The sequence below is a fragment of the Lolium perenne genome, chromosome 3, assembly GCF_019359855.2.
Source record: "Lolium perenne isolate Kyuss_39 chromosome 3, Kyuss_2.0, whole genome shotgun sequence".
Classification (NCBI taxonomy): domain Eukaryota; kingdom Viridiplantae; phylum Streptophyta; class Magnoliopsida; order Poales; family Poaceae; genus Lolium; species Lolium perenne.
In genome coordinates, this window is record NC_067246.2 from 73,926,853 (window position 1) to 73,998,059 (window position 71,207).

The following is a 71,207-nucleotide window of genomic DNA, read 5'->3' on the forward strand; positions in this document are numbered from 1 at the left end:
TGCAGACTCGAGTACTTGCAAGAACCTCTTGAGTCGATGGCTATGCATCGGCTGTGCTTAAAAAATTTTGAATTTTTTACCGGCCGATTTATGTATCGGCCCCCATACTTCAATACCCATCATCGAAAGATATCTTGAGCTGCTGGGCATTGGGAAGATACTTTCTCTTCATATCCTCGTGTTGTATCCATGTAGGTGCCCCCCGAGCCGATTCTGCCAGGTAACTGCTGAAATCGGCTCTATGATTAGCCAAGGCACTCTATGTGAACGTCGGCTCTGTTAGGACCATTGTGCACTTCCTCCAGCTCATCAGCCGACGTAAATCCATCGCCTATTAGATTGGCGTTGAACCAAGGCAGGACGGATGGTGAGGATAATTTTGGCCGATTGCTGGAATCGGCCTCCACGTTGCTTGTTCGATGAAGGTTTTTCCTCCATAAACTTTTTGGGGCCGATCACAAGGATCAGCCTCGCCATACTTGCTCATTGTTTTGCTCCAGCTACACGGTTAGGCCAGTGGATACGACCAGCCCAATCTCTGACTTTATCATGTTGGTGCGCTTGCTGTCGTCCACCTTGAGTGCATCGTGTAATCGTGGAGCACTAAGCATCGTCGGAAGGACGAGCACCATGTTTGTGCCAGCCGATGTCTCATCATCGGCTTTCCTTTGCTTGAGGCGCCACTCCATTTTCCGTGGACGACCCTCTTCATCCAGGGTTCGCTGAACTTTCGCAGCCAGATCAGGTCGTGCCTTCCTTAGCGTATGCAAGTATAACCTTTCGGCTTCCTCCAGGCCGCGCAATCGCTGAACCCTGCGCTTTTGGGAACGGCTGAGTCCATTAGGGCACCACCTTGGCCGGTGGTACCTGTCTTCTTCTTCTCCCTCGTCTTCTGCATCCTCGAGATCTTCCAACCGAGGGGACTCAGCGCGTTTGCTTTGTGGTGGGAGAGGCCCTAGGCGCTTGAACACAGACACGTTGGCTGCCTCCTTCTTCTTCTGGTTGCATTCTGGGCAATTGCCGATTGTGGGCAATCGGCTCATTCCTGAATCCCAGCAGTGTCTGAAGAAGGGACAGTCCCAGTGCCTGTCCTCGTCGTCTCGCTCCCCTGACTTTTCCTTGGCACGGCGCTCGTGCTCCTCCTCATCGCGATCGTGCCGACGATGTCTTCTGGCTGCTCTAGCCAGACGATCTCTTTCATCATCATCGCTGGATCGTCGGCGTTGGTCATACTGACTCACATACTTGTTGAGGAGGTGATCAGAGAGAGGTCGCTGATATCTTATGTTCTTCACTTCTCCCTCTGTGACGTAGCGCTTGCCATCTTGGCGGAGCCGATCACGTGGAGCGGCTTCCTCTGTGTCTTTGCTATGGGAGCAGCTGCCCTCATCTCCGTCCTTACCAGAGTGGTGCCGAAGCCCTGCCATGTTGATATTGCACGAGAGATCTGGCTGGCACCCTCCATGGTAAGCATACTCCACCATGTTAATGGCGGGGAAAGGGTGTGTGTCGACCTTCATGGCGTACTGGTTAAAAATTAACCGCCCACTTTCTATCGCCATTTGGATCTGCTGCCGCCACACCCTGCAGTCGTTAGTGGTGTGGGTGAACGTGTTATGCCACTTGCAGTATGGCTTTCCATTCAGCTCCTGCACCGTGGGGATCTTGTGGCCTTCGGGTACCTTTATATGCTTCTCCGTGAGTAAGAGATCAAAAATCTGCTCAGTTTTGGTCACGTCAAAGTCGAACCCCCTTGGAGGGCCTTGTGGCTTCACCCATTTGCAGGACACGGGGCCCGCCGCTCGAGTCCATTCAGCCACTGCTACCTCTCGATCTCCCGCAGCACCTTCATCCTCGTCTGCCTCAACCAGGGCTACCGCACGCTTGAATTTATCCTGGTAAACATCTGGGTGGCGCTGTTCATATGCTGACAGCTTCTGCACCATGTGCGCCAATGAGGGGTAATCTGCTTGGGAGGCCACGTCCTTGATCGATGATGAGAGACCCACCACCGCCAACTCGACTGCTTCTTTTTCACTTACGTGAACCGAAAAGCATCGGTTCCTAATGGTCCTGAAGCGCTGGATGTATTCTGCCACGGTTTCCCCGCGCTTCTGTCGTACTTGTGCAAGATCGGCAATACCAGCCTCGGAAGCTTCTGAGTGATACTGAAGGTGGAACTGCTCTTCCAACTGCTTCCAAGTCCGGACTGAGTTCGGTGGCAGCAATGTGTACCACCCGAAAGCCGATCCTGTGAGGGACTGTGCGAAGAACCTCACACGCAGCTCGTCTGACGCTGAGATAGTGCCCAGCTGTGCCAAATATTGGCTCACATGCTCGATGGAGCTGGAACCATCCGATCCACTAAACTTTGTAAAGTCAGGGAGCCGATATTTGGGAGGTAGCGGAATCAATTCGTACTCGTTGGGGTACGGCTTGGTATAGCCGATTGTCCTCCTTTTCGGCACCATGCCGAACTGGTCTTTTAGGATCGTACAAATCTCATCCGCGGTGATGGCCGAAGGCGATGGACCCTGAAGATTCGCCGGGGTGGCATACTTGGCCAGCCATGCTTGCTTTTCCAGTTCTGAGCCAACTGCAGGAGCTGGGCTCTGGAGGTTCGTCGGAGTGGCGTACTTAGCTAGCCACGTTTGCTCCTCAAGATCTGCCCCCGACGTTCCTCCTGCTGTTCCAGAGGCCCCTGCTGTCGCAGCCTGGTTCGAGAGTGCCCAGGTGCTGCCGTCTGGTATGTATGCGCACGCGTATCCGTGCGGGATCTCCTTGGGCGCCTCAGGTAGGAATTGGTAGTCACTAGGATCACCACCAATTTTGTAGACGACGTATGCCGATGAGTTCGGCACTTCTGGTGCTGCCCATGCGAACGGCAGCGGTGGATGGGACTGGAGTGGCATCTCTCCCTTGTAAGTCCCCAGAGCTGGTCCCGACGGAGAATACCGATGGCTCATGATTTCCTGGATCACGCGCAGAGCGACACGCTCTAAAGTGTTCACCAGGCTCTCAGAGTGGCGGTGCAGCGAATGAGCCACCATGTAGTTGATCTCCTGACGCAGCGACCTGGTGCGTTCTTCTGACGGAGCGGAAAGGTCTACTCCATCGAGTGCGCCTTCAGGTGAGAACCCCTTCCACCTGACGCCATGGGAGCGGGTTCTGTGGAAAGAGCCGATGAGTTCGGCTTCGAGGACTGCCTTGATCTCGTCATGCTTCCTCTTGAGCTCGTCAGTCAGGTCCTCATACTTGACCGGAGTGCTTTCCACCATCTCGGATGTAGATGGCGATGCGGTGGATGTCGAAGATTGTCCCACCGGGCGTGCCAGAATGTGTTGCGGTCAGAAACCCACCGTCGAGCAACGACTGGCAACACCGTAGAGCCGGGAACAACTAGGGCTGCGGCTGGCCCCAGTCCCTCAGAGCGACGGCCCGCAAAGCCTTCTGGTCACACACCCGATGCTGTCGCAAGGGCGTGCCACCTGACCTATACCTGGTCAGGAAGGTGTGGATGATGCCTCGCTTAGTTTCCTGCAGGGCACACACGTAAACATTAAATACGAGCCTCGATCGGCTCTCAGGTTATCCTGTGAATCGGCTCAAAGAGCCGATCCACCCATGATTCGTACAAGGTGTCCGAATATATGGTGGTCCTGCTTGATCAAGATAAAGCTAATACAATCTACGACGATTTAGGGTTTTCACCGCATAATCGGATCATCCTACTCACGATTGGGCCTCGCGCTCGTGTACGGTGATCGTAAGCCGATCCTAGACAGGGCCTAAAAACCAACACGAGGTTGATCCTCAGAACGTCCTGTCTAGGGCTAGCAAACTACACCCTACACGCTGCTGGATCCTCCAACCCTTTGTAAGGCCTAACTATTGCGGATATTAAACTAATCCTTGAAGAATCAAGGAGCAACCGTAACGGATCGGATCTACTAGATAATGATCAAGCGGGGTGCCGCCCCTACACCTAAGATAGGTGTAAGGGCGGCTAGACATACAAGGGTCGCACTACGATAGCATATGATACGAAGAACAATGCTAACCCTAACATATCTAAGATAACTACGTTGCTCGCCATCAAAAAGGCTTCAGCACGAGCAACGCATGAACAACGTGATAGGCTTCTGCTGCCTAGATCGAAAGATGCGATCTAGGCAGCATGGTGCTTACCGGAGAAACCCTCGAGACGAAGGAGTTGGCGATGCGCCGAGATTTGTTTGTGTTGAACGTTGGTTGTTGTTTATTCCATAAACCCTAGATACATATTTATAGTCCAGGGGACTTTCTAATGTGGGCGTGCACCAAACCGTGCACGGGCAAAACTCTAATTTCTAAACTAAGATGCGATCTAATATATTACAGATACACGGGCAATTTAGCCCAAATTGGTATAAAAGGCCGATTCACGTATTTCTTCCATGTATATTCTTCAAATCCATCTTGATCGCGGCCCACCTCTGACTCGGTCAAATTCTGGTGATAACAGAAACCAAGGTTATCGAACCAGTAGGAGATGAAGGCCACGTGAAGGTTGTTGGTGAAGGAGTGTAGTGCGGCGCAACACCAAGGATTCCGGCGCCAACGTGGAACCTGCACAACACAATCAAACTACTTTGCCCCAACTTAACAGTGAAGTTGTCAATCTCACCGGCTTGCTGTAAATAAATGATTAAACGTATGGTGTGGAGAATGATGTTTGTTTGCAAAGAACAACAGAGAACAATGATTGCAGTAGGTTGTATTTCAAATGTAAAAGAATGGACCGGGGTCCACAGTTCACTAGTGGTGTCTCTCCAATAAGATAAATAACATGTTGGGTGAACAAATTACAGTTGGGCAATTGACAAATAGAGATGGCATAACAATGCACATACATATCATGATGACTACTATGAGTTTTACTTAGGGCATTACGACAAAGAACATAGACCGCTATCCAGCATGCATCTATGCCTAAAAAGTCCACCTTCGGGTTAGCATCCGCACCCCTTCCAGTATTAAGTTGCAAACAACAGACAATTGCATTAAGTACTGTGCGTAATGTAAACAATACAAATATCCTTAGACAAAGCATTGATGTTTTATCCCTAGTGGCAACAGCACATCCACAACCTTAGAACTTTCTGTCACTGTCCCAGATTCAATGGAGGCATGAACCCACTATCGAGCATAAATACTCCCTCTTGGAGTCACAAGTATCAACTTGGCCAGAGCCGCTACTAGCAACGGAGAGCATGCAAGATCATAAACAACACATATATGATAGATCGATAATCAACTTGACATAGTATTCCATATTCATCGGATCCCAACAAACACAACATGTAGCATTACAAATAGATGATCTTGATCATGATAGGCAGCTCACAAGATCTAAACATGATAGCACAAGAGGAGAAGACAACCATCTAGCTACTGCTATGGACCCATAGTCCAAGGATGAACTACTCACGCATCAGTCCGGAGGCGGGCATGGTGATGTAGAGCCCTCCGGTGATGATTCCCCTCTCCGGCAGGGTGCCAGAGGCGATCTTCAGAACCCCCCGAGATGAGGTTGACGGCGGCGGCGTCTCTGGAACTTTTCTCGTATCGTGGCTCTCAGTACTAGGGTTTTCGCGACGGAAGGATTATATAGGCGAAGGGGCAGAGTCGGGGGACGCTCGAGGGGCCCACCCCATAAGGCGGCGCGGCCAGGGGTGGGGCTGCGCCCCCCTATGGTGTGGCCACCTCGTCGCCCCTCTTCGTCTCCTCTTCGGACTTCTGGAAGGCTCCGTGGAAAATAAGACCGTGGGCTTTTGTTTCGTCCAATTCCAAGAATATTTCCTGTGTAGGATTTCTGAAACCAAAAACAACAGAAAACAAGAACTGGCGCTTCGGCATCTTGTTAATAGGTTAGTACCGGAAAATGAATCGAAATGATGTAAAGTGTATATAAAACATGTGAGTATTGTCATAAAACTAGCATGGAACATAAGAAATTATAGATACGTTTGAGACGTATCGTTCCGGCATAGCCATTTCCTCCATAGCCACGTCCTGCCCCTTGGCTTTTTCTACCGGTCTCATATTGCCCGGCTTGTTGTTTTCCGGCAAGAACCGGATCATACACAGTCATTTGCTGCGCATTCACTTCTTTTTCTCTTCTTCTATCCGGATGGGGGGACGATGCCTGCCCATGCGATTTGCTTCCGTCATTTTTTGCGGAGCGCACCGATTTCGACGCTGCAGCTGCTTTGTTAATCTTAGCCAGCTCAGCATTTTGTGCCTTGATCTGATCAAGCAATTCTCTTACTCGATCTTGTTGTTTTGCTAAAGCATCACCGGAAAGCGATTCACACATCTCTACCGCAGCCCTAGCAGCTTTTATCATTTTATCCGGACTGTTGTACTTAGGTTTTTCTATGATGCTCAAAGATACCGACGAACTCTTTCCGGAAAAAACCTCCCGGCGCAAGTCCTGATCTAAGTTGCGACCTCTAACCTGGTTTTCCGCTACTCTAGCAGGCTGAGCACTAACGGAAGCAAAGCCATGGGCAGCGTTATACTCACGTAGGGTTAGGTTCAGCTCGCGCTGTGCCTTGATGATGTCCGCACCTCCGGAGAGCAGCTTCTTCCGCTGCGCCTCCAGTTCAGCTTGAACCGCGGCGGGGTCGATGTTCTGCGCGATGGGCGTGGCCAACACGCTCATGGCCGCTTGGAGAGGAGTCTCCAGTGGTGTTGTAGATGTACCTGCAACAACTTGGTCGCGCTCGGTCGTGCGCGCGGATTTCGCTTGCCCAGCGCCTTCCGCCGCCGCCTCTTTGCTGGCGTCAGCAGCGCCAGCCACCAGCACTTCCATGCTACCGGCGGCGTGGCCGGAGCGCAGCCCGCGAGTTGATGAAGATCTTGGCGGGTCCGGTGCCACCAGCACCGGCGAGGGGTACTGGCGCTCCTTGACGGTGCCGAGGTAGATGCGGTGGCTGCCGCACTCGAGGATGCGGCCGTTCTGCGGGTAGCGACTGCTGTTGGAGAAGCAGCCCGCGTTGTCGTTGATGAAGTCCAGCGAGCCGAGGCGATAGACGAGGCCGGAAACCACGCGCTCGCCGGAGACGGTGAGGATGCCCGCCCGAATATGAACTCCAGCAAGCACAGCTGCTGGCCCCACGGTGGGCGCCAACTGTTGTCGTGGTGAAAAGACAGATGCCATGGGATGGCTTAAGTTGGGGCCGAATGTACGCTAGAGGATTCGGGGGAGGGTTTTGGTTACACAAGGATGGATTTCGGGTGGAATACCGGTATCTTTATTGATGAACTTGGCCTTGGCCAGAGGTTGAAGAAGAACAGTACAAGCTCTACTTCTCTACTGCAAGGTTGTCATCCGTCCCGCGCAGGGGTGTACTCCCTCTCCTTATATAGAGGAGAGGGTGGCTTACAAGGGAAGAAACCCTAATGACATCTTTGACTAGACAAACTACTTTACAAAGCTACTTTAGCTCTACTGGCACCGGTTATGACTTTAATCAAGGAGCCGTGACCTCCGCCGGTATCTTTAGTGGCGTCATCTTGCTTTGGCTCAGGGCTTCGTTAAACCTAATTTGCTTCGCTCATCCTTGTCCTCTTGCTCCCGAGGGAATCTTTAACTAGAGTGCCGACAGGCTACAGTGACCCTTGGTTCCGGTACACCGGTACCTTATTCCGGTATCTTCTGACTTAGCCGCATAGCCTCTTAGAACCTGCACTCCGGTATACCCCTCTGGAGATACCGGTTTGCACCACCTTTGGTAAACCGAACTTAAAAGATACCGGATCACTCTGTGACCCGGTTTAGCCTTGCCCAAACATGGCGAGTTCGCCATAGTCTTGGCCTACCGGGGGCCATCCCCCCAACAAGACGCGGCGGCACGAGGAGGCCAGGCTCCGCCGCGAGGAGCAGCGGCGCTAGGAGGTCAGGTGCCGCGCGGAGGAGGGGAGGCGCCAGCAGGCCAGGCGCCTCGCCTGGCAGGAAAGGGAGGCAAATTTGCCCAAAATATGGCATATGCTTAATGAAATTTACTTTAAATTTACATTTAAACTTTTTTTTGTTTTTCTTCAAATATGCGATGCGTCCACGCGACAGACGCAGCGTACGACTCAAACGGACACGCGGACGCGGGCAGCTGTTCGTGTGTCCACGCGGCTATCCAAACAGCTCAAAACGGACGGTCAGCGGGTCGGAGATGCCCTCAGAACGCCTCGCCCGTGACGGGTGAACTGATTTCCGCCCTCTCTCTCTACTGCGCCAAATAGGGTTGAAACTATGAAAGGGAAACAAATTGCAGTGAGGCCCTCACCGGCGCCGCCGTCCTCGGGCTCTGGAGCTCGTCCGCCCGCCGGCCTCCTGCGCCTCGCTTACCGATGCTGGTGCTCCTCGATGCGGTGATGATGCTGGTGCTCCTCCGGATGTTGCCCCAGGTCGCGGCAGTACGGTGCACTGCGTTCGGCCTCGGGTACAAATTGCTATGGTGAGCTCCTTGCTGTTCCTCTATTACTCGGCTACAAACTGCTATGGTAATATACTGGATGTTCAATGGCGATTTGTTTGTTCCATGTGAGTAATGAAATCGAAATGAGGAGATGTGATGCTGGCCCTGCGGTATAGAATTGGAAAGTGTAGGTACAGTAGTACTAGCTAAATTTATCTGGTATTCAGGCTTTTATTTTTCGTCTGAATTGGAAAGTAAGGATCTATGCTGACCAACGATGATTGCGTACAAAGCGATAAGCACTTCACTGAACCATATAAAATCCTATGTCTTGATTGCATCACGGTGTTTTTTTGTTGTTTGATGGCTCGCCTTTGTCTCTGTTCTCATCTGTACTGAATATGCTTATTGTTGCATTTTGTAGGACTGCAATTCCACGATTGAGTTCTACTAGGCTCCCTTGCTGAATCAAGTTCTGATGACGCGTTGTGGACTGTGTTTTTTTCCTTGAAGTTATCTGAATTTTGAAGGGCACATCAATGTACATCACGTTTATATATTTTGCGTCTGGATTCGATTCTCATATTTTTGCTCTTTTGTGGTAGTTATATATTCTTTGAAATGAAAAATCTTCGGAGGGTGTGAAAAAATCAACATGCAGAGATCATGTTTCGTTAAACATTGCATCTTGTTAGAACAAACATGAAAACAGAGAATATAATCAAGTAAACATTGCAGAGATCATGTTTCGTTAAACATTGCATCTTTTGCTTCTTTTGACTGCCATTTCTTAATATTTGCAAGCAAGATGTGGTTGGTAGATTCCATATTGTAGATTGTCCCTTGGATAGATTGTATTGGTTGTGTTAATTATGAGCTGTGGTTCATAGTTACTGTTCTATGGGTTCATCTTTCCTGTCTATATATCATCTTGTGCCCATTTAAGCCTCTGAATTGTCTACTTCGCCACTTGTTTTGTTGTCCTAAGTTGCATCTTACACAACAACACTACAATTGGATTTTTCATGATTTAGAATCCTCACCGCTCACCATTGCCATGGTAATGCTATTGCAGGATGTTGGCCAGGCTGCTCTTTCTGACAGCCGCTGAAACTGCCGCTGCTGCATCGTCCTTCTATCAGCCAGTAAGAATAAGATACTCCCAACTAAACTAGATTCACCCTGTTTGTTTCCCATGTCCGGAGTTCCTCCTGCCGTGACAAACCATGCCAATTTCTGAATTTAAACTGCACGCGGGTACTGCATTTTTTATGTGGCGCAATAATACAAATAGCTAAGGTACCACTTTCACCAAGACAGATACACCTTTTGCATACTTAAGAAATCGTATACCAACTTGTCTAGAGCAGTTTAATTTAGTCCCTGGATATACTTCGCACTGATTACATGTTCTATATATGAACTTGATTGTTTTCTCTGAACTCTTTAACTTAACACTCCCAATCTGTTAATGTGTTTTTTGCACTTTGAGTTTTCAGATTCTAGTTTGCTAGCTGTTGCCTTGATGCATCTCAATGACTAATGAGTAGTTTGTGTTTTATTTCTCCAGCGTGATCTTTTCAATGAAGAAACATGCTCAATGACTAATGAGTAGTTTGTGTTTTATTTCTCCAGCGTGATCTTTTCAATGAAGAAACATGGAAGAAGGTAACCAGCCAAATATTGAAAATTGGAGTGCTACCATTTGACCCAGCTCTAGCAATTGTGGTAGACTCCGGTGAGCACAGGAGGAGCACGGTGAGCTGCCTGTCGAGGTGCACAATGAGGTGCTGAGCAGCGGCGAGCTGCGGAGGATCATATAGAGCTGCTGAGGAGGATTGGGACACGAGCACGGTGATATCGTTGCCAGAATTTTGGATCTTGAAACTAGCTAAATTTGTAACGGGTAGAATACATGTCGGTTTATTTGTAATTTGTAAAATGAATAGAGCATGTACAGCTCTTTTCGGGACGGAGGGAGTAATATGTTTTATTTCAATAATTTTACAACTACTACGCGTTTTCAAAATTTACGAATCTGTGACTTAGTCGGTCGACTGGCCGACCGACCGAGTCACATATTCCAGTTGACCGACCGAGTCACATATTCGTAAAATTTTGAAAACGTGTATTATTTGTAAAATAGATCGAAAAAATGTATTATTTTTAAAAAATCGCCAGCTTATGCTTATCAAGCGACAGGTGCCACCCACTACATCTTCCTTTCCGGCCTGGAGATTTGTTGCTTCTTAGAACTGAAAGCAAAATGGCACATATACCTTCCCACTCGCCAGTTCTCTTTCATCGCTGTCTGTATTATTCATCACATCGATCACCATCCATGGTTCATGTATGCAGGAAGAGAAGAGAGTTAAGCGAAAATCTTCCTTTCCGGCCTGGGGATTCGTTGCTTCTTAGAATTGAAAGCAAAATGGCACATATACCTTCCCACTCGCCAGCTCTCTTTCATCGCTGTCTGTATTTATTCATCACATCCATCACCCCCCGTGGTTCATTTATGCAGGAAGAGAAGAGAGTTAAGCGAAAATCTCAAAATGAAAGGCGGCAGCGTGGAGGATGATGCATGGTACCTGGATATGGAGGATAGGCTTGACAAGCCGTTGGCGGAGACCGAGCAGGCGCGGTGGATGGCGCGCTGCATCTACCGGGTTCCGGCGTGCGTCAAGGACATCAAAAGCAAAGCGTACACACCACAGGTGGTTTCCCTGGGTCCCTTCCACCACGGTGACCCCGACCTGCTCTCTATGGAGGAGCACAAGCGCCGGGCAGTCCGGCACGTCCTACGTCGAGCCGGCATAAGGGCAAAAGAGTTGGTCGCGGCCGTAGCGGAGGTGGCGGAGCATCTGAAGTGCTCGTACATGGATCTCGGCGTCGAGTGGAGGGACCGCAACCGCTTCTTGGAGTTGATGGTCGTCGACGGGTGCTTCCTGCTCGAGGTGATGAGGACGGACGCCGGGAATCAAGTAGTAGGAGACTACGCTCCCAATGATCCCATCTTCAGCCGGCATGGACTGCTCTATACTGTCCCCAAAATCCGGAGAGACATGCTCATGATCGAGAACCAGTTGCCGCTTCTCGTGCTTCAGAGGATCACTACCGTTGAGGGTGTAAATTCTTCGGTAAGTAAAGGCATCGTCTATTTTTTTACGAGTTTATTATATATTTATATAGTACTCCTTCCGTACAAGAATGTAAGACGTTTTAGATTACTAAAACAGTGTGGTATAGCGTCTTATAGTCAGATAGAGAGAGAGTAGTAGTAACATATATCAAAGCTATATGGCAAAGGTGATGCTTGCATGGAGTTAAAGAACTGTTAAGATCTAATTAGATTTGACAATTCTAACTCCTCGAAATAGTCTTTCGCCCCGCTATATTAATATAGCACACACCGATACAACAAAGTAGCCATTGCTGGGGCAAACAGCACAAGCATGCCCAAAAGAAAACACAAAAGAAAGAAAAGAGAAACTAATGTCGAAAGGGTCGGATCGACGGAAACGGGAGTGTCTCGCAAATGCTGCGCCCACAAGAGAATTTCCACCACACACCTAGCACTCTGGAGCCCCGCGTATCAAGCAGCACCTTCAAGAAGGGATACGACGACGACGCCGCTGCTGCCCGGAGTGGTCCTAGGGTTTCCTCGGTACGCGCAAGGACATGGGAGTAGAGCATCACCCAACGCCCTTCAAGAAGGAAGGGTGTCGGCAAAGCCGACAGGGATTTCTCCCGACCCTCGCAACCCCGCCTCAGACGCTCCATCGCGCTCCACCGCACTCGCCGCCCACCAGCACTCGCCGCCCACCAGCACGCGCCACCACGGCCTTGCATGCACCACCGCCGTCTCACCGTGGCCAACGAAGCGAGGTCAGCACGGACAAGAAGGGCCAACCGGAAGCGGCAGGCAGCACCTCAGCAGCCACGTCGGAGGGAACCACCTCCACCACCACCTGCAGACGCCGGCCGGACGCGTCGACATAACAAACCAGGCCCACCTGGCCCGGCCGAGCCCGAGCGGGCTCGTGAAGTTCCGTCAGCACGCTGCAGCGTACGCGTCGCTGACCTCGCCGCCCCCAACTCCAGTCGCACCTCCGTCCGCCCAGAAGAGCGCCGCCGGGCAGGGAGCCGGCCCGCCCGGACCCAGATGGGGCCCGAAGGGCCCAGATCTGGGCCAAGCGAGTGCTGCCCCGAGTCGCTGCGCCGTCCCGCGACCAAGGGGCCACCCCACCACCTCGTCGCCACCCGCCGTCGCGCCACCTGGAAGGAGGCGCCGCCGCCGGAAGCCCACCGACCTGGGAGAACCGCCACCTGCTGAGGAGACCCCGCGTCTCCCCTACACGTGCGCGGGGAAGGGAAGCTCCGCCGCCGCCGGCACCGCGCGGGCTTTGCCTGGTGGCCTGCATCGACGGCGGCGGCGGGGAGGGGCGGAGAGGAGCTCGGGCGCTAGGGTTAGTCGCCCTCTCGTCGCCCGCGGGGAGCGACGCGGAGGGCCGAAACGTTTTTCACCGATTCCTCCTACGTACAATGTTCTGTTTGACAATTCTAACTATGGATACGAACTCCTCTAGCACGTTATCACCACCGGATTTTATTAGGGCACCCTACAACACCAGCGTCAAGCGCGGACACAAGGCTGGAGATGATACTGGCTGTTTTACGCGAGCCCAGTCCAGTCTAGCAACAGCCGTTTCCGTTCGTTCTTGTTCTGTTACGCGAGTCTTCTTTCCCCTCCTTCGTTTTTTGTTTTTACATAAATGGCATCTTGGATCGGTTTTATAAATAAACGACTTTGCTAGAAATTAGACGTCTGAATTTTAATATGTCTCAATCATTAGATTAGTTGTATTTAGATTTGTGCAATCTAGCTGCCGTGGTTCCACGGGCATGCACGCTGCGTGCCAATTTTTGGTCTTGCTTTTTTTCGTGGGTTGTTGCCGGGCTGCTTTCTTTGCTTCTTGGCCTTTGTAGCATGTGGCCTTTTTGGGGGGTTTTTTTTTATGCTCAATTGTTGTCCCTTTGCAAATAAATCCACACAGGGATTGCAACTACTGAAAAATATTACGTTACATTTTATTTGTGCTTGTCTAGCAAGTTACACATTCCAAATGAGATTTATTTTCACGGTTGCATGTAGTTCGCAAACTTAGTTTTTTCCTCCTCGAAATAGCCTTTCGCCCCGCTTTATAAATAAAGCCGCACACGGCCAAACCGATACAAAGTAGTGAGGGGAACCTCTTACAAAGCAGATCAAAAATAGGAAATAAGAACAAGAAGTCGCCACACCCTCCAAGATACAACCAACAGAAGGTGAAACCCCGCCTCCTTGTGAAACCACCGGACAACGTCGTCTCACACCCACCAAGTTGTAGCCGGGAAGAGCCGCCTGCCCTCCCGCTCCGGACCGTGGAGCGCCGATCCTGCCAACACACAACCAGTACCGAGGCGAAGACAACAATGCCACGTGTAAAAGATAGGATGCCGTCGAGTCCACCCACGCCAGGATTGGAGAGCATCGAGAGAGGATCCGAGCATGCCTGCCGATGAAGACGCGGAACGACCGAGAGACAACTGAGCTCCACGACGACGCCCCCAAGAGGGTGACGACGCTAGGCGCCGCCGCCGTCGAGACCAAATGGTCAAGGGTTTTCACCCGGAGCTCTGGCATGGGGAGGTGACCACAACGGTACCCCCAAGAGGGACACGACACCCGCAGGCGTCGTCACCGTTGGCGCCAAAGCGCTGGGCTTTCGCCCGAAATCACGCTCCACCATGCCAAGGAACCACGATCATCCGGTCGTCAACAAACCAAGCCTCCATGACACGATCTGGGAGTCGCCATTGCCGAAGCACCACCAACATCAGGAACCCCCGCCGCTCACTCCATGCCGTCCTCACGACCCAGGAGAGAAGCCACCACCACCACAGCGCCGTTCGCCGGAGAGCCAGACGCGCAGTTTCCAGGGCCGCCGCCCCGACATCCAGACTCGTAACCATCAACCAACGGCCACCTACAGCAAGCCAAGCGGTGTGATCAAGGGCGTCAATGAACAAACTGGGGCAGTGCGCCAAGCGAGGCACGAGGAAGCTGCCACCCGAAGACCCGCCTGGCCCCGAATGGCCTCTGGCCGCACTCCCTGCAGACCCAGAGTTGCCCCAAACGTGAAAGCCCGCCAGGCCCAGATCGGACCCGTGACGTCCTGCTCCACGCCGCGCCGCCATGGCCGCCGCCGCCCCTAGCCAGCACGACCCGCTCCGCCACACCACTGCCAGGCTGACCCGCGCCGCCAGTTGATGGTGCAGAGCCCGCGCCGCCCAATATCAGACGCCGCCGCCGCTCCAGAGCTGCCGCGGATGCCTCCACGGGAACGCCCGAGAGAACCGCGAAGCCACCACGCCGTCGGAGCGCCGACGGCGCCGCGGCGCCCTCGCTAGCACGCCCCCCTCGCCGGCCACCACAGCCCGCGCCGCCGTCTCCACGCGAGGGGGAAAAGGGCCTCGCCGCCGCCAGCGCCCGGGCTTTGCCCGGCGACACCGTTCGGCGGCGGCGAGGAGGAAGGGGACGAGGCGAGAGGCCTGAGGTAGGGGTGGCTAGGGTTCCCTCCCCGTCGCCCACAGGAGCGACGAGAGAGGGAGCGACGAGTCAGTCCCGTTGTCTAGAATGCTATGGTAGCGTCAGTGAGAAATTGGAGCAAACTTAATTTTTTCTAGTTGCATCTGGGTTGCAACTCAGATGTTCTCACTTGCTTGCATGTCAGTTGCGACTGAGATTTTTTCATTTACACGTGGGGGTGTAACATAGATTTTTTTCAGTTGCATGTTTCACGTGGATCACAACTAAGATTTTTCCAGTTATACCTATATTGCAACCAAAGATTTTTCAGTTACATGTAAGTTACAACTGATCCTTTTCGAGTCACACCTCGGTTGAAATAAGATTTTTCTAGTATCATAGATGGTTGCATAAAAAAATCTAGTAAGACATGCGAGAAAAAAAAACTTTTTCTCTCTCTTCATACACCAAACAACACGGTGTATTAATAAAGAACTTACATCAGCGACTGAGATTTATTAAATCTCAGTCGATGCCCCATAAATAAAGCCACAACGATAGCCAATACAAAGTCTGATACAAATAAATACACACAAAATCTAAATACCTCACGGATTATGATCCAACGAGTACTGTTGTGAATGATCAACTAGTATTCACAGGGGGCCAAAGGCCAGTACATGCACATGTGTTACAATATGCAGGAAAGCCCCTCATACACTAGGAGTATACGGTAAAGGGGTCTATACATCACTAACACCACCCCTCAAACTCGTGGTGGATTAACAACACTGAGTTTGGAGAGAAAGAACCCATGCTATACTCTAGTCTGGGTCTTCGTGAAGAAGTCCGCAAGCTGTAGCTCGGAAGGCACATACTGAAGAGCCATAACCTGATCCTGCACAGCATGACGGACGTAGAAGCCATCAACACCAATGTGTTTGGTGAGCTCGTGCTTCACCGGATCACGCGCAATGTTGATGGCACCAGTACTGTCCGATAAGAGAGGAGTCGGAGCATCAGCAGAAACGCCAAAGTCATCAAGTAACCAACGTAACCAAGTCACCTCTGCCGTCAAGAGAGTCATCGCTCGCAACTCAGCATCGACATTCGAACGAGAGACTGCAACATGCTTCATGGTCTTCCAAGCAATAAGAGAACCACCAAGAAATATATAGTAGGCAGAAACAGACTTGCGATCCGAGGGATCACTAGCCTAGGTAGCATCTGAGTAGGTCTGAAGCTGTAAAGAGCTGGAGCGAGGAAAGAAAAGACGACGGGAGATAGTTCCACGAAGATAGCGAAGGACACGAAAGAGATGACTATAGTGGACACTAGTGGGAGCAGACATGAACTGACTCAGAATGTGGACCGGGTAGGAGATATCAGGACGGGTGATAGCAAGATAGACAAGGCTCCCAACCAAGTGATGATAGCGAGTCGGGTCCGGAAGAGGATCACCATCAGTGGCACGAAGACGGACATTGAGCTCCATAGGAGTCTCAACGGTGCGCTCATCACCAAGAGCGGCACAAGTAAGAAGGTCCTGAGTATACTTCTCCTAGGAGATATAAAAGCGATCGGAGGTAGAGGAAAACTCAAGCCCAAGAAAGTAGGGAAGAGGATCAAGATCAGTCATGAGAAACTGGTCACGAAGACGGGACTTGACAAAGGCAATGTACTCAGGGTCGTCACCTATGATCATGTCATCGACATAAAGAAGAAGGAGAGTCCGACCACGAGAAGATGTGTGGACAAAGAGCGCAGGGTCATGTGCACTGGGGACGAAGCCAGCAGAGGTCACCATAGAGACAAAACGCTGAAACCAGGCACGAGGGGCTTTTTTAAGGCCATAGAGAGAGTGCCGAAGACGACAGACCATGCCGTCGGGAATAGAGTACCCAGGAGGTGGCTGCATGTATACCTCCTCACGTACCTCACCGTTAAGAAAAGCATTCTGCACATCAAGCTGAGAGACAGACCAGTGACGAACAGAAGCAATAACATGAAGGGTACGAATAGTTGTCATGTGAACCACTAGAGCAAAGGTCTCGTCGTAGTCACGGCCATGCTCCTGCTGAAAGCCGCGAGCCACAAGACGAGCCTTGTAGCGCTCAAGAGAACCATCGGAGCGAGTCTTGATCTTGTAGACCCAATTGCAGGTGATGGGACGAACAGAGGGAGGAGGAGTGATAACATCCCAGGTGCCAGTACGCTCAAGAGCAGCAATCTCCTCAGCCATCGCTAGCTGCCATTCGGGATGAGCAACAACATCCCGATAAGTGGTTGGCTCAAGGACAGCAGAGAGACCGATAACGATCGGGAGGAGGACAAGGACGAGCACGAAGATGATGAGGCTGCTCGGATGGAGAGGGCATCGCACTAGAGGTGGAGGGCATGGCAGCAGAACCATCATCATCCTCACGTGGACGACGAGAGTAGCGAAAAGGGTAGGGAGCGACCGCCGTAAGCGAGGAAGGTGACATGGGAAATGAAGGTGTGGAGGGTGGGGAAGGTGGTGAGGGAGGAATGGGGGTCTGGTGGGTGAAGAAGGAGGAGAAGGTGGTGAGAGACTCAACGGAGCAGGGACCTGAGGCACAGGAGGAGGTGAGTCAGGGAACATGAGAAAATAGATATCATCCACTGAGAAGGAAGAGGAGGAGGGACGCGGGTAGAAGGGACGGGACTCATCAAAAGTGACATCCCGAGATATGCGCATGCGACAACCAATAGGATCCCAACATTTATATCCCTTGTGCTCAGGACTATAGCCAAGAAAGACACACTCAACAGATTGAGCAGTCAGCTTGGTGCGTTCACATGGAGCAAGAAGAACATAGAAAACGCAACCAAAAAGACGAAGGGTCGAATAATCAGGAGCACGGCCAGTAAGACGCTCAAGAGGAATACTACCCTGCAGGGTTGTGGAGGGCCGAATGTTGATGAGATAGGTGGAAATAGATACAACCTCAGCCCAGAAGTGAGGAGGAAGAGAGGTGGCGATCATCATCGCACGAGCCGTCTCAGGCATGTGGCGATGCTTGCGCTCAGCCACGCCATTTTGGGCATGGGCGCCAGGGCAGAAGAACTGAGCAAGAGTGCCCTGCTCAGCAAGAAAACCACGCAACAGCTGAGAGATATACTCGCCAGCCGAGTCAGCCCGAAACACACGAATATGCGTGGAAAACTGAGTATGGACCATGGCAGCAAAACGCTTATAGATCGAGAGAACCTCGATGCGAGAAGTCATAAAGTAGCTCCAAGTGTGGCGAGACAAGTCATCGATAAAAATAACATAGTAACGTTGGCCCCCCTTTGAAGCAAAGGGAGCCGGACCCCAGACATCAGAATTGACCAAATCAAAAGGACATTGAGATACAGTCTCACTGGTAGGATAAGGTAACTAATTCTGTTTACCAAACCTACAACACTGACAACCCTGAAGCGAGACATCTCCTGAGACAGGCCCCAGAAGACCTCGACGAAGTAAATACGACAAGCGAGAACCGCAAAGATGACCAAGACGATGATGCCACTACTGAAAGGAGGCGGTAGCGGAAGCAGCAAGCACACGTGGTGCAGTCGGTGAAGTGGTAGAAGAAGGAACATGAAGCCAGTCAAGCTCCCAAAGTCCCTGGGAATCACGGCACCGAGGGCCAGCCCCAACCAGTGCCGGAGTGTGAGTGTCCTGAACAGAACAAGAATCAACATCAAGAATGACCCAACAACCAGAATCAGTGAGTTGAGCAGCGGGAAAAAAAGTTCATGGTAAGACGGGGAACATGAGAAACATCAGAAACAGAAAAGGAGGGAGTAGAAAGAATGCCACGACTAGCAACAGGAAGAGAAGTACCATCGGCAGTAAGAACACGGATAGGAAGAGGAAGAGGTCGGAGAGAAGAAAGAGAGGAAGAATCAAGAGACATGTGAAAAGAAGCTCCAGAATCCAGAACCCACGAGGATGTACCTGACTGTGTAGAGGAAGCAGCCACAGAGGCAGCAGTACCCGTCACAGCAGAGCCAGAGGAGGCAAGGAGACGCTGAAGCCTCGCTATATCCTGCTTAGTGAAGCCGGTGGTGACGGGCACTGAAGGTGGAGCACGAGGAGGCACACCCCGCTGCTTCTGATAGCAGTCATACTCAAGGTGACCAGACCTCCGGCAGTGAGTGCAGAACCGAGGAGGACGAGGGCGGCCTCCACCGCGATAAGGGCGAGCTCCTCCTGTAGCAATAGGCGCTGGTGTTGGTAGAAGCGGCGGTGCAGTGGCAGCCGGAGACCGAGCAACAAGAACAGAAGGTGTCCCAAGCAGAGTAAAAGAACAGCAGCAGCCCTGGCATCCTCATCACACCACTGAGTAAAAGCCGCTAGACTATCCCGATAAGAACCAAGAGCCTCCGAGTAAGCAAGTACCTGTTGCTCGTATGCCTCATCAACAGCAAGCTCGGCAGACCTAGCTGCCTCCTGAGCAACCTGAGGAGCATCATTAGCAAGGCCATGTGGCACTGGCGGTGGTGTAGGAGGTACAGGAGCAGTGGGATGCGGCGGACAAGGGACCTCGCCGGTAAGAACACCCCACAGTCGAAGACCGCGCATGTGGATGCGCATAAAGGCAGCAAACTCCCCATAGTTGGTACCATCAAAGATCACGGGGCACCGAGGAATACTGACATAGCCAGATGCGAAGGATGCCATCCTTTTTTTTGGTCAAACCTCAGATCTGGATCTGGCCAGAACCAGGCTTGCGTGGAGACGCACAGGCAGCACGTCCCGTGGCCAGCAAGAGGCCAGAGGAGGCCGGAACGGGGCCGGCCGGAGGAGGCCCGGCTGTGGCCAAAACGGGGCCATCCGGAGGAGGCCGGGGCGGGGCCAGCAGTGGCCGGAACGCAGCCGATCGGAGGAGGCCAGGGCGGGGCCAGCCGAAGGCAGCAGCGGCTGGGGCGGGGCTGGCCAGAGGCAGCAGCGGTCGGAGCTTGGCCGGCTGGAGGCAGTGGAGCCGGTTTTGAGCTCCAAGACGAGCTCCGAATCGATGAAAATGGCTAAATCCCGACAAGAACGGGAGAAGAAGAAGAAAGTGGAGCAGCAGCGGCTGGAAAGATCATCGGCGGCGCGGATCGAGCACGGAGTTGTAGCGTGCAAAGAGTTAAACCATGAGCTCTGATACCATGTTGTAAATGGACAACTAGTATTCACGGGGGGCAAAGGCCAATACATGTACGTGTGTTACAATATGCAGGAAAGCCCCTCATACATTAGGAGTATACAGTAAAGGGGTCTATACATCACTAACAAGTACAACTTCACAAGTCCATAAGAGCAGGCATAGAGAAAGTAAACGGCAAGCCGTGAAGCGGGTCGAATATAAAAATAGGACTCAATATTTCATACGCGCGTGCAACCTCCTAACCGCGACCAACATCGCCCGGTCTCTCTGTCTGGCCAGTACCATCCAACACTACATATGGATCAACATTTGGGAAAAAGCACCAGCCTAATTAATTATCTTTCCTTCAATAGTTAGTTTATTGTGAATATTTCAAAGGGTCCATCATAGGGCTGCAAAGGTAGACCACACTAATCTACGAAGGAGGCCACAAAAGTCATGCGCAATTGCCAGTGAGTCGCCAACCCCTGCTGGACTCCACTCACATTGCAAAAGTTCCCTAACTTTTGCTCACATGAAACTCTCCATGTGACATGTGAAGCAAATATGATTGCAATCCTCTGGTTCCCCACAAAGTGTGCAAAGTGCATTCACTGTGCCGTGGCGGTTGGCCACCTGAATGCTTGATGGAAGTTTCCCCCTGAAAAGATGCCAAATGAAAACCTTAATTTTTGCGGGACCGTGGTGCGCCACACCTCCATGAAGAAGAAAGTGACATCCGACCATTGCGATAAACAAGGTACACCGACCGAGCAGAATAGGCCCCTAGAGGCCTCGGGAGACCAAGAGATAGAGTCGTTATTGTCCTCAGTGGGCAAGCCATGTATTTCCCTGCAGACCACGGCCTCGGGGAGACCAAATTGCCTCCTAAAGCGTATGAGCCGTTCTCCTAGGGCATGCACACCACACATGTTCCATGGACCGAGATGAAGGGATCAGCGCAGCGGCTAAACAGGCGAGGAATCTTGCTTCTTCTTCTAGTGCAACATCCCATCCGTCAGCCGGTTCTCCACATCACATCTCTAGCGTAGAACCACCGACCGGTTTTCCACATCACAACTCCCACGCCGATGTTGCTCCTCCAGGCGCCTTCCGCTGATCGTTCCACACACAAATTCACCATTGTGCATCCCTAGGATGAGTGCCACTGCGTTCCAGAGCTGAGCACCGCCACCGCACGTCCTAGCTAGGGTTGAGTGTCTTCCTGTGGCATTGCACCTAGCCACCGCCGATATCCCATGCTCCCAGCCCTTGCCATTGTGACATCCTGTCTCGGGATTAATAGGATTGATAGGATACTGATGGGAACAACTTCTTGTGTACCAACTCATTGGGACTCCAAGTGCAGAGTGTTGTAGCAAGCTTCTTTTCCTAACAAGGGTGACTCAAGGGTTTATATCGAACTCTCGAAGAATTGGTAAGGGGGTGTTCCTTCTTCCCCTCATCTAGCAACCTGCAAAGAATTTTTTTGTATTGTGTCCCCAACTGCACCATGTGGTTTCAAGCACAAGGTTTCGTATTAGTAATATGAAATATAAATATAAATAAAGTAAAGTAAAGCAAGTAAACTAGGAAAGCAAGGTAAAGGCAATGAAAGATGGTTGTTTTTGGGTTTTGTGTGTTTGCAAGTGAAGAAAGTATTTTGTATTTTTGAAATAATAAATGGCTAAAAATGTAAAGTGTGACAGTTGTGTTCGAAAGGTATTTCTAATGGTTTAAAATGGACTAAGGTTCATGGGTTCATTTGTCTACTCTCATTGCGGGTTGTAGTGGACACAAACAATTCATCAAAGACTTAATATTGGTGGAACTTCAACATGTGTTTAATAAGAATTCATATGAACATCACATCCTAACATAGAAATGTTGCAACACATCACTCCTATAATCCTCAAGAAAGGGAAAACTCTAAGCAATCTTGAATTAAGAATCAACATAGTATAGGATTAAGTAATTTGACATAATGTTTGAATCACAAATATGCTACCTTGACCAAACAAGATTATCAAGTTGTCACAAGATAATATAGCACATGAATTCACTTTATCCATAATGAGGCAGCAAACGAAAGGTAAATGCCATAGTAGATCTTGAATTTATTGTCACTATTCAATCACTACCACCATGCTACTCCATATAATGCACACTTCTCCCCACACATGTTCTTGCATACAAGTTGGATCAGAACAAGTACTTAAGAACGGGGTACATGATATGCATCTCTAGCAATACATCTTACACATAATAGGTTCCAATATCATATATCAAATTACAGAATAAAGATCCACCACATAGAAATTACATATATGGCCATAATCAGGTTGGCCATCTTATATGGTACTGGATCTACGAAGTACAAGACATAAATAGATCAACCTACTGCCACAAACCCATAGTCCAGATGTGGACTGCTCCCTCTTCATCATGGTGATGATGGTGGAGACGTTGGAGAAGGTAGAGACCGCTCCGTCGGCAGCTATGGCGGAGTTTCCCCCTCCAATCTTCGTTGGTTCTTACTCTGTTTTGGTGTTTTAGTGTTTCTGTGGTGCTCTCCTCGAGGAAGCCTCGGGGCTCCTTTATATAGAGGTATTTAGGCCAGACAGATTATGTGGGCGAAAGTATCAAGCGAATCGAACAGCCGAGGAGGGAAAGAGCATGGGTGGCGCGCCCACCCCCACCGACTGGGTGCACCACCTAGGCTCTTTTGTCCCTCCTAGCCCTTCGCGTAAGGTCCATGTGCTCCAGGTTCTTCTCATGACGAAATATTGACATCCCTGAATCCTAGCTCTGTTTGACTTCGTTTAGGTCCCTAAAAGCTAATAATACACAAAAAAGGGTTTTCCTGTCCTGCAGGGTTATATAAAAATAAAGGGGATCATTGATAAATCCCAAATATAAATATAAAATATTGATATAACATCATATATGTTACAAATATGTAGAAATGTGTGTCAACAAACTACAAAGTTCATGCGTGCATTTTACATGCATTAGATACTCATACTAACAAGTTGTATTTTTCCGAAGTTCATATCCAAAGAACTCTAAGGTTCTACGTGATTGGCTTGGAATGATTTATTAAGGATGGGTGACCGACTATGGAGGTTGATCTCAGGTGTGCACAAGCAAGGACACAGTGCGTATAAAAGACTAGTGTTGGTCTGTGGGGCCAGTGAAGAGATCGTAGAGAGCTGCTAGGGATAACAGGCCATGCCCGAGAAGTGGATGGGGTGTTAGATTTGGTATCAGACAGGCCGTCACGGTAACATGGGGGTGTGCGGGCCAAGGGCGCAGACATGTGGCCTATCGTGGCATATGTGCCGACACAGGATGCACATGCGTGTGCCAAGAGGGGAAGTTCCTGGCTTGGGTTGATCGAAGAAGACATTGACTTCCTAAGGGGGGATGAGTGTGAAATCCTAGCCCGAGATCAATAGAATTAGTAGGATGCTCATATTAACAAGTTGCAACTTCTTTTCCGAAAGCTCATCTTCAAAGAATTTTAATAATAAACGCACTAAATAATTTCGAGATTAAGCGCCTGTAGAGATTTGAGGATGGATGACCGGCCGGGAAGTTGATCAAGGGTGTGCATGACTGAGGACAAAGTAAGCAGAAAAGACTAGTGCTCGTCTGTGTGCTAGTTTATATATCATAGAGAGCTGCCATGGGTAACATGCCCGACCCTAGGGTGGTCAGGGTGTTAGAACCTTGGACGGTGTGGCAGAGCCCGCCATCCCATGCCACTAGCTAGGAAGATAAAGTCCGTGAGTGGACTGCTCTTGTGGTCACCCAATCTCGTTGTGACGGTCCTTCTGCATCCGACAAGCTCGAACCGACCATGGCAGTACCTCCATGGTTGTGGGCAAGGTCAAGTTTCGGTGATTTTTTCCGATGTTACATAGTACCTCGTTGCGATGTGCTACATGTATGTATAAGTATGGGTAATGTGCTACAACGATCTTTTGCTACGGATGCTGCAGAAAATTGCACCAATGTTGTACACGTGGTTGCGTAATTCTAGATAAGTACGTTAGGAAAAATGTTGGACGTATTTGCAGAGAAATGTTGCAGAATGATAAATTGCAGAGAAAAATATTACATTCTGAATTTTTTTTGCAGCATTGGCAAAAAAAATTGCAGCATAATTTGGAACTTTGGTAAACTATATGAAAAATATTGCAAATAAACTTTACACACAATGAAAAATTGCTACAGATCAAACTCTTTTGCTACGTGAGCAAATATGTGAGATGTTCTCACTTAAGTGTATCCAACAGCTTCGAAGGAAACTGATGGTTCGCTTATTTTTACAGCCGGCTATAGCCTACCTCTCGCCCCTAGTTTAGCCTTATGTAATTTCTATCCACGTCATACATAAAGTGAACTAAAGACACTTGCTGGCATGTACAACCCTGACCTCTTACGTAGACGCTCCACATCACAACTCCTGTGCCGCTAATGTTCCTTGTGCTACTACTAATCAGCTTTTCTTCACATCTTGCATCATATGCTAACAGTACATGATAACTTCGTCGAGCCCGTTCAGGAAATCGGGTGAAACCCCGTGCTTATTTTTTGGTTCCTCCTTGACCATCATGCTGGTGACCTCATTTCTTCGTCGTTACAAAATGTCGACAATGAGCCCGTTCTCAACATTAGACATCATTAGAGCATGCCCGACAAAACGTCGGATTGAACATTTGGCGGTGCTACCATGTGGTGTCGTTTTTGGGGTACGTCTGTTCGCAGTCGTGTCATCCAAACAAAAAGTTTGAAAATTAAATTTGAACTGAAAGAAAAGATTTCATTCAAATTTGTTATATGCTACAAATATTTGAGTGAAACCCATTCAAACTTAAACCTCAAGTGAATCTAGCAGCGCCTGCGGCGGCCGCTGCGGTCATAGTACTGGAGGAAGTTGTAGTTGATGTCGTCGACGCCGTTCTTCTTGCCATGTGGGTCGGGGCGGAATGCTCCATGATAGATCTATGATGGTGCTGAGATATTGTGGCGGAGGCGGCACAGTGGCAGGGCTCTGCCATGTATGCGTGTGAAGAAGACGATGGAGGTCGCTAGGTTCCCCTCCTTAAATAGACATCCACATGTCAGTTCAGCATTTTTGGGGACCTCCGCATCGAATATTCATATACCCCCTTAACAAACATGGACCGGTTTGACATTTTGGACCCAACAAAGATTAGTACGGTGGAGGGTACGGCCATTCCAGGCGTACCATTGCCCGATACATGATCAGATGCCTTCCGTGTTTTTGATGTCATCTCCTCATATGAACTCCCGTTGGGGTGTTCTTCGGCTCATTGGATTCCTATGACGAGGGTGACAATACTATGTTCGTGGATCTTCATTATATGATGATGGAAAAATATCACTTTTCCACTCTTCATATGTCTAAGTCATGGTGATTTTATCTCCTCTTGGCTCCTTTCACCATGCTTTGTTCATAAATGTCCATAACACCTTCACACACCTCAAGATAAGGAAAAGTAATAAAATCCTCATAAAATCTAACTAGAGAGAAAACTTGTGATTCTGGATGTTATGTCATTATAGCTTTGTTATGCCTGGCAAAGTTTTCATTAACAAGAACGGTTAGATGAGTAACAAATACTATACTTTCTTCTAGAAAATACTTTGCTTGCCGAGGGTCTCTTAGGTGGTTCATATTAGCATGTCAAAATAAGCATATCACTAGAGTACCTACCACATAGTTAACGCAAGACCCTCTACCACTTCTTTCTTTTCATTTGCCCTTCGGAACATCGACCCTTAAGTAAATGAGACCATGCCAAAAGGTGGTGTATGTTTTATAACTATACTGAGTAGACTAGGAAGGGATAATCATGACCATAACCAAGGTGTTCGTCCTTTTTGGTCTCATGTTATTTCATATTAGTCCTTTTTGGTCTGATGATATCTCATATTAGTCAGAGGATCACCCAACTTTGTTTGCAATGCAGAAGAGAGCCAAAATATTACCCATCATAACATTGATATTACAAACGTTAACTAACTCATAGTCAAAATCTGAGATTTATCTTCGTTAGATCTTTTATAGGCTAGTGGAGTTGTTATATTCCGATAGAGTGCGCCGGTGTGCAAGATACACATAAAGTAACATCTCACCTTGGTTTAAACAAAATAAACTTTGGCTTGCTCATTTACCGCTACACATCGAACATCTCTCTTCAGAAGTCCTATCAAGTCAACCACTAATTTCTACGGAGTTGAGTGTCCAAAGACAAACTCTCAAGCCAGTTTCAAGACACCCAAGTCATCAAAGAGGGACTTTTCTCTTATTCTTTTTTTAGTTGCATATGTTGTTCCCAAGGCAAGAGAATCCATTTGCGTAACATGTTTTTTTGTCTTCTCTTAGCAACATTCAGTGCATATAAGATAGAGACTATCTTATACACTGTTGTTCAAAATGTCGTATTTTTCCGGTTACCGGACCGGTATCTTACTTGATGTGTTTTTAACAATCTAACCCCAACGTACGGACTCCATTGGAATATACAGTTTCTCTTTCTTGAACAACCATCGTGAGATGCTTGCTTAATATGGTATGTATGATGGCCAGAGCGACGCCTTCATCAACTCGATGGTGCTTAGGTTCCTGGCCCAGTCTTCTCCGATGCGGCCGACCGAAGGAGGCCTGTGGCTCCACCCCCTCGACGTCCTGCGCAGGAGCATGGTCTTTGGACCGTACCATGTCACCTACCGCAACCGGAGCCATGAAGACGCACAGGAAAGTGACGTGATCGGGTCGGCTAGGGAGCTCTACGAGGCTGGGATCCATTTCAAAAAAAGCAACACGAACTACCTCGACGATATCAGCTTCGTGCACGGCGTGCTGAGCCTGCCGCAGGTGTGCGTGGACGACTCCACTGAGTACATGCTCCTCAACATGATGGCGTTCGAGCGGTTGCATGTCGGCGCCGGTCACGGCGTGACGGCGTTCGTGGCCTTCCTGGACAACCTCATTGACAAGGCTAATGACGTGGCGCTGCTGAAGTCCAAAGGGATCATCCAGGACGCAATCGGCAGCGACGCCGCGGTGGCCAAACTGTTCAACAGCATCTCGAGGGACACCGTGATCGAGCCCGGCAGCGCGTTCGAAGCCGTGCATTGTGAAGTGACCGGCTACTACAGGAACAATTGCCGCAGAGTACTCAACGGTTGGTGGATCAACCTCGTCGACAAATACTTCCAGAACCCCTGGACGACCATCTCCCTCTTGGCCGCCGTCGTCCTTCTCACCCTAGCCGTCCTGCAGACAGTCTACACCATGCTATCGTTCTACGAACATAGGGACAATTGACTCTCGATACTCCCCCGTCCATATTTACATTGCATACACACATTTTTCTGTTCATAATTGTGTGCAGCACTTTCATAATTTGATGTCTGTAAAGGTCATCAACGTCGACTGATTTTATACAGAACTACCATGCGAGAGCAACATCTAAACTGTTTGAGAAATATATTTTGGCTGCAATTATATACTGGATGATTATAAATATTACTCCTTCTGTCCTTAAATATAAGACACGTTTTCTTGCATGGTTTTTGATACAAAACTTTGTCCACTAGTATATACAAATTACATGATTTTAAAATGTATAAATGATATCCCCAGGCCTAATATGCCTACCCAGGGACCATGGTCTCGAAAAATTGTATTTGTAATCTATTTTATAATACATTTATGCTTTGGGTAGTAGTTGTAATTTTATTATGGAAAACCCATCGTAACAAAAAAAAAGTTTCACTCTTAGCAATTTTCTATGTATGTAGCATTTTTACAAAATGCGGCATCATTTTGCAACATTTAGTTGTGACTCTAAAAACTTGCTACGTGTAGCCAAAAACTTTTGCAACATTTCAAGCATGTCCATGTAGCAAAAAATTGCAGTACATAAAAGTTCCCTATTTATTTTTACCAAAATATAACAATTGTGTCGCAATATGCAACAAAAAAAAGTATGCATCAACCATTTTTTTTGTACCTAACTCATCCACCATTTCAGGATTCGTATGTCACATTGGAGCAAAATCACCCTATCATACACAAAGAAATATTTGTAGTATTTTATCCATGCTTAAACAACAAAAATAATGCACACATGTAGCAATTTGTTTTTAGATAAAAGGCATTTAAAACCATTATATGCCCAACTTTAAATTAATAAAGTCTCAAAGTTCACAACGATAGCTTTACATTCTGCGGAATAGAGCTTAGCAAAAGGTTCCAAGTCTGAATGAGCACACCTACTTGAGCAACACGATAAATGGGATCATCCTCCCCTAAAACAAACCGAAAACATGCCAAACTAAAGGTAGCTTAGGTATTTGTTGTCTCGAGCTTGGATTACTTGGTACCAGGGAAGCGTATAGCACCCGTAGCTCTCTTGCCGTCCAACTGAGACCTCCTTGTCGCACACCTTGGATTTGATGCTCCATAGCTACAACTCTACAAGAAATTCATAGTTTTGTATATAATGTCAGAGGGATGTTTAATGATCTTCTCAATCATAATCTTAATGTGAATATGTCAGAGTGCCTAGAATTGTGCCAGAAACATGTGAGAGGATGCGCGATCAGCGGGTTGTGTTATAGTAGATTCCTTTTATTATACTTGTATGTCATATACAAATACTTTTGTACTATATACTTCATGGAGAAATTTCATTTTACTCTAGGGCATGTACGTGTAATGAGACGTCAGCCTTGCTTTAAAGTTGCACAATTGTTTTTCTTAGTTGAAGGAGAGATAAATAAATAAAAATCTTACTTTATATAAGAAATGATCTCTAAACAAATAAGATAAAACTATTTTCTATATTTCTCTTAGAAAAACAAATTTTACTAAATGTTAAATAACTATCCTTAATTATTGGTGTGATGATAAAAGTTAATGCATTTGTACTCTTATTTCTAATGCGGCTAAGAAAAGACTCGCCCTCGTAACATGAAGGACAAAAAATCAACCTAAAACCTATAGGTTCTCTCGATGTTCCTGCAGCGCTACGGATACTTGAACACCAAGTACACACAAGTACAACTGTGGTAGTTTTGGAAGTGTAGTTCACGAGACATATCAACATATGATGTAGTTTTAAAGATCTTCGAGGATCTCAAATGTGAAAACGATTCGCAATTTGGACCTACGGTTCTCAAAGCATTTCATTTAGAAAAACGAATCCCAAGAAAAATAAGAGAAAAATCGAGACAACACAACCCCGTGTTCTTCTCTCCCATCTTTCATTCCCACGTTACTTTTTCTTTTTTTTAGTTGCTTTTCCTTGTAGCAAGTGGCAAGCAGAAAGACCATTTATTAGAAAAATGCTCTGGCACCAAAATGCGACACGTGACCAGACTTTCAAAAGTTAGAGAATTGGTCTATTGGAGTCCAAGATGGATGGATCGTCTCATCTTGGACATCCCAACCGGGCCGAATGTCCTTCAAAGTTACGCTGGGCTGCTGAAGCGGCCCGCTCGGCTCTAGGCCATAGCTCAGCTCTCATTTCTGCTGCGTCAGGACTCAGGATCTGCTAGGCAAACAAACAAAAATAGTTGCCCTAAAATAAGCCTAGCCAAAAAGGTTTTGGAAAAAAAACAATGTTAATTCGATGGACTGATACAACAGAAGCCAAACAAATCAAATCCGGCGAGGTGCGAGACTCCGGTGTCCGCTCCTTAAAATACAGAGTACTTCGTTGCCGGCCACTTGCCTGGGCTCTCCTCGTCCTCGAGAAGACGAGAACCACCTGACCCGGCCGGCAAAATCATTTGCTAATCTTGTCATACCGTAGGGGGGGCACCTGCAGTTTGGCTCCCCACTTCGTCATCCGACGCGGCGCTCACGTTTGTGCTAGTGCGCGCCTGTCATTTGGGAGGGAAACAGTCTATAGATTCATCAAGATTACAACAACTTTTACCTCACTTCAGTATGTAACTCCACAATGCCGATGCTTCGCATTTTATGTGTTCCATCCATGCTGGTACAGCGGAAAGTGACGAGGAACCATAACAACAGGGATAGGCTCTGAACCATCGATGGTAGAACCACCACTCACCCATATTTCAATCAACCAGCCACCGGTCGATCACCCACTCCATGACGCACACAGCAACAGCCCGTCAGACGACGGCGCACCAGCAGGGCAGATCACAGCCAGTCATGCTAAACTTTCCAGCAAAGCCAACGTCTGAGACTCCATAACAGGGTCCTGCTTTACCATATATATTATATATATACCTTTTCTGTGTGAAATGTGATGTGGCGACATATACACATGTGGACTAAAACAAAGCATATGAACAAAAAAAAAACGTACGTATTCCTCCCTTCTAACCTTACCCTAGTCTCTCTCCCCCTTGCCTATCCCAGAGACGTAGATTATAGGGCCTATTCGAGAAACGTAGATTACAGGCTTACAGCAATCTACAGCGAAAACTGACGCTAGCGTGTTGATCTAAGCATCACGTGCCGGGTGCTGGAATGCATCAAAACTTCTGTGAAAATGACCATGCTCTAGCTCAAACACTCTTTGCTTTTGTGAGCTAGGCCATGCAAGATCTTCCCCCCTATGTTAAACATTGAGGGAGGTCCGAGTCTTGATGGGCTTCAGCTTCACCCCCATGCTCTCGGGTGACAGGAGCTCCGGCGATATGCAGAATGGGTTTAGAGTGCTCCGAGGGCTGCTGTCGAGCGGGGAAGGTCTGTAGAGGCCGTATCCCATCAAGAAGTATTCCATTGGTATCAGCATTGCGTGTGGCTGCTCCTCAGTGACAAGCGAGCCGCATGCCTGAACCTGCGATTTGCCCCCACAAAATACTCTTAGAACCTGCCTTACCATGGGTATGGATCAACTAATAGCATTAATAGCAAAAAAAAACTGTGCAATACCTCAACTAGAGCACAATATCTCCGGTCTAATTTCGTGGTCATGTGGACAGCGTCCGCATGGAATTGCGAGTTCTCTCCAACAAAAATCAGTGTCCTGCACTGAAGTTTCTTCAGTGCTTCAGTCAAGTCATGCCTCCTGATAGATAGAGTGGTCCAACTGAGTTAATTCAAGTCCATTTCTGTGAATGTCATAGCTAATGGCCAGTAGCTAATATATTGTTCACTTACTCGTTTATTGCTTTAAGGAATCGACATACATTAACTCCCTGCCTCTGATCAAGCAACTGCACAAAAAGGCAATCGTGGCTTCAGTCATATGCTCAAACAGTAGATATCACTGTCACTCGCATTGAAATAAAAAGCTGGAAAGGAGACAAAGGACTAACACTTCGACACGCTTGCACAATCTCTGATTCAGGCTCCTGTCCACTCCCTCGAACTTCCTGAACAGAGCACGGAGAGACGTTGAGTGAAACTTAAATAGATACAAATGTGTAAACAAAAGAAGCTAATGAAGGACCACGTACCGAGCTAAAATACCGCTGAAGCAGGCATTCATTCACCAGCCCACTGGTCCCACAATAATAGAGCAGGTTTAACAATACCTGAACATGAGAATTTTTTGGTTATTACAAAATGCACTGAACTTCCAGTACTGCACAAAGAAACAAGGAAAGCAATATAATCATTACTGAAGCTGAAGTGCAGGTCATTACCTTATTGTACAACCACTCACTCCAAGATGGGGCTTTGCATAGAGGTGAAACCAACATCAGGCCAAGAACCCTTTCCCGGTACTTTGTCTAGGAAAATATATACAAGAATTGTTAGCAAAAATTGAAGGCCATGCTTTCAAGACCTAATCATGTAAACACTTACCGCAAAGAGGGTAAGCACGTAGGCACCAGCGGTGACACCAAGACACATCACAGACCCTAAACTGCAAGTGCAATGTAAGAATAACATCAGATGACTGGTTTAGGCACCAACAGAACATGAAAACAAATAGGCTAATTATGAGATGCAGTACCCGAAGAAATCAAGAACATCCGCGACCTGATCCGCGAGCTTATCAACAGATAGCTCAGGTACGTCTGATGGAATTGGAGCTGCTCCCAACTGTAAGACAAGCACATGCCGTGAAAGACAAACATGTCAGAATCAGAGGAAATATACGAGGACAAATAGCAGATATGATCATGTGAAATAAGGAATCAAAGAAGCATCATGACTGACCTCATGGCCTTGAGGAGTGATATGGTAAATACAGAAATTGTGAAGCAACAGTGACGCAGCCTCTGGGCAGAAGAACAATCCTTGGAAGCAAGACATGTCTACCAAACAGGAAGACAACACATGAGCTACCCTTGTTACAGCAAAATTCATAGTACCAACCCTACAGAAAATGACGTCTCTTACAATTTAGAGCTACATCCGGGTATGTTATGAGAGCCGGCTTGTCTTCGTCTCCGTACACAGAAACAGATACAGAGCCGTATCTCGTCCTCACAGGATGCTCCTGAGAAATCACGTGGTGCAAGGACAAATTTAGTAACACTGCGGAATAACATATATTTAGCAATGGGTAAAAACAAACTATTCTAATTTAGAAGATGGTCATGTTCCCCCAATTGACCAGAAATACAACTTCCTTGATGAAGCCGACATCGTTTGTTTGCTTAACAGACGGAAATAACATGAACACGCTTCCTGACGACATTGCTTCATATGCTACTAATCGTAAAACAGGGGTTTGCATACGACCATCATCAACAATGAAAATACATGATTCTAATCATGATTTCTTATTGTTTTCCTACTCTTGACCAGCATTGCAACCGCAACATGACTACGAATTGCAATAACAAGCCGCGCAGCAACTAATGTTTGTAATCCATAATATTTGCAGTTTCCCCCAAAAAAGGAAACATGCTAGAATAGCGTCACCAATTAGGAACTAATTAGGAACAGGGGGAAGGGAATCATAAAGGGGCATAAATTAGCAAGAACAAGCTTCTCTACCCAACAACCCCTACCAAACCAAAACAAAAAAGAGCAAGCAGAAACCCCACGAAGCTCGCCCAGCACAAATCATGCCTCCCGGAAGGAATGCGGCCGCCCCAAACAGGGGGAAGGAAATCAACCAAGAACCGGAATGTGAGCACGGACCTTGCCGCCGAAGTAGATCCGCTCCACGTCGATGGACACCGACCCGCTCGAGTCACCCATGGCTGGCGGCTTCTAGAAGCTTCTCCACGGGCACCAACCTCTTCCTCCTCGCCTCCTGCTTCTTCCTGGCTCTGGGCGGCCTCTCTCTCTCTCTCCCTTGCATTCCCTCTTGGCTTGTATTGGCTGTAAATATATACGCGAGAGGGTCGCTGCCCAGAAATAAACTCGGCACCGACGGCGGTGAGCTTACCGGAGGGGTGACTAGAATGGAGGAAGCTGGAGACTAGTTTTTAGATCCACACGTTGGTAAGGAAGCCTCGTTTTGGTGGGGCCCACATGTCATTTGACGTTGTGGGGTGTGCGTTTGACTTGCATGTGGCCCTAGCTATTTGCTTTGCTCTGCCCAAGCGTGGGCAATCATGGGTGGCCTGCTATAGCCACGCCATTTTCGCCCTCGTGGGACGCGTTGTGTATTTGCACTACGTGGTTTAGCTCGAATTGGTCAATGGAATGTCTTCTGAACTATTTTCTTTCCTTGTATTTCTGGTGGAAAGTGTGCTCTCAAATTTTCTGTTGTTTATAAATTGATGATGACTCACTTGCTCCGGTAACACGGAATTTGTTTTCCTTTATTTCGTAGTATTAGTTTCGAGACCTAAAATCCAACACGTTTTTTTCTACCAAAGGAGAATTGACTAGTTATTAAGAAAAAAAATGGGCCAAGAACCAATATATCTGCGGCACACGTGAAATGTTCAACATTGTGCGACATTCGAGTCATCGTCTCTTCCGCTGAAGCGGCCAGAGGAGACCCATACATCCATGATCATAGTTTTTAGAGCACCACTCCGGCTTCCAAACCTCTACAATACAAACTCATCGAACACTAGTCCACATAATATCGTCCACACAATATCTAAACTAACAACTCTGTCACACAAGCGACCACAACAGGCACTATAAAACACAAATGGCAGTTTTGGGAGGTGTCCATCCTTCCTGCACGCCTTCCTAGAGTTTGTGTGCCATCCCGAGTTCTCACAACCGCTTAGCCGACACCGAAAGAGCAATGCATCATAAGCCACCTCTACCTGACATAGGACTTTCACCTCCAAGGCGACGCGCGCCCACCGAGAGAGTTTGCGACTAAATTTGATGAGGGAGGCGAAGAAGCACCACATTGATACCTACAAAAGGAGTCGAGACATCGCAAAGTGGGTATGTGAGTGCTCCACCTCCCCGCTAGGGACAAGGGCACAACAAACCCCAACCTCCACGACACCTAGCAGTATTGTCGACTTGGAAAGCTTCCACCCATCCAAAGCGGCACCACCGAGCGTTATATGTAGGTCACGACTCTTGCGACACCTGCCATATCTAGGCGATAGCACAACCCACGACACCTACCATATCTAGGCGGTAGCAAGACCCGCGGAGATATACAAGTGTCGTACATGCTAGAGGTTGCACCGCCCACACCGCCTAAATTTCATGCATGCCACCTTGGATATCAAGAAGAGGTCACCATGAGCTTCGAAGTCATTATTGTGGGTATACTTCATGGGTGTACCATCGACGGTGGCTAGATCCGGCAAGCCCGGGGGGCCCATAGATGGTGATGGTGGCATATGGCCCCTCAGGCGGCCCAGTTGTTGTTGATCAAGATGGAGGAAGTCCAGCCCAGGAACAAGGAGCCAGATCCACCGACCTACTCTGGAAGTCGGATCTGGCCTGGTCCATCAGGGGTAGCCGGATCCAGTACGGCGTATAAGGAAAGGCGGATCCTTGACATGCACAACAATGTAATATTTCGTAGTTAGGCAACTTGTATTTCGGCTAGGACTCTCTGTTTAAACCCTATATCCTGGCGCCTTTATAAGCCGGATCCCGGGAGCCCTAGAGGCACAACCACAACTCATTGGAACAACGCGAAAGCGTCCAAATAATACCAGACAAGCAACAGTAGGCCCTGTCATCGTGCAGGTGTTCCGAAGCTGGGTAAATCGCGTACCACCGTTCCGAGGACTCTCCGCCCGATGACCCCTACTTCTTCTTCCCCTCGTGAGGATCCCTCCTCCGAAGTACCGTCGAATAGGCAACGACAGTCATTGTCCTAGATTGTCGACTCTCATGCACGAAGATGCTACCAAGGGCCCTACAACTTTGGGAGACGAGGCCCACCACCACCGCAATCCAAACTACAACAAGAAGGAGGAGGGGTGCGAGTAAAAGGGGGAGTAGAAAAGACAAACGTACGATCTAACACTTTAGAGGTCATGGTAACAAAGCTTTACACAAACTTTCGGGTGGATGCATAAGTCAGATGATAAAATTTATGTAGTTTATTTTATTCACCCATGGACTGATTTGGTTATGTGCATATTATGATAGAAACCTTGTGTCTTATTCCCTTGTGAAGTGATCTCGGTGAGTCACCCATCAATCCTATTTTCTATTATTCTTGTATATAATTATGAAAATACATTTTTTGCACTCAGACGAGTAAAGTTGCATGAACACCCATCATTTATGATCAGGTATTATTATGTTGAATTAATGACTAAGGGTTTGTGCATGTACATTTAGGGCATTATGCATATTCACCTACATACACATGTGAATTTTGCAATGCAATTATGATATGTATACGTGTTATCACCAGAATTTGACCGAGTCAGAGGTGGGCCGCGATCAAGATGGACTTGAAGAATATACATAGAAGAGATACGTGAATCGGCCTGTTATGCAAAGTTTGGGCTAGTTTGCCCGTGTATCTGTAATATATTAGGATACGTGTCGGTTAGTTAGAGTTTGTCTCGTGCACGGTTGGGATTATTCCCACGTTAGAAAGTCTACGGACTATAAATATGTATCTAGGGTTTATGAAATAAACAACAACCATCGTTCACCACAAATCAATCTAGGCGCATCGCCAACTCCTTCGTCTCGAGGGTTTCTTCCGGGTAAGCATCATGCTGCCTAGATCGCATCTTGCGATCTAGGCAGTACAAGTTTATTCGTTACCATGCGTTGCTCGTACTGAAGCCTTTTTGATGGCGAGCAATGTAGTTATCTTAGATGTGTTAGGGTTAGCATTGTTCTTCGTATCACATGCTGTCGTAGTGCAACCCTCATACATCTAGCCGCCCTTACACCTATCTTAGGTGTAGGGGCGGCACCCCGCTTGATTATTATTTAGTAGATCCGATCCGTTACGGTTGCTCCTTGTTCTTCAAGGATTAGTTTAATATCTGCAATAGTTAGGCCTTACAAAGGGTTGGAGGATCCAGCGGCGCGTAGGGTGTAGTTTGCTAGCCCTAGACAGGATGTTCCGAGGATCAACCTCGTGTTGGTTTTTAGGCCTTGTCTAGGATCGGCTTACGATCACCGTGCGTGGCCGCGAGGCCCAATCGTGAGTAGGACGTTCCGATTATGCAGTGAAAACCCTAAATCGTCGTAGATCGTTTTAGCTTTATCTTGATCAAGCAGGACCCCCATATATTCGTGCACCTCGCATTTAATCATGGGTGGATCGGCTCCTTGAGCCGATTCACAGACAACCCGAGAGCCGATCGAGGCTCGTATTTAATGTTTACGTGTATGCCATGCAGAAAACTAAGCGAGGCATCTCCATCACCTTCCTGACCAGGTATAGGTCAGGTGGCACGCCCTTGCATCAGCATCGGACGTGCGTGCCGGAGTCTTTGCGGGCCGTCGCTCGGAGGGACCAGGGCCAGCCGCAGCCCTAAGTTGCTCCCGGCTCTCCTGTGTTGCCCGTCGTTGCTCGCCGGTGGGTTTCTGACCGCAACACATTCTGGCACGCCCGGTGGGACCATCTTCTACATCAACCACATCGCCATCTACATCCGAGATGGCGGACGGCACCCCAGTCACGTACGAGGATCTGACCGAGGAGCTCAAGAAGAAGTATGACGAGGTCAAGGCGATCCTCGAAGCCGACCTCATCGGCTCTTTTCACAGAACCCGTTCGCATGGCATCAGGTGGAAAGGATTCTCACCTGAAGGCGCGCTCGATGGAGTGGACCTGTCCGTCCCGTCAGAAGAACGCACCAGGTCCCTGCGTCAGGAGATTAGCTACATGGTGGCTCACTCGCTGCATCGCCATTCTGAGAGCCTGGTGAATACTTTGGAGCGTGTCGCTTTTCGGATGATCCAGGAAATCATGAGGCATCAGTACTCTCCGTCAGGACCAGCTCTCGGGACCTACCAAGGAGAGGTGCCACTCCAGTCCCGTCCACCGTTGCCATTCGCAGTGGCAGCACCAGAAGTGCCGAATTCACCGGCATACGCCGTTGACATGGCGGAAGACATGTACCCTGGGAGGTGCCAGCCAAGATACTCGTTCAACATCAACATGGTAGAACTTGGGCACCGCCCTGGTAAGGGTAGAGACGAGGGCAGCTGCTCTCATAGCGAAGATAAGGAGGAAGTTGTTCCACGCGATCGGCCCCGATACTGCCAAAAGATCCTGGTGATGATCAAGGTGAAGGGCGATTCTAGCGATCGGCCCGTATTTTCCGTACCACCTGCTCTCCCAGTATGTGGCGTCGACCTCACAGGTGACGGAAAGCTAGGGTATGGGTTTACATCGGCTGATGAGCTAGAGAAAGTCGACATCGGTCCTGGGGATAAGCCGCGACCAACTTTTATCAGCAGGAAGTTAGATCCACAGCTCAGGGGTCAGATGATAGCTCTATTGAAAGAATACCCAGATTGCTTTGCATGGGATTACACAGAGATGCCTGGGTTAGACAGGAGCATCATTGAACATCGGCTCCCCCTTAAGAAAGGATTTCGGCCGTTCCAACAACGAGCACGTCAGATGAGGGCCGAAATTCTGGAAGAAGTCAAGAAAGAGATCGAGAAGATGTTGGCCGCCGGGTTCATCAGGCCATGCAGGTATGCTGAGTGGATCTCCAGTATCGTTCCTGTAGAGAAGAAGGACGGCCGGTGGCGTGTGGCCATCGATTTCCGAGATCTCAACAGAGCCACTCCAAAAGATGAATATTCGATGCCTGTGGCAGAAACATTGATCAATGCAGCTGCTGGCCACAAGGTGTTGAGCTTCATGGATGGCAATGCCGGCTATAACGAAATCTTCATGGCTCCAGAAGATATACACAAGACCGCATTCAGAGTACCAGGGGCAGTAGGCTTGTTTGAATATGTAGTCATGACCTTTGGGTTGAAGAATGCTGGTGCAACGTACCAACGAGCCATGAATTATATATTTCACGATCTGATCGGCAAGCTGGTAGAAATCTACATCGACGACGTGGTAGTCAAATCTGTCTCCATGGAGGGACACTTGGATGATTTACGGCGCATCCTAGACCGAACTCGGAAGTTCGGACTGAGAATGAATCCGAAGAAGTGTGCTTTTGGTGTAACGGCTGGTCAGTTCCTAGGTTTTCTGGTTCATGAACGGGGAATTGAGATCGGCCTGAAAAGTCAAGAGGCGGTGCGTACCATGCAGCCGCCCACCACGAAGAAGGAACTCCAACGTCTCATCGGCAAGATCAATTTTGTCCGACGATTCATCTCTAATCTGTCCGGACGAATCGAGCCATTCATGGCACTAGTGAAAACTAAATCTGACGACGAGTTTCACTGGGGGGCAGAACAGCAGCAGGCGTTTGATGAGATTAAGCGGTATCTGACGACGCCGTCTGTGCTAGTCCCGCCCCAACAAGACAGGCCGTTCTACATCTACTTGTCAGTAGCTGACACGTCCATCGCTTCGGTGGTGGTGCAACTCTACGAGGGTGTTGAAAAGGTCGTTTTCTACCTCAGCAGAAGGATGTTGGACGCAGAGACAAGGTATCCTAAGGTCGAGAAGCTTTGCCTCTGCTTGTTCTTCACCTGCACCAAGCTTCATCACATCCTTTTGACGGCAGAGATCATCGTCATATGCAAGTCAGACGTTGTCAAGCACATGCTGTCGGCCCCTGTTTTGAAAGGCCGACTTGGTAAGTGGATGTTTGCGTTGTCAGAGTTCGATCTTCGGTATCAGCCTGCGAAAGCAGTCAAGGGGCAAGCGTTGGCCGATCTTATAGCTGAACGGATCAGTACCAATATAGCAGCACTATCTATTCGTGCATGGGCTATGTTCTTCGATGGATCGGCTTGCGACGATGGTTGTGGCATCGGCATTCTGCTCGTGTCGCCTCGGGGGGCAGCGTACTCCTTTTCCATCAGACTATCTACCCCTTGCACCAACAACGTCGCAGAATATGAGGCAGTACGTAAGGGAATGGAGTTGGTACTGGAAGCCGGGGCAGAAGCAGTAGAGCTTTTTGGAGACTCCAAGCTGGTGATTAACCAGCTCACGGATGAATATAAGTGCGAGAGTGAATCGTTTTTCCCATATTGGATGGAATGCCGTGAGTTGATGACACAGTTTCGGTACATCAACTTTAATTGGGTCCCAAGATCCCAAAACACCGAGGCCAACAATCTCGCACAAATGGCGTCAGGCTATATAGACATATCTGACGGGTCAGAAGTTCAGGTGCAGTTCCTGGAACAGGATGATTGGAGAGCCGAAATGGCACCTAAACGGGTAAGATACAGAGCCATGAAGTATGTCCTCATAGGAGACGACATGTTCTACAGAACGTTGGAAGGGTTACTACTCAAGTGCCTGGGACCAACTGAGTCTAATCGGCTCTTACATGAGGTGCATGAAGGCGCCTGTGGAACTCATCAGTCGGCTCATAAGATGAAGTGGCTAATTAGGCGATCAGGATTTTATTGGCCCACCATGCTCGAAGATTGCTTCAAATACTACAAGGGGTGCCAAGCGTGCCAGATGTTCGGGAAGATTCAGATGGTACCCGCATCAGCAATGAACCCTATCATCAAGCCTTGGCCGTTCCGAGGGTGGGGCATGGATATGATCGGCAAAATCCATCCGGCGTCGAGTAAAAAACATGAATGGATTTTGGTCATCACAGATTACTTCACCAAGTGGGTGGAGGCCGTCCCTATGAAGAAGGTGAAATCAGAAGATGTGATCAAGTTTGTGAAAGAACACGTCATTCATAGGTTCGGGATTCCCCAAACTATCACGACCGATGGAGGTTCGGTCTTTATTTCTAAAGAATTCAGGAAGTTCTGCGATGACATGGGGATTAAGCTGATCCGATCATCTCCATACTATGCTCAAGCCAATGGGCAAGCTGAAGCGTCCAATCAGAGCCTGATCAAGCTGATCAAGAGAAAAATTGATGAGAACCCTAGGGATTGGCATGAAAAGTTATCGGAAGCTTTGTGGGCCTACCGCATGTCGTGCCATGGAGCTATAAAAACTTCGCCGTACCAGCTCGTCTATGGACAGGAAGCCGTATTACCTTGGGAAATTACGGCTGGATCAAGACGTGTCACGTTTCAGAATGATCTAACAGCTGAAGAGTATGCAGCTTTGATGAGTGACACTATTGAGGACGCAACAGAACTTAGGCTTTGGTCGTTGGAGAAGATTAAAGAGAACAAAGCCAGGGTAGCTCGTGCCTACAATAAGAAGGTTAGACCAAAGGAGTTTCAAACTGGTGATCTAGTATGGGAAGCTGTGTTGCCGTTAGGAACTAGGGACAAGGCATATGGCAAATGGTCTCCTAATTGGCACGGTCCGTACAAAGTCGTCCAGGCCTTGAAGGGTAATGCATACATGCTAGAACAGTTGGACGGCGTTAAGTTCCCAGTAGCCGTCAATGGTCAACACCTCAAGAAGTATTTCCCAAGCATGTGGGATGATGGGCAGTAAGGTATGGAGGCCGATTTTAAATCGGCCAGTAAAAAAAAATCACAGCCGATGCGCAGACATCGACTTGAGCAAACATACGGAGACAAGTACAGCCGATGCACGGGCATCGACTTCAGAATAATAAAGCCGATACATTGCTATCGACTCTAGAGGAATAAGCTCAAGCAGGTTAACGGAATCGGTTCAGACCAAGGTTGGAGGATGGTTTGGATGTGAGTTAGACCTGTTGGTCCGCGTGAATAGGCGATGCCCTCAAATCGCGTTTACAGTGCAAGCCGATGCCCTGCCATCGGCTCTTTGTACAGTGACTTCGTTCGACGATCGGTGAAATTGACAAGGAAGCAAAATTAATTGAGGAATATTTTCTTCATTAATAGCGATATTTCTTACAAAGAAGGAGTCGATTGCTCAGGGAAAGAAGAACAAAAGCCGACTACTACTACTAGTCCCTGATTTAGGGGCCGTCGCTGCCCTCGTCGTTGTCGTCGCTGCCACCGGCGCAGCTGCTGATAGGCTCCTCATCGGAGCTCCCGTAACCTTCTACGGGAGCCTCATCTTCCTCCTCGTCGTCATCGCTGTCATCGTCCCACCAGGCGCGGAGGCGCTTCGCCGGTGGGTAGCCTTCGAGGGAGTCGTCGTCGTCGTCCTCCTCCGCCTCTTCTTCGGAGGAGGTGAAACCGTCCCAGGAGAAGCAGTCATCCTCGCTCTCCGCCTCCTCCTCCCCCTCGACGAGGAACTGAAGGTCGTCCTCTCCGTCGGTCAAGGATTTGTCATCCTCGGACATGATGGAGGAATCATGTTCCTCCTTGTCCCACTCCGATGCGGCGAGAATGTCGTGCGCCGCTAGTGAGCCCCACTCCGGCGTCGGCTCGCGAGACGAGGAAGAGTCGAAGAAGACTGACGAAGTGGAGGAGGACGGAGAAGAGAAGGACTGGGAAGAGAGGTCCGACGAGGCGGAGGAGGAAGAAGAAGAAGAAGACATGGCTACGGGAGATGGAGGATTTTTGGGTGCCGATGGACAGAACAGAGCAAGAGGATGAAGTGGCGAACTGTTCAGGGCAGTTATATAAAGGGGGTATAGTAGAAATTCAATGCCACAGCAGTTTCCGAGGAGGCGGTGCCCAAAGAAAAGAAGAAAAGAAAACAACGGCCGAATCACGCGGAGCAATTGAGAGGGCAGGGCGTCATGATGAAGTGTGCTGCGATGGTTCTGCTCTGCCACGACATGACCCGACGAAGAGAAGCAGAGTGATTTTGGAATTATCAATTCCAAAACCAGGGGGCATGTGTTATCACCAGAATTTGACCGAGTCAGAGGTGGGCCGCGATCAAGATGGACTTGAAGAATATACATAGAAGAGATACGTGAATCGGCCTGTTATGCAAAGTTTGGGCTAGTTTGCCCGTGTATCTGTAATATATTAGGATACGTGTCGGTTAGTTAGAGTTTGTCTCGTGCACGGTTGGGATTATTCCCACGTTAGAAAGTCTACGGACTATAAATATGTATCTAGGGTTTATGAAATAAACAACAACCATCGTTCACCACAAATCAATCTAGGCGCATCGTCAACTCCTTCGTCTCGAGGGTTTCTTCCGGGTAAGCATCATGCTGCCTAGATCGCATCTTGCGATCTAGGCACTACAAGTTTATTCGTTACCATGCGTTGCTCGTACTGAAGCCTTTTTGATGGCGAGCAACGTAGTTATCTTAGATGTGTTAGGGTTAGCATTGTTCTTCGTATCACATGCTGTCGTAGTGCAACCCTCATACATCTAGCCGCCCTTACACCTATCTTAGGTGTAGGGGCGGCACCCCGCTTGATTATTATTTAGTAGATCCGATCCGTTACGGTTGCTCCTTGTTCTTCAAGGATTAGTTTAATATCTGCAATAGTTAGGCCTTACAAAGGGTTGGAGGATCCAGCGGCAAGTAGGGTGTAGTTTGCTAGCCCTAGACAGGATGTTCCGAGGATCAACCTCGTGTTGGTTTTTAGGCCTTGTCTAGGATCGGCTTACGATCACCGTGCGTGGCCGCGAGGCCCAATCGTGAGTAGGACGTTCCGATTATGCGGTGAAAACCCTAAATCGTCGTAGATCGTTTTAGCTTTATCTTGATCAAGCAGGACCCCCATATATTCGTGCACCTCGTACGAATCATGGGTGGATCGGCTCCTTGAGCCGATTCACAGGACAACCTAAGAGCCGATCGAGGCTCGTATTTAATGTTTACGTGTATGCCATGCAGAAAACTAAGCGAGGCATCTCCATCACCTTCCTGACCAGGTATAGGTCAGGTGGCACGCCCTTGCATCAGCATCGGACGTGCGTGCCGGAGTCTTTGCGGGCCGTCGCTCGGAGGGGCCAGGGCCAGCCGCAGCCCTAAGTTGCTCCCGGCTCTCCTGTGTGGCCCGTCGTTGCTCGCCGGTGGGTTTCTGACCGCAACAATACGTAGCATTATTCTGATTTATCATTTGTATGACCCTTTAGGTAGAACTCTTAAAATTTTCTTCTATTTTGGTTGCCAAATAAATGAGGGTGCATCATATTAGTATCTACGTTTTTGGTGTTTTAATAAAAAATATCAATTTACCTACTATGTCTTAGATATACAATGTATAGTTTTTCCTCAAAGTGAATAAGTACATATCATGGCTTCTGCATAAAAATGCAAAGAACCCTGCTTTGTTACACATTAAATGAAGTGATAGGTATAGGCATAATCTTATTGGCATGTCATGAAAATAAGGCGAGTACTAGGCGTCAGCGAGATGATCTGGTGGAGAAACCGACCCTCCCCCATCGCTAGATAATCACAAATGAGAAATCTTGATCATCTGACCTTTGCAACATACCCAACCACACAACTAAAAAATGTATTATTGCAACATCGTCATGGCATATTTTTCACGTTGTGGGTCAAAACTATACAATTTTGTTTGCAAGATTTCAAAATCAGCGACACATCAAAAGAAATGTGAGTATTCATCAAACATCCAGTGGTCAGAGCAAATACCCATGGATCACATCAAAATCCTTCAGAAAAATCATAAGACGCATACAACTCGAAGATGAACGGTTTGAAGCACCTCACAAAAAAAATTGTAACATTGAGTTTGCTGCATTTCTAAAACAAGCATGCAACTAACGCCCCACAATGGTCACATAATCTGGCTTGTGTGTCCACAACAAAATATACATGAGTTTTCTGCATTTTTAAGACATAGATGCAACATCAAAAAATGTGCGAAAACTAACAATGTGTTGAAGCACCGACTTCGCGTGATCAGGCTCATATGCGCGACTCTATCTTGTCGGGTCCCGTCGACGCCATAACCGATGACCTTGAGCTTGTTCCCCTCCATCACGGTCTTCTCCTAGTTCCTAAATCCCGACTCATGCTATGATTCAAACTCTTCCATGATGAACCCATGGAGATGAGCTTGTGTATCTTCAAATCATCTTTAAGCCGAGGGAGGGAGGAGAATTAGCGGTGGAAGAGAAGAAATTATAGGGGCGAAAGAGACCTGCTAGGAAGGGACGAAGAAGAAGAAATAAAGGAGCAGTAAAAAGGTAAAGGTGGAGGTGTGGAGAACCAAACGCGGGAAGGGGGGGGGGGGGTAACAGTTAGAGGGAACGGAACTTGTCGATAGGATTAGCCAGTTGATTCTAAGTGTTTTCCTAAAAAACACATGACTTAATCACACTTCTTATGAGGCAATGCCTTCAAGAATAACAATACAACCTCTATTTTAGATTGGATGAACAAATTGATACACAACAATTTAACATTATTTTGCCGTGGAAAAAATAGAAGAAACAAAGGACATTCAATTTAAGCTGTAAAAAGACGAGGGTGGTTCAAAAAATTGCAAGCAATTGAGAGTGCTTGCTGAACTTCCCAAATCGTTTTGGATATGCAGTTTTTTAGACTGTACCACGACTCTTTCACAGGGTTGATCTAGCTTGCGCATTTTTTTTCAGGTTAAAATTCAACCAAACACAAAATCACCTAGTTTTATGGTTGCTCCAAACGGCATAAGGTATGACCCACATGTCATTTCTAAGTTGTTATAGAAAAGAACTGGACCGTGGGTTCTTCTAGCACACACGGTTTTGTGGTGCATCCTCAGCCAAAATCCGGTGAGTGGAGACGCCCAGCCGATCGGATGAGCTGGACATGACCCGTTTCCATTTATGAAGAGGATGACGTGGAACATCTGGGATCGGGCCTCCTGTCGACGCGTCATGGGCTTCCTCTGCCTAGCCATGCGGCGTGGGGCCTCGTGTCAGTGGGGACTGGTAGTAATGCACTCCCGTCCCATGCTTTGCTCTATGACTCGTGTCACGTGACAGAATTTAATGGGCAAGATGTGTAAGAGTAAATGGTTAGACTAAGCTTTACTTTTACCAGAAAGAGCATCGTTGACAAACCAAGATACGAACATATATTATTATTTTCTTGCCAAGAAATAAAAACTACTCCAGCGTTAGCTTTTCTAGTGAATATTATTCTCGCTTGTACTGTATTTATGGTTATATTCACCCGCGGTCATTTTAGAGAGGTGTGGTATGGTGAATACTTTTAAAGTACTCCTACTTAAAATGTTTTATGATAACATCCAGCCTTGGTGACCGCAATAAGGTGTGTTTTTTTTTATGAAAAAGACGCGAATCTATTAATAATTATCAACATCAGTAAAAAGAAACTAAAGTAAAAAATAATACAACCAACCCACCGAGCGATGATTACAAGCATTGCAGCGAGGCGAAGGTGCACCATCGTCCTTGCCTCTCCATTACCAGCACCGGGCAAAGTCTATCGAAATATAGCTTGTTGTAGTATACATGCGGACAGTCGTCATTCACCAAAACAAAGAACCAACACACAACATCAACCATCGACAATTATGAGAACCGTAGATCAGGAGAGGCAGAGTTTTAAGCACACCAACGAACACGGAAAACGGACTGGATCCTATGAGATCCACCGGACACAAATCTTCACTCGTCCTCCGCTAGCGTTAGGCGCACCACCGTAGCAAGGATAGAGCGGAGAGGAACTTGTTCTGCTTCCAGGATGTTGCTACTGCCTCACCAACCCGAAGAAGAAACTCGAACTACGTAACAAAAGACCGAAAGCCCACTCGACGAAAAGGTGCCGGGGCACTAGAGGCGGGACGTACCACCGGCGTCGCTGGCCAGGTGGATGAGAAAACCTAGATCGCTTCTGATAGTCTCCTCTCTCTAGACCAGGCGAAATGAGTCATGTTAGTATTAGAAGTAAAGTCACTATTTTAAAAACATTCTTTAATGATTTTGACCACTTTAAAATGCCCGCAAGTAACAACAAACATTTTCGTCTATCTCCTGTTGACTATCCAACATGAAAACGTTTATCCACTCTTCTTCTGTTCCAATCTTTTGCACACCCAAAGCAAAGCAAAGTGAGATTCCTAGCTTCCTTTGCTCGGTTCTACCTTTTTCCAATAACAAGGCAAGCGAATAAAGGTTATCTCAAGCTAAATCAGAACCATCGCATCTCCGAATAATATGCCTTTCCTCACAGCCGGGGACACGTCTGGATATATACACTGCATGCATCCTGCATCCATGTGGAAGAAGATCTCACACACACTGTGGCACACGGCACAATCATCGTCACAGATCGTATGGGGCACAGCGAAGTCTAATTAGTAGCGTGCATTAAGCCAACCATAAATTGGGTCCACGTGAAACAGCAAGCCCTAATATCGATTCCAGCGGTAGGAATCTGCTTGCTGTGAGGACGAAGAAAAGAAAATGACTTTGCGGGAAGCTCGCGGGGGGCTCATTCTATCCCTTTCTTTCTCTCTCCTATCTACAGTAGCTTGAGAGCTCTCTCGAGAAATCCGGGTCGAACCAAGGCCGCTTCCTGCCGGTTGGAGTTGGCTGAGGGGAGGCGCCGGGCATGCTTTGGTGTATAATAGGTCTAGTATTGGCGGTATGCTGGTAGATTGGAGTAGGGCGTCGGTTTTTCTTGGCCAAACCTGGCGCATCCAGTACGGGAGCTGCCTCTTCGTTGACCTCCAGTGGTTGGAGCGAGCGGGGAGCAGCTCTATGGCTGGGATCTCCACAAATAAAGCCAAGCTTGTGTGCTGCTGCTGTTGCTTTATCTGTGGAGCGGTGGTGTTGCTTTCTCTTCTTCTGGCCGGCCATGGAGGCGAGGGGAGGAAGAGAAGTAGCATGGCGGTCGTCAGATCTAGTAGCTGCAGGGGATTTTCTTCCGTTTCGGCGCGTCGGCGCGGCGCCGGCCGGTCGTCTACAGGCAACTCCGGTGTGCTTCCGTGGAGGAAGACAGTGGAGATCGTTTTGGAGGCGGATCCCCTCAATAAGTGCTACCATCTCCTTCATGGTAGTCTTGCTGCTGTCCCTTTTCTCTTGGCCGGCCGTGGCGGCGAGGAAGAGAAAGGAGACGGCCTCCAGACTACCGCGTCTCGGCGATGGACTGGGGAGTTCCTGGAATCTGCACTCCCTGCAGCGGTTTCTCAGCGACGGCTTCGACTGGACGTCGCTACATTCGGTCAGAAGGCTGGCCCCGCTGCTCTCGACAGCGGTTGCTGCTCGAGTATGTTCTTCCTCCTCCAGAGGATCATCTATAGTCTCGACGCGGATCTTCAAGCTCTTGCTCAACCAAGTGGTTTCGTCCCCGGTGTGAGCAGGAGTGTTGGCGTCGGCAGGCTGTTCATCGTTGGCGTGCTACAAGGACTTGATTGCTTTCTCGCAATCTTTTTTAGGGTGTGCTTTGTAATATTTCAGGACTTTGCTGCATTTTCCTTAGTTCGTGAGGTCCTCTCTGTAGTTGTACACCCACCGCCGAAGTAATGCAGATTCCAGGTCCTTCGGGGCCTTTATCCGTTCAAAAAAAAAAAAATGACTTTGCGGAGTCGATCTGGAGGCCGACGATCTTAATCAGCACTTGAGCTGTTCAGCAGAGTTTGACCTGACAGAAAAAACGAAAAACAAGCAAGCAAGCGCGACGGCGCGAGGAGAACGTGCGGAAAAGCGCACGGTCATGGTCACGTACCCTAGAAAACGATGGTTCCCCGGAAACACGCGGCGCCCAGCGATCATCAATCGCTCCCAAGTCTCCATCAAATTTTCGTCGGTGTGTTAAACTATGTCCCAAAATTCACTAAACTGGCCCCGCATGCAGGGGTATATGCCAAAAGCATATCGATGCGTAATCTCCGCCTTAATGCTGCATGAAGTTGTGCTACTTTTCCTAATTTATAACTAATCTGCTCGATCTAAAAGAAAAGAAATAAATCTGCTCTTTCGATCGATCGTGGGAGGAACTCTGGATTATAGAATTTTTCCATTTGTTCGTTAACGGAGATCTGTAGATTCAGGAACCGGTAGTGGGAATACAAATACTCGTAGGAAATACTCGCACGCACGAGTACGATCCATGGTCAAAGTCTCTGAGATCTAACCACTGATGTAGACTGTGTGGATGTGGAGTCGTGGTTAGTACCAGTTCTCAATCGATCCTCGATCGATGGTGGAAGTTGACCTGTAGCTGCTAGCTGTACTATACTTTCAGGCGAAAATGAAGTCCCTGCTGTACTATATTTCGAGAGCCAGCTAGACGTTGTTTGGCCGGCGTCATTATGGTTAGCCTCTGCAGTCTGCACGGGGTCCAGATGTTTACGTGTTCGTACGACGTGATCAGGCGGCAAATCTGTTCATATGTGCTGTTCGTCGGCAAACGGGCCGAGGAATCAAAAATTAATCATCAATAGTTGCTTGTCCACATTGGATCGCATTTCAGAAAAAAAAACCAGATCTGGAACCAAGTTTTTAGTTACCGTCGCATTGATTATTTCCTTCGTGTTCTTGCACCAGCCGCGCGCCTACGTGTTTCTTCAGATGTTCGGCCTATGCTGCCAAACCATTGCGACAAGTTAAGCCGTGCAAATTTGGCCGTGACAGCGAAATCAATCGGATCGAGCAATAGCCGGCTTGATTGGCTCCCGTCCGATCCAAAAACTTCACTTTCCTGTTTGACTCACTGCGTCAGCGGGGCCGTCCTGGACGACGTACTGTTGGTCGTACTCATATATGCATGCAAAAAATGCACAATTCATTACTCTAATTGCACTATTATCATGGGCAAATAATTGGCATCCAAGAGTGTACTTATTCTCCTCACAAAAAAGAAGGCACGCGTGGTAATGATTATGGTTCATGCATGACTAATGTAAGTACTCCCTCACACATGCGCAGCCACGGCCTCAACCCTAGCCGCCTCTAGTTCATCCTCCTCTACAGATCGGTTTCTCCTCCTCCGGTCGGCTTCGCGGTTGTGTGCGGTTGAGGAACTTGCTTGGTGTTATGGATTTGGAATTAACAAAACCGAATCTATTTTTTTTTTCAAAATGAGAGCATCGCCCTAGCCTCTGCATCGCAGTGATGTAAACAACCTTTATATTATTTCAATGTTCAGTACTATTAGTTTTACATCTCATGGATCACTCAAAGTAGCAGCAAAAATCAAACACCTAAACAAAGAAGAAGAACATATGATTGCTCTATGCATCTTGTATGCGTCTAGATTGCTGCCAGCTACCCTGACTAAAGATAGCTCGTACGACTTCAATCAGCCGATTGCAGCAAATATCTATAGGCCCTCGCAGGAAGAAGGTAAGACCACATGTGGATTGATGAAGCCGCCTTGTGTATAACCTGCAAGAAATTTGGTTTTGCCATTCTGTTAAACACAACATCATTTCGATAATTCCATATTGCTCAAACCAAAGCACGAACTCCAACACAAATTTGAGCTTTTTTCTTATCAATCTTGTTAAGACAATTTCCAAATATAAGTGAAGTGAACAACTCTCCAAAGTCTGCAAACTAGATGAGCAAAATGGGCAATTTATAAACAAGTGGTTGATTATTTCCTCAGACTCACGGTACACACACTTAGCACACCCATTTTATCGTCTTTTTGCAAGGTTATATTTAGTAAGAAGCACTTTTCGATACAGAAACCACATAAAAATCCTTATTTTCAGCGGTACATACCTTAATTCTCCACAAGTATTTTTTTAAGAAAGACCGCATGCCCATTCAAATAATCAGCATACATAGACTTAACTGAGAAAATACTGTTTTAGTCAGACGCCACTTAAAACTATCTGGTTCATTCGTCAGAGTAACTCTCATTAACCTCCAGACCGGCTTATCTAGGTATCTCATTTATCATCAGACATAACACGTGTAAGTCCTATATTCAACGGTGTATTTATTAAGATGTCCCCAACTAAGATTTCTTTATGTCTAACGATATTATATAGGTTCAGATATTGAGATGATAATGGTGAGTCTCCCAGCGAAGTGTCTTCCCAGAAACGAGTTCCCATGCCATCTCCCACAAAAAAAGATCCTCATTGAAAGAAGTCGTCCTTAACCCCCATAATTCCCTTCCATAATGGAGAATTGGTTTGGCTTGAGGTGAAGATGGTATCAACATCTAGCCTCTACAATAGCATGAGGTGAAGAGCTAGACGAGACATTGAGAATGTACATAACAAAATTATTTGAAAAAAAAATGTCGTGCCAGAGCGGTCAATCGTATACATCAGAAACCTAAACATACATCATAAATGTTGCCAATACCAGACTACGAGAAAAACTCTCCTAAAACAAGAACGGTATAAGGCTTGAGTGTTGTCATCGCTTGATCTAACTACCAAGGAGGGATTGTGGATTTCACCATGAAGAGAAGTCTAAATAATCTTGTTGTTATGCCTTCAACAAGGGAACTACATGCACAGACAATGTTACCACGTGCAACCAATGAAGATCGTACCTAGAATTCCTCCTCCTCCCTCCCCCTACCCCTCGAGAGCTCAAGACTCAGAACTCGGAGAGCAGTACTACACTAGTGCACCACGAACTAGAAATCAGCTTGTGCTCCCGCCTCCCCCCACCCACCCCACCCCTCGATAGCTCAAGATTCGGAACTAGGAGAGCACTATTGTTGCACGAAGCCGAAATCACACCCCCCCCCCCCCCCCCCCCCCCCCCCCCCGGCAGTCGACGAGGCAACAAGGCCACACCTACTAGTGTTGACAATGTCGATCATGCACCCAATGCCTATATGCTTTCGTACGTGCCATGTACGACGACACATCGGGGTGCCTACATGGATCGCCGAAGTTTGTTAACCCGTCTGCCAAGCCACATTTGTCTTTATTTTTTGGTGTGCATGACCGATGTTATATATATTTTTGGATGGAACTTTAATTGGTCATGTATACGTGCTCGTATATATTTTTAGATCTAATGTAGTTTTTTTATAGGATCTTAGGAGCTCAGGACCTAATAGCTGTTTTTCATAAAGTATGAACACCAGTTTCATTTGAATAAGCTCGTGCATATATCTAGCATTTGACATTACTCTCTTATTGGTTTCCGCATAATCTGTTCATCGCCCGCGCCTCTAGCTTTTTATCAGTTGACAAGACTTCGTCAGTTTGTCGCTAGTCGCTAGAACTACAGTCAATCAATTAAGCAAGCTGTTGCATTTTTAAAAAGCAAGCTGTTGCATTTTTAAAAAGCAAACTGTTGCTTGACCGGCACATACAGAATGCAGATGCATCCAACTTAGTGGCCAAGACGAGTAAAGGCCGTCTTCCAGTTTTTTAGTAGCCTTTTCCGTAATCAGAACAAAATCCTAAAGCTAATTTAAAACGCCTGAGCTGAACCCATCCTCAGACTAATTTAAAAACAAGCCGGCGCCGCGGAGGCACTTACAGACAAGCAACTAACAGAAATCAGCATGCATGTATAAATTAAACAAGCCGGAGGCGGCAACAAACAATATTTTTTGTAAAGAAAAAACAGAGCTTTGGGATGATGAAATCCAACAGAACAAAAAGGCCGGGCTGATTTTGACCGATCTCCTTTTACAAATCTCTGAAGCCAGCTGCTGTCGGTGAGCTCAACTGCAGCGTGTACGCGTGCCACTGCTCTGCCGATCGAGGACTTCACCGACATGCTAAGCCATGTAGGGCAAGCACGTACAGGGCCAGGTCGCTATAGCCTATAGCTAAGCAAATAATTGGTACGTCGACATGGCCGATGCATGGCCCCCGGTGGCGGTGCCCATGGCTTCATGCCCCGTTGGTACGTTGAATCCCCATTGGTGCGTACGTCGATCGGTTGGAGTTCGCGTCAGCACGCAGGAGCCGGGCGAATCGATGGTGGCGAACGGGAATCGAGCAGTGGATTGCCTGTCCATTCTCGGCCAGAAGAGGTACGAACGGAGCAACCTCAGTTAAGGCGTCTGCGCCACCTACTCCGGCGATCGCCGGGCCACGGCCCTCTTGAATGCTGCTGCGTAGGACTCCGATTTAATCTTCAGGGCTACGGCGTTGGGTCGAGTAACTCGATGTTCCATGGATACGACGCTCGAGCTTGTACCTAGGAGGGATGGAGAAACGTAGCTCACCGAGTGAAGCCTGGGGTCGATCTGTGCAGAGTACAGCCTGCTTGGATTTGAGGGGAGAGACAGGGGTCAGGGCTTCAAAATTCCCCAATTCCGTTGAAATTAATCAGCTCAGTTGAGGCCCATTTTACTTACGGCCCATGGCTCTTTCCGCGTGTCCGCTCCCAACGGATTTCCTGCCGTGTGGTGTAAATTGAACTGGAGTACTATATATTTCTAGCGTGTAACGTCAGTAAGTCGCACACTGTATGGCTCCAAAAAAACGTTTGAGAAAAGCTCAACGCGACTTGCAAGATGCGATGAATGGGGACTTGTCTGATGAGAATGATGCAAAAGCAAAAGAAATGGCAAATCTGATTGAAATATTAATGGAACAGGAGGAAATCTATTGGGCTCAGCGGTCTCGGGCTAATTGGATTCAGCATGGTGACAGAAACACCTCCTTCTTTCATAATTTCGCTTCTGCTCGAAGAAAGAAGAATCTGATTAAGAAGCTCAAGGATGATAATAATAATTGGGTGGAAGGTACAAATGCTCTGAAGCCTCTAATTCTTCATTATTTTGCTAACCTTTTTACCTCTGAAGTCCAGGAAATAAATCCGGCCTTACTGGAGAAAGTTATACCTCGTGTGGATCAGGCCATGAATGAAAAACTGCTTGCTCCTTTCACTATTGATGATGTTAAGAAGGCAGTATTCAGTATTGGCGACTTTAAGGCTCCAGGGCCTGATGGAATCCATGCGATTTTTTATAAAAAGTTTTGGGACATCTGTGGAGCTGAAATTTCCCAGGAGGTACTACAGGCATTGAATACAGGGGTAATCCCGGAAGGATGGAATGACACAACTGTTGTGCTTATACCAAAGAATGATGATCCAGAGCTGGTTACTCAATTTAGGCCAATAAGTTTATGCAATGTGATATACAAAATAATATCGAAGATGCTTGCACTTCGCTTGAAAGGAATTTTACCTGAGGTTATTTCACCTATGCAGAGTGCCTTTGTTCCTGGGCGCCTTATTACTGATAATGTCCTGGTTGCCTATGAGAGTATCCACTCTATAAAAAATAAAAGAGCAGGAAGCAATGGATATTGTGCTGTCAAATTAGACATGCATAAAGCTTATGACCGTGTGGAATGGGTTTTTTTGGAGAATATGATGAGGAGGCTAGGTTTTGAAGAACGATGGATCTCCATGATGATGGCATGTGTGAAGTCGGTAAGATATAAAGTTAGATTTAATTCTGAAGAAACTGACTGTTTTATCCCTACTAGGGGGCTCCGGCAGGGGGATCCCCTATCTCCCTATTTGTTTTTGTTATGTGCGGAGGGTTTGTCCAGTCTCTTGTTGCATGAAGAAGAAGTTGGTGGTATCGATGGGGTAAGGGTGTGCAGAAATGCACCATCAGTCTCACATCTCCTTTTTGCTGATGATTCCCTAATTCTCATGAAAGCTGATATGAACAATGCAACTTCCTTACAACGAGTGTTGGATGAGTACTGCGCTAACTCTGGACAGATGGTGAGTCTTGCAAAGTCAAGTATATTTTTCTCCCCCAATACAAATGTGCTGGTGAGAGCAGAGATGTGTGAGATGCTGCATATTGATACTGAGGCCTTATCAGATAAGTACCTAGGCCTGCCTGCTATTGTAGGGGCCGATCGAAGCGATAATTTTGCCCACTTTGTTGAAAGAATTATTCAGAGGATCAATGGTTGGAAGGAGAAACTCTTATCTATGGGGGGTAAGGAGATTCTATTAAAAGCTGTCGCCCAAGCCATATCAGTTTATGCAATGTCTGTGTTTTTGATCCCAAAGAATGTATGCAAGAGTATGATGGATGCTATCTCAAAATTCTGGTGGGGCGACGATGAGAATAGTAATAAGATGCACTGGTATGCTTGGTGGAAACTATGTTACCCCAAAAATGAAGGAGGAATGGGATTTAGGGACTTCCATTCTTTTAATTTGGCTATGCTTGCTAAACAAGTCTGGAGATTGTTGAAAGACCCAGAATCCCTATGTGCACGTGTTCTGAGAGCCAAATATTATCCTAGTGGGGACATCCTTAAGGCTGGCCCGAAGGGAGGGTCCTCATTCACTTGGCAAAGCATAGTGGCTGGTATTGCCACTTTTAAGAGGGGCTACATCTGGCGGGTTGGTAATGGGGAGAAGATTAATATTTGGAGCGATCCCTGGATTCCAAGTAGCCCTTCAAAGAAAATTCTCACAGCCCGAGGAGGATCGGTTTATACAAAGGTGAACGAACTCATATGCCCGATTACTGGTAGATGGGATGAGAGGCTACTTGATGATTTATTTCTACCTGTTGATAAGCAGCGTATTATGCAAATTCCAATCAATAACCAGGGCTTTGAAGACTTCATTGCATGGGGAGATACAAAGCATGGAATATATACTGTTCGGTCTGGATATTATCTGCAATGGAAGCATCAATTTGGTCCATCAGCTGCGCTACTTGCTCTTCCTGGTGGGTCGGCACGTAATCCAGTCTGGAAGACTCTCTGGAAGATGAAAATTCCAAGTAAATCAAAAATCTTTCTTTGGCGTGCTCTTCATGGTATTCTTCCTCTGAAATGCGTTCTGGCGAATCGCCATGTTGGGACAGAGGGGGGCTGCCCGATTTGCAATTCTGGGCCGGAGGATGTGCTCCACCTCCTGTTCACATGCCCGGTTGCAATGGACCTTTGGGCATTGTTAGGACTATCACAGGTGATTCAAGAAGGCATTCAAACTGATTTGTCTGGTTCTGCGGTTCTTGAATTCCTCCTCACTAATCAAGAGACCCCCTATCATAATCTTGATGTTGGCCTAAAAGAGGTAATTGGTATTTCATGTTGGTACCTGTGGTGGATGAGGAGGAGACGAACTCATGGTGAAGATGTCCCCTCGGTTAATAATTGCAAACTGTCAATTCTCTCTATGGCGGCAAATTTTGCGAAGGTCTCGAAACCACAAAGCGGGGACCAAGGCAAATGGCTACCACCTGAGCCTCGATTCATAAAACTGAATGTTGATGCTACTTTCTTTGCTGACAGTTGTACTGGTGCCACTGGTGCGGTCCTTCGTGACTACAAGGGCAGGTTTATTGCTGCGGCCACTACTTTCATCTCGCATGTGAGGACTTCATCTATGGCTGAGGCAGTAGCTATGAAGGAGGGTCTTGCTCTTGCGGATAAACTCGGTTTTCATCATATTCGAGCAGAATCTGACTCTACTGAGACAGTTGATGCATGCAATAACGGCGATAGATGGTGGAGTGAAGAAACAGCTATTTTTGCTGACTGTATCGACTTGGCGGCCTCAATTGGAGATGTCTCTTTCAAACACTGCCCGAGGAATACAAACGTGGTAGCTCATGAGATTGCTAGATTTGGGTTTGATAGCAAAACTTCTTGTACCTGGGACGATGAGCCCCCTAGCTTTCTTCTGAGTAGCATTATAAACGATGTAACCGTGTAACTCTGGATCCAGCAAGTTTCTTACGCACTCTTTTCCTTACCAGGGTACCTACGGGGACTGGAAGGTTTTTAATGAGGCGGCTTGCTGGAGGTTTATATATATAATTATTGGTTCAAAAAAAAAAAAGTCGCACACTGTATGGTCTGACTGGGGGTTTCCTGCATCTAGGCAATTTGGTTTAGTGGAAGCTGTGTGCGGAAATGTAATCTCTACTCTATGTTATGTAATTTGTTTGGTGTTTGGTTGCTAATAATTTCTACCACACCGAGCATCATTTGTGAAGCCAAATCCTCATTGTTTGGTTGCCTGGAAATCACGTTTCATCAAATTGACTGGCGTTTGGTTACATCATGTTTCCTGGATACGGTAATCTCGTAGAATTTTTGGTGAGCTTACCAAAACAAACAATGCTCACAAGGTGGTCGACACAATATCAAATGAGACGACGACAACTATATATCACATAATCAGCCATGCTAACATAATTCTAGCAAAGGGTCAAAGTTCTAGCAGTGGATCATCGGTGTTGCACCACGAGTTCACGAACAACTGGTCGTGATGTAGCACAAGTTCAGGGTTTTATAAATACCACCTCGCAAAATATACAGACTTGGTATCAGTTCCCAAAATATACATCATGGATGTGATGTTCATCATCAACACCAGAACAAACACGACAACAAGCACACAATGCTCGGACACCTCAGAGGTAATACTTCCCCAGAAAGGCAGTAAACCAAGCCATCCTATCTACAGGAGTCAGCGCAAGATGCATGTTGGCAAGTGCATTGTGATTCATGAGGTGGCTGAGAGCACAGTGGATCACAGAGGGAGAGATTGGGGCTGCTGAAACACGCCCGGTGTAGATAATCTCACGTGAGCATAGTTCCCTATGGGCTTGTTGATCAAATCATCAATGTCCTTTGGGTAAGTCTACAAGCAAGATGGAGGTTAGTTGTTGGTGCATTAATGCTACCTCAATTTGGGTAAAGTAGGCATCCTTGCCCATCACGATAGTTGTTGTCTTCTCCACCCAACACACATCCTCAAGAATTTTGACCCTCATGGCATGAATCCACCTTGTTCTACAGTGCCTTACATGGTTGTAGATCTGGTCGATCGTGTCCAACTTCACGGCTACAGAAATTGAGAACAAACATTGCAAATAGCTTTAAAGTGGACCATCCTGAATCCCATGTACGTTGGCACCCTGTTTTTTATGAACGCACACACCCTATTTAGCTCGAAGATGGATAGAGAAGCATGGCATACTAGGATGTTCCTCTTCCTAATTGGCAGCACCTATCGGCCACCGGGATGTACCGGAGCGGTACCGCTGGCATCATAGAGTTCGCCGATAGATCATGTGAGCTCGCGTCCTACAACCCAAATCAAAGAACCATAAAGGAAAAAAACAATGGTAAGCAAGCTACTTGTTGCATCCTAACAATCTTCTTGAACTCAGATGTGGTGGAGGAAGATGATGACATGTTAGCGAGGCAGAAGAAGATGACCTGCCGAGGCGGAGCTCCACCAGCCTTAGGAGAAACCAACCTTACATGGTCGCCAGCGAAAGGCTTGAAGGAGAGCTAGAATGGGGGAAATGGTGGCGCGACTTTAGGCGGTGAGGTGGAGAGGTGTAAATAGGTCCCGAGTATCGGCGGGAGATGACCAATTTTCTCCCTTCGTATTTCTCGGATGCGCGCGAGCTCCTGCCGTCCTCCCCTCGCACGAGCTTGGCTCGTTAGGCACGATCTAATCGAGCGTCTCTCCTCATATAGGCTCTAGGGTGCTTTAAACTTTGTGCGATGCATGGAATTTTTTTTCTCGTGAGCTACCAAATGCATGATTTTCTTCTCCATGGAAGCGAGAAACGGGCTTGCGAGGAACTAATTATTCCCTATATGTATTTGTTGGATACACGTGGAGGGGGAGAGCCATTTTTTCTTCTTTTTTCGCCAATGAGTTGGAGCTATATATTACTCCCTCCATCCCTATTTATAGGTGACACACAAGCTTTTCGAAGTGTTAGTTTGACCGTCAGTTTGACCAACGAAAATATTTATTATATGTCACATAAGTTACATCATTGAATTTATATAAAAATAATTTTATGATCGTATATTTGTTTATAGCACATGACCCATGTTTCTATTGGTAAAAAACGTGGGCAAAGTTAAATCAGAGAAAAGGAGGGTGTCACATTGGGACAATGGGAGGGGGGTCAGGGATGAAGGGGGGGGGGGGGGGGGGGAGTAATGAAATGCGCATAGGAGAATAATATTGCCCATATTTCCGTCGGAACAACCGCACATGTAACGATGAAGTCACCAATCTTCATCGGCTATCCCGAAGGATCGACTGCCCGAAGAAGAAGACAACATTGGGTCGATTACAACTAAACGATATCCACCGAAGGGGAGGGGTGACTTTAGTGACCACCGCCGCCACCACACCCGGAAGGGTCGAAGCGACGGACAACAAAGACTTACCATCCATCAAACCTCAATGTTGGGTCAAAGTATCAAACAACACATGCACTTCCAATGGCGGAGAAGACGAAGGGGGCGCTACTACCACCGACATGGCCGAAACGATGTACAAATAGAGTCATAGAGACATACCTAATGCTCCAAGACGAGATTAGCTACAATTCCCACCGGCATATCAAGGCCTCCCTTTCCCTGTCACTCGCCGACCAAGCGGAGAAGGAGGAGGCCATGATCTACGGGCGGAGGAGGGCGGTAGCATGGAAACCCTTGGCAGGCGGCTGTTTTTTTTTTTCCTGTCTTTACAGGGAGATGACCTTAAGGACGAGCCATTCGTTGCAAACTACCGAGCGTTGCAACCGTGTGTAGCAGCTGTAGGTACCTAGCTATTGCGACCTTTTCATGATTGCCTGGCACATGCAAAGGACACGGAGAGGAGACAATCTTAAGATTTCGTATCTTCTTCACATGCATGATCATCATTAGGAACCCAATCCAATACACTAGTTAATTTTCTAGTAGAGTATCAATGTTTTGCTCATTGTTAATTTACCAGTTCATACACGTGCTAAGATGAATCAGCCCACGAGTAAAACAACGCAAACACTACCTGCTATTTTGTGGTTAGCTGCAGCTGCTCCGGCAGCGGTCGCACCTCCGTGTACCTTCCGACGCCCTACTTGGGGGTGAATAGTTATGCATCTTGTCGAGAATCACGATGAGCGCCAGGATGAACGCGTGGTCTACGCCTCGATTGATTTCAGCGGTATATGTGTACTTTCCTCTACCTGCGTCCCACTCGTCGCCGCTATCACGGCTGATCATAGCAATGGCGACGGGGGAGTTACCGCGGGAGACAGTGCATTCGCCGCCGAAGAAGCTTCCGCCGACGACGAAGTCAGGCGCCTGCTCCCGGCGGTTGCCGGCGAGGAACACGTGCACCTTGGTCGCGCTGAACCGGAGAGACGGCGACGCCATCACCGCGCGGAAGAGCAGGTGCTCCCTCCGGTCCGTGCTCTCGCCCCTGAACGCCTCCCACCTCGTGCCGCTCGTGTCCTTCAGAGGCGACTGCTGCACGTTGAGAACCGGCCGGCGCGACGCGGTGTCGTGGAGGACGGACTGTTCGAGGTAGCTGAACATGGTGTGCTTCACCTGCATCACATCCGCGCCGCCGGCGTCCCTGACGGTGGTAGACCTGAACCTCGGCCTGGCCATCGTGAACGCCGTCTCATACGGCGCGCAGTACCGCCTGTCCACCACCATCGTCATGCATGTGCCCGCCGTCTCTGCTGAGTTGCTGCTTGTGGCCGGGCGTGCCTCTCGAGTCGCGACAGATCTACGTATACTCGGTGGCAGATAAGGCGAGCGTGAAATATATTGTTTCTCAGCGTCGACACAGATCGATTCGAAACTTGTTGACCACGACATCCAGGATCTGACGATGTTCTGACCATTGTTGGCTTTTAGCCCAAGATAGGAAAGAGAACAACCAACGGAAGCTAAGAAAACTAGTATAGTCATTATTAAGTCGTGCGAATGCATTAGAAGTAAAACTAACTAGCTAGGTAGTACCGTAGTAGTACAATTTTATCTCTAATGTTATCTTTGAACGAGGAAATATGATACTAGCTACTTCTATCAATAAAAGAATGTCGTAACTTTGTGTAAAATTAGATGTACCTATATAGTGAAGAGTGTCTAGATACATCCAAAATAATCTTCAACACCCATTTATAGACGGAGGGAGTATATCGGACAAATGTATAGGGTTCTTTTCATTCTAGTTTCTCAAGCTGTCGAATGGAGTTTTGTTTTTTGATGAGCAGGTTCATATGTATGAATCAAGACTCAATATAATCTAAATTTAGAGCATATATATAAGCAAATATTGATAAATCTAAACAAATATTGATAAAACCAAGCTAACTCTTTTCTATATTTCTATACTAAGAAGTTAGATTACTGAATCGTTGAAAATCCAGAAAAACATCTTTAATTTCGCAACCCGGAAGGGAATTCATGGAACTTCGAATTATGCAGAAGATCGATCTTGTTTTTTTTTTGGTTGTTTGAGATTGCTTATATCACGTGTGCCACGCGATAACCTCCTTACATACAACCATGTAGTGTATATTTCCGTTGAAATTAATGAGCTGTGAAGTGTAGGCCTGTTTTAATTACGACCCATGGTTCTTCCTAAGTGTATACGCCCAAATCATTTTATGTCGTGTTGTGCAAACCAAGCTGTGTGCAAGTGGACTGGATATTGCTATTTTGACCTTTCGATTGCATCTAGTGGCACTTCTCTGTGTTGTATGTTGTTTGTTGGTGTTGCTCGACATGCTTGTAGGGTCCATACCAATGTTTAAGTGTTTGTCTGCATCCTTTTTGTTCGTAATGTAATAAGCTTATGTATACTTACCAATATCAACCCGACTGGGTGGACAAGATCCTGATCTTGTAATGATCTTCTGAAGCAGTATATTTAGTGGGGAGCCCCCCACCACCTAGAATGTTTGAAGAAAAGGTTATGTTGTGCAAGTATCATTTTTTGATGCAGAACCCACATATAGATCTTAATCATTAGTGGCACCTTCATCTTTTAAATGTACTTTATTAGGAAAACTATATGACCATTCGTGAAAGGAAAAAGTCCAAAATAAACCCTGAATTTGTAGGTGAAAGAAAAATTGAACCCTGAAGTATGAATCCCGGGAATTGACACTCCGAACTTTGCAATCCCGGTCTGTTTCAGACCTTAGAGTTGTTTGGCACACCAGGAAAGTGAGTATCCCAACAAGGATTAGGGGCTACCCTCACAAACAATAGGGACCCACATGTCATGTTCATTAAAAAAATCCAATCGTTCTCCTTTTCCTTCTTCCCGTAGCTTTCTTGGTTGGGCTGCCGCTGCGTGGATGGCACCCGGGCGGGGTACCTTAGCTGCTAATGGGGCGAGCAACGGACCGGGATTAGGGCCACTAGGGGCGGCAGGAGGCCATCTCGCGCCGGCCCGGAAGAGCGCGCGGGGAGGCGTCTTCCTACCACGGTGGCGGCGCGTCGGGGAGTCGAGGCGCCCGACTCTGACCGGCGGTGGACGCTCGACCCGCTCCTGGCACTAGTGGAAAACGGGGCTATAGGCCCGGTCCATTTGGGCCTTGATCCGATGGCAAGGACCAATTAAGCGGGGATTAAAGGGTCGCTTTAGTCCAGTTCAAAGTTGCACCGGGCCTAAAGCGCCTCGACACGTGGTGCGGCCAGGGAGCTCGCGGTGGATGGCCTTTAGTCCCGGTTCGTGTTACGAAGCTGGGCACAGAGTTCTCTCTGGCGGCACGAGTTTAGGCGTACGGCGTTTCTCTGCCGCGGCAGAGTTTCAGCAATGCATATATATCATTCAAGAAACCACAAAAAATCGTCGTGAATATATATAGACATCGTCAACAGTACACGTAATGCATGCATATTTACAATATAAAGCTAGTCGGATCTCTTTACTAAATCTATTAGCTTCTACGAAGATCCTCAATCGTCACGAGCTGCCGATAGTGCTCTCCACCTGGGGTAATGGTCTCGGTAATAAAGAATCCCGCGATTTCCTCTTGAATTGCTCGTATTTGATCCTCCGTTATGAGAGTGTCCCGCAGGCGTATCATCTATATTTAAAAAAGGAGATCAATATATGAATGGAACTCAATACAATAGATGGTACTAATTAAGATTAATTGTGAAAATTTGTTATCGTACACGAGTGTGGTGTATACGGGCATCCCCACCCTTGGGACAGACCATGTCACGAATGAAGGTGCAGACGTAGTATCCACATAAGTTATTCCCGGGTTCCTGCCTCATACACTTTACGAAAAAATAGTTCGATCAAACTAATAATCAATCATCGTATTGAAAGTAAATATCATATATAGAGTTTCACGGACATAGCTATATATATAGTACTACTTATAGGGTAATCTTGAAATGTAAGCTCCAGTTTCCATTTACCCGGAACAATATTGATGAACTGTTTCCAAGCCCTGCCCGGCAAAAAATAATGAGTAAATGAGTAATTGATTAGTTGATGATATCGTCGAATTAGAACAGATGAAGATGCCAATACGAAATTGATTGAAACTACCTCTGGAGGATGGCAGCCATATCCGCCCATTCCGCATATTCTTTACGTTTCGAGTCCATGACTTTTACGACTCCTTTGTGAAGATCAATGATTAGGAGAATAAAGTGGAATCTGCACAAGCATAGCTCAATGATTACGAGAATAAAGTGGAAGGTGCACAAGCATAATGTATGTTATATATAACACTCACTTGAAGTTGTAGGGAAAGAATATATCCTCTTTGTCTGCTTGCTTCTCTAAAAACATTACGATGTTGTCCACTGTGTCCTTGGCGAAGTCTCGAACCATAACTTCATGAACTGTGTTTGGGTCTATGAACCCCAGCGGTAGGAGCTTGCCTCTTTTGTATTCGAGCTTCTTCATTCTGCATAATTAAATGTATAGCGTACACAAAGAATATAATGAGGATAATTGTTAGTGCAAATGAATGAGCTGAGCTACAGACTTAATTACCGAGTTGTTCTAGCCGTCAAATATGAGCAGAGGTGGTACGCAACGACGAGGAGGCAGGTAAGTTTTGGCAGTGGAGCTTCCTGATGTCGGATACGCCGAAGTTGAAGACGCCGGCGACGCGCGGTCCGGTCGCTCCAGGGCTTTCCGAGCTCGAGGTAGTCGTATCTGAGGTTGACCTCGACTTGAAGATGACGCTCAGTTCGTTGGCTCGCGACGACATTGCTTCCTCCTACGGCAATTGCTCGCCGGAGTGGCAACAACGGCGGAGCATGGGCTTCAGAAGCGAGCTTTTCTAGCCTCCCAGTGAAGCCCTGCTCCCCTGATACGCGTACAACACGCGTCCGTTGGGAACCCCAAGAGGAAAATGTGATGCGTACAACGGCAAGTTTCCCTCAGTAAGAAACCAAGGTTTATCGAACCAGTAGGAGCCAAGAAGCACGTTGAAGGTTGATGGTGGCGGAGTGTAGTGCGACACAACACCAGGGATTCCGGCGCCAACGTGGAACCTGCACAACACAACCAAAATACTTTGCTCCAACGTGACAGTGAGGTTATCAATCTCATCGGCTTGCTGTAACAAAGGATTAGATGTATAGTGTGGATGATGATGTTTGCAGAGAACAATAAGAACGAGTATTGCAGTAGATTGTATTCGATGTAAAGAATGGACCGGGGTCCATAGTTCACTAGTGGTGTCTCTCCAATAAGAAATAGCATGTTGGGTGAACAAATTACAGTTGGGCAATTGACAAATAAAGATGGCATGACAATGCACATACATGTTATGATGAGTAGTGTGAAATTCAATTGGGCATTACGACAAAGTACATAGGGTCTGTTTGTTTGGGCTGCAGCTTTTGAAAAGCAGCTGTAGCTGTTGAGCTGTGAAAAAACAGCTGTGAGAAGCAACTGTTGAAAGTAGAGATTTGATGTTTGGTTGCAACACTTTTCATGGCTGCTGCTGTAGGTTTTAGTAGTAAAATGTCTGGAATGTCCCTGAGTGCTATAGCAATATATTTACAGATGCTATAGCAATATATTTTCATGCCCATCAATGGAACTATACATTTACTTGACAACCACAATACACTAGAAAATACACAAGACCTGATTGGAAGAAATAACTTTATTTCTGAAGAGCAGTTGCAGTTTAGCATTTATTTACAACCAATCAGATGCAGTTTAATCTTACAAGAAAAGATGCCTGCTTAACGGGACAAAACACAGTATAATACAACATTTTTCAGTTCGAAACTTCCACAACTTTCTTCCTAGAGCTAGGTACATCAGCTCTCTGACGATTTTTATAGAGAGAGGGCGAGGGGGTTGGTGTAGTAGGGAGACGGAGGTGGCTGACGATGAAGAGCACCTGGCGGGCCGAGCAGCATGTCGCTGAATCGTCGGACGAGAAACGGTGAGGCGCCGGCAGCTCAAGATCCGGCGGCCGACGGAGACAAGATCGACCTGCGGGCAGGCTGAATCGGGACGAGGAGGTGCGCTGCTCAACAGGGACGAGGAGAACGAGCTCCTCTCTTCCAGCGGGGCCGGAGCACACGGGAACAGGGGCAGACGAGGGACGGCGAGGCGGCGGCGCCTGTGTCCGGCTGCCGACGGGGCCGAGATCCCCCGACGACGCGCTCAAGTTCGACGGCGACGGCCGGCCTGAGAGAATGAAGATGGTGAGATTCCGTTCGTACCGACCCGATTCCTTTGGAAGGGACAGGTGGCGGGGAACAGCTCTGGCGGTGACCCGAGCTCGGGGAGGACGATGCCGGCGCTGGCTTGAGGACGGGGGGCGGCGCGAGCTTGTTAAGGACGACGCCGGCGCTGGCTTGAGGACGACGGGGACGGCAGCGCCTCGACCTATTGTCGCCGGCAGCGGACGGCAACAGCGCGAGGCCGGACGGAGGCGGCGGCGGCCGGGGACGATGACGGCCGGGGACGGCGGCGGCGGCCGGGGACGGAGGCGGCGGCGGGGAACCCTAACCCTATCGCTGCTCTGTCCGGGGAACGGGAGGAGAAGGGAAAAACGCCCTGGGGCTGTCGGGCTGGCCGAATTTGCAAAGGCTCCGGCCTGTTTATACGGAAGGGCAGTTCTTCCGTAATTTTGGTGAAGAGGTACGGGTATTTTCGACCAACGGCGCTCGGGAAGCAGGGGAAGCTCGGGAAGCACCTCTCGTCCAGCTTCGGCGCCTCACGTTCATTTGCTCGCAGCGCTTCGTAGAAGCGATTGTCAAATTATTGCTGTTTGTTTCAACTACCTGATTTTGCACCCAAAAGCTCTAAAAGCTGAAGTGAAAGCTCAAACAAACGGGGCCATAGACCGCTATCCAGCATGCATCTATGCCTAAAAAGTCCACCTTCGGGTTAGCGTCCGCACCCCTTTCAGTATTAAGTTGCAAACAACAGACAATTGCATTAAGTATGGTGCGTAATGTAATCAACACAAATATCCTTAGACATAGCATTGATGTTTTCCCTAGTGGCAACAGCACATCCACAACCTTAGAACTTTCTGTAACTGTCCCAGATTTAATGGAGGCATGAACCCACTATCGAGCATAAATACTCCCTCTTGGAGTTACAAGTAATGACTTGGCCAGAGCCTCTACTAATAACGGAGAGCATGCAAGATCATAAACAACACATAGATGATAGATTGATAATCAACATAACATAGTATTCCATATTCATCGGATCCCAACAAACGCAACATGTAGCATTACAAATAGATGATCTTAATCATGTTAGGCAGCTCACAAGATCCAACAATGATAGCACAATGAGGAGAAGACAACCATCTAGCTACTGCTATGGACCCATAGTCCAGGGGTGAACTACTCACACATCACTCCGGAGGCGACCATGGCGGTGAAGAGTCCTCCGGGAAATGATTCCCCTCTCCGGCAGGGTGCCGGAGGCGATCTCCTGAATCCCCCGAGATGGGATTGGCAGCGGCGGCTGATACGTCTCCGACGTATCGATAATTTCTTATGTTCCATGCCACATTATTGATGATATCTACATGTTTTATGCATACTTTATGTCATATTTATGCATTTTCCGGCACTAACCTATTAACGAGATGCTGAAGAGCCAGTTGCTGTTTTCTGCTGTTTTTGGTTTCAGAAATCGTAGTAAGGAAATATTCTCGGAATTGGACGAAATCAACGCCCAGGGGCCTATTTTGCCACGAAGCTTCCAGAAGTCCGAGGGAGAGACGAAGTGGGGCCACGGGGCGCCGCCACACTAGGGCGGCACGGCCCAAGGGGGGCCCGCGCGGCCCTAGCGTGTGGGGCCCCCGTGACGCCTCCTGACCTGCTCCTCCGCCTACTTATAGCCTTCGTCGCGAAACCCCCAGTACCGAGAGCCACGATACGGAAAACCTTCCAGAGACGCCGCCGCCGCCAATCCCATCTCGGGGGATTCAGGAGATCGCCTCCGGCACCCTGCCGGAGAGAAGAATCATCTCCCGGAGGACTCTTCACTGCCATGGTCGCCTCCGGAGTGATGAGTCAGTAGTTCACCCCTGGACTATGGGTCCATAGCAGTAGCTAGACGGTCGTCTTGTCCTAGTTGTGCTTCATTGTCGGGTCTTGTGAGCTGCCTAACATGATCAAGATCATCTATCTGTAATGCTATATGTTGTGTTTGTTGGGATCCAATGGATAGAGAATACTATGTTATGTTGATTATCAATCTATTATCTATGTGTTGTTTATGATCTTGCATGCTCTCCGTTATTAGTAGGGGCTCTGGCCAAGTTTTTGCTAGTAACTACAAGAGCGAGTATTTATGCTCAATAGTGGGTTCATGCCTCCATTAAATCTGGGACAGTGACAGAAAGTTCTAAGGTTGTGGATGTGCTGTTGCCACTAGGGATAAAACATCGATGCTATGTCCGAGGATGTAGTTATTGATTACATTACGCACCATACTTAATGCAATTGTCTGTTGTTTGCAACTTAATACTGGAAGGGGTTCGGATGATAACCTAAAGGTGGACTTTTTAGGCATAGATGCATGCTGGATAGCGGTCTATGTACTTTGTCGTAATGCCCAATTAAATCTCACAATACTCATCATATCATGTATGTGCATGGTCATGCCCTCTTTATTTGTCAATTGCCCAACTGTAATTTGTTCACCCAACATGCTATTTATCTTATGGGAGAGACACCTCTAGTGAACTGTGGACCCCGGTCCATTCTTTTACATCGAATACAATCTACTGCAATACTTGTTCTACTGTTTTCTGCAAACAATCATCATCCATACTATACATCTAATCCTTTGTTACAGCAAGCCGGTGAGATTGACAACCTCACTGCTTCGTTGGGGCAAAGTACTTTGGTTGTGTTGTGCAGGTTCCATGTTGGCGCCGGAATCCCTGGTGTTGCGCCGCACTACATCTCGCCGCCATCAACCTTCAACGTGCTTCTTGACTCCTTGTCAACACCAGGATTTTTAAAGTCCGGATGCCTATTATGTCATACATCGCAATCCCAGGAAATTGTTGTTGCGAGGCATAATAGTTAAGTATCACAGTCATCATTCATTACAAACCATAATGTCTTACAAATTGGAATCACATGATCCATATTACACGAATAGTTGATCTAATGATCAACGAACAAACACAAGTTCATAGCGGAAGCGTAAGATACAAGGACTCTCTAGTCCACAGGCCAACGCTTGACGTTAGAAGCTCCTAGTTGTGGTAGACGTCCTGCTGATCGTCATCCTCGTACTGCTGCTCGGCTTCATATTCTGGCCATTTGAATAGCCAGGGACAAAGCCGTGAGTAATTTAAGTACTCGCAATCTAATACTAAAGTAAGTACTAACATTACTATAGAGAGTGTTCTAAGCTCTAAGTTTATTTGCATAAAGCCAATTTTATTGGATAAACATTTTTGTAAACAACTCCTCAAGTGCTAGCTAACTCAAGTGGGAACATTAGTGTCATCCCCATAACTCAGTTGTGATTCAAAATCCAAGTCACCTTTCAAGTTCAAGTTCAAAACACCAGTCACATAGATATAAATTCTGATGACGGAAAACAGAATGGCCTTTCCAATTGTCCATATCCGCGGACACGGCTATTCGAATAGTTCTACACTCTGCAGAGGTCGCACACTTGTGCCACAACATTTGATTACATCCGTCAGGGATAAAACCCCGAATAATCGTAACTCAGTACGCGGATCATCAACCGTTAACCTTTCACTTACACACCCTAGTATAGGCACCTCTCCCCATGAGCTTGGCCTCCCGGTGAAAACCAACTGTTAACCCGGGAACTGCACAGGGCTTGGCCGTACAATTCACCATCAATTCACATCATTTCTCACCAACGGAGGTAGCCTCAAGCATAACCCCTATGATGTGTGTTCAGAGGGAACCCATACTAAGACACATAAATTTCCAGCTAAGCCCTACCCATAATCAGGTATTGTGGGGGTACTTAAAATTGGTAAGGTATCGCATCCAACTCAATCATCAGTTTTTAACCAAAAACACCAAGTCAACTTCAGTGTCATATTCACCTTCAAAATCTTTCTATGGAAATGACTCATCATTCCAAGGTTTTCACCATCATTATTTCATCAACACCTGTTCCCATCTAGAGTAGTCATTTTTAATATTTAGCACTAGCAACTATGTATGAGGGGTGCTAAGTATTTGCTTTGCTTCTAGGCTAAGTTTGATACTCTTGTACTAAACCAAAACTAACCAGGTAAAATCATAAATCAAAAGTACTTTGATAAAACAAAGGTAAGTAAAGCTTGTAAAGTAAAACTGGGAAAATAGGATCATAAGCATAAAGTAAAATGGGGTAATGCCTTGCTCATGGTGAGCTTTGCACTTTGCAAGAGTATTATCTTGCCTTGGTTGGGAAACTGGTCAAAGTGGTCTTCTTCTTCTTGGAAGTAGACCTCCTCCTCCTCCTGGTACTCCTCGGTACTAGCGTCTAAAAATACGAATACGGAGTACACAATCATCACACCAAACTAATTTACTAAACTAGGCACAAACATGGTTCACACACTTAACTAGCATCACATATTACTATTATGTTGGTGGATGTGTTTTTCTTAATATTTAAGAAAAATAATTTCCTCTCATACTAATCTTAAATGTTACTTTGAATTATTCAGAGAAATAATTTCCTCTCATTATCTTATTAAGATTTAATTTCTCTTATGCATAATATGTGACCTAGGTTGACCCAAGTCAACCTCTTCACACTTATCATTTGGAGAAAATGATTTAAATGAGGTGAGCACCTCATACAATTTAATTCTAGCATATCAAAGATTTAATATCACCAACAATTCCTATGAGACCTAAATGACCAGAGTCTCTACTTCATTTGGAATTGGTGGTGACAAGATTTAAATGAGAGAAACTCTCTCATAAGATTTCTTAATAGTTTTGGACAATATCTTTGACTAGAAATAGCCATAAAGCAATTTAAATTAACTAAGCCATGATCATTCAAAATAGGCAAGGCATATTTTTGTAGAAACAATTAGTATAAGTGAAAAGTGAATTATTGGAGGTGGAATTAACTGAAAAGCATTTATGGTTGATTTTTAAGAATTATTATAAGGCAGAAAAGTCTCTGCCTTGTTTATTTTGTCATTTTAATTCTACAATAGATCTTGAGTTCTATCCAGTGGCATTGTGTAGATAATTTCCTAAGGTTTCCAAAAATATAAAGTTTGTAAAATTTGGCCCAGTAGATTTGTCCCTATTGAATATCAAAGTTTGCATCAGATTAGGGTATTTTTCTATTTTCAATTTTTGAATTCAAACCGTGGGCTCGCGCGGGAAATAACTGGGCTGCAGAGAAAAAGAGAAATGGGCTGGCCCAGTACTGCGTCCAGCGCAGCGGGCTGCCTGACAGCGTGGGGGCCACGCGTCAGTGGGACTTAACGCCCGAAGCGGTACGGGGAGATGTGAGCGGTTGGATTAGAAAGGGATCGGACGAACGACAGACGTCGTCGTCTCCGGCGAGAAGGGCGAGTACTGGAGGCGACGGCAGGGGGTCGACGGCTCACCGGCGGCGCGGCGAGGGTCGGCGAAGCGTGGCGAGGACGTTGGCGAGGTAGAGGAAGCAGCCTGTAGCAGTCTCGCCTCCAGGGGTGGCCTCCTTCGCCGGCGGGCTCCGTGTACGGGCGGCGGCGACGATCTAGCGATTGGGGCGGTGTGGTGGTGAATCGAGTGAATGGAGAGGTCGAGGAGGGGTGGTGTGAGGAGGAGAAGCGAATGGTGTGTCCAATTTGAGAAGAAGAGCGCCCCTTTTTATAGCAGTGAAGGGTGGCCGTGGGGCGGAGCGGCAGTCATCGACGGCGTCGTCGTTCCAAGGGCGCCAAGGGGCAAGGGATGGGCGCGGCGTGTTGCTGGTGCACTGGCGAGGGTGACGAGCGTGATCGTGGCTCCGCAGAGGCTCTGTGGCGCTGGCGCGCTTGATGGGAGTGCTCGGGCCATGGCGGACAGGCGTCGTCGTGGTCATCACGGCTGACGTTCCCGCGGGCTAGTGGACGTGTCCAGGTGCTTCAGTGAGTCGTTGTGCGTCGACTGGCGCTGAGAGGAAGGGTCGAGGTGATGCGAGGCCGTGGGCGTCGTCACGCCCTGGCGTGTCCAGGGTTGGCGCCATGCGCGCTCTGGCGCGGCATGGACGCGTTCTGGGCGCCACTGGGCGCGCGTGTTCTGGCGTCTCCGAGGCATGGCTTCGTCGAGTCAAGGGCTGGGCAGTGTCAGGTGAGTGAGAGGAAGAGAATTGACACGGTGAGGCAGGCCTGTGGTGACCAGAGACGACGATGGCATGGGAGAGGCATGCCATGCCACGGCATGGCAAGTTCTTGATGATTTGATCAAACAATGGTCAATGTAAATGGTGACACTGATGTTGTGAAGTGAGAGGAGGGTCCAGGGGTTGCTGTGGTGGCTCAGGTTGGACCAAGTCCTCTCCATTTTCCAGCATGGGCATCATTTGATACCCTGCCTGCCAAGTGTTCGATCAAATGCCCGAAAGAAAATAATTTTTGAATTTTGCAAATCTTTTT

The 71,207-nt window shown here is 47.6% G+C and overlaps 4 protein-coding genes across 11 annotated transcripts; 2 read left to right on the top strand and 2 right to left on the bottom strand.

Moving 5' to 3' along the window:
- The first annotated feature begins 8,245 nt into the window (after positions 1 to 8,245).
- Positions 8,246 to 10,472, top strand: LOC127341507 (uncharacterized). 8 transcript variants are annotated; one of them, XR_007875576.2, is made up of 4 exons: positions 8,246 to 8,498; positions 8,884 to 9,000; positions 9,535 to 9,604; positions 10,095 to 10,472. XR_007875576.2 is itself a non-coding variant. In XM_051367375.2 (3 exons), the coding sequence occupies exons 1-3, from the start codon at positions 8,392 to 8,394 to the stop codon at positions 10,251 to 10,253; spliced, it is 336 nt and encodes a 111-aa protein (XP_051223335.1). In that variant the 5' UTR covers positions 8,246 to 8,391; the 3' UTR covers positions 10,254 to 10,472. The 8 variants fall into 8 exon arrangements, 2 of the variants coding, with proteins under 2 accessions (XP_051223335.1, XP_051223337.1); XR_007875579.2 differs by having other exon boundaries at positions 10,114 to 10,472; XR_007875580.2 differs by lacking the exon at positions 10,095 to 10,472 and adding an exon at positions 10,030 to 10,055.
- Positions 10,473 to 10,833: 361 nt separating this feature from the next.
- LOC127341506 (UPF0481 protein At3g47200) lies at positions 10,834 to 27,725 on the top strand. Its single transcript, XM_051367374.2, has 2 exons — positions 10,834 to 11,599; positions 26,794 to 27,725. Exons 1-2 carry the CDS (start codon positions 11,015 to 11,017, stop codon positions 27,532 to 27,534), a joined length of 1,326 nt encoding a protein of 441 aa, XP_051223334.1. The 5' UTR covers positions 10,834 to 11,014; the 3' UTR covers positions 27,535 to 27,725.
- Positions 27,726 to 30,425: 2,700 nt separating this feature from the next.
- LOC127341505 (protein NDL1) lies at positions 30,426 to 33,462 on the bottom strand. The gene is made up of 11 exons (XM_051367373.1): positions 33,295 to 33,462; positions 32,545 to 32,644; positions 32,362 to 32,459; positions 32,156 to 32,244; positions 32,005 to 32,065; positions 31,842 to 31,928; positions 31,653 to 31,730; positions 31,512 to 31,568; positions 31,354 to 31,409; positions 31,126 to 31,261; positions 30,426 to 31,030 (listed from the first exon to the last, which is right to left on the bottom strand). Exons 1-11 carry the CDS (start codon positions 33,352 to 33,354, stop codon positions 30,809 to 30,811), a joined length of 1,044 nt encoding a protein of 347 aa, XP_051223333.1. The 5' UTR covers positions 33,355 to 33,462; the 3' UTR covers positions 30,426 to 30,808.
- A 25,601-nt stretch (positions 33,463 to 59,063) lies between these two features.
- On the bottom strand, positions 59,064 to 60,101 carry LOC127338208 (protein LURP-one-related 10-like). The gene has a single exon (XM_051364424.2). The coding sequence runs from the start codon at positions 60,091 to 60,093 to the stop codon at positions 59,176 to 59,178; it is 918 nt and encodes a 305-aa protein (XP_051220384.1). The 5' UTR covers positions 60,094 to 60,101; the 3' UTR covers positions 59,064 to 59,175.
- Between the last annotated feature and the right edge of the window lie 11,106 nt (positions 60,102 to 71,207).

Excerpts from the sequence above, each read along its gene's own strand:
- LOC127341507 (XM_051367375.2), top strand. The coding sequence starts at position 8,392 with ATGCTGGTGCTCCTCGATGCGGTGATGATGCTGGTGCTCCTCCGGATG. Across the intron at positions 8,499-9,534 it reads CTCGGGTACAAATTGCTATG|GATGTTGGCCAGGCTGCTCT; the intron begins GTGAGCTCCTTG and ends ATGCTATTGCAG. Across the intron at positions 9,605-10,094 it reads CATCGTCCTTCTATCAGCCA|CGTGATCTTTTCAATGAAGA; the intron begins GTAAGAATAAGA and ends TTATTTCTCCAG.
- LOC127341506 (XM_051367374.2), top strand. The coding sequence starts at position 11,015 with ATGAAAGGCGGCAGCGTGGAGGATGATGCATGGTACCTGGATATGGAG. Across the intron at positions 11,600-26,793 it reads TTGAGGGTGTAAATTCTTCG|AGCGACGCCTTCATCAACTC; the intron begins GTAAGTAAAGGC and ends TATGATGGCCAG.
- LOC127341505 (XM_051367373.1), bottom strand. The coding sequence starts at position 33,354 with ATGGGTGACTCGAGCGGGTCGGTGTCCATCGACGTGGAGCGGATCTAC. Across the intron at positions 31,731-31,841 it reads GTGAGTGGTTGTACAATAAG|GTATTGTTAAACCTGCTCTA; the intron begins GTAATGACCTGC and ends TCTCATGTTCAG. Across the intron at positions 31,410-31,511 it reads TTGTGCAAGCGTGTCGAAGT|TTGCTTGATCAGAGGCAGGG; the intron begins GTTAGTCCTTTG and ends CTTTTTGTGCAG.
- LOC127338208 (XM_051364424.2), bottom strand. The coding sequence starts at position 60,093 with ATGCATTCGCACGACTTAATAATGACTATACTAGTTTTCTTAGCTTCC.